Raw genomic sequence first — 72,089 nt, forward strand, 5'->3', positions numbered from 1 at the left:
ACCACATCATCTTGGTGACATGACATTACATCAACCAAGGTTACATGTGTTTTTGAATTTTTTTGGAATTAATATACCATGTCACTCCATGCATACATATGCATGTGTTCATGTTGTGAGACAAATATGTTTGAAAATTCCTTCTAGTTTACTGCACATGGAATTAACTCGCAACAAGTACAGAAATATAATTTTTCAAACTGTTTTGATTAGGCATTGCATGTAGATGTAGTTCAAATTTGAAATTACGGTCATTGAATGGCTAGGAAATCACTTAAATGTCTTTAAAAGGTCAAATGACCCCTAAATTTTCTAAAATTTCACATTAGACGTAGAACAAATTTGAAGGCCGTAAGAGGAAGCTATCTCCAGTTCGTCATCAAACATGCATTGTTCCCTCTCGGAACCACGAGCCTTCTAGTAAGTTGCTCCGGTTTGTGAGGGATGTGTGTCCAAACTTTCGTCAAACAGGCCAATTTTTTTACCACATCATCTTAGTGGCATGACATTAAATCAAGTAAGGTTTCATGTTTTTCTAATCATTTTTTAATTTTTGGAATTAAAATGCCATGACACTCCATGCATGAGCCCATGCCTTGAGACCAATATGTTTGAAAATTCCTTCTAATTTACTGCACATGGAATTAACTCGCACACAAGTACACAAAAATATGATTTTTCAAACCGTTTTGGTTAGGTGTTGCATGTAGATGTAGTTCAAATTTGAATTACTGTCATTAAATGGTTATAAAATCACTTAAATGTCTTTAAAAGGTCAAATGACCCCTGAAATTTTCCAAATTTTCACATGACAATTGTATTAGTGCATGTTAAACGTAGAAAAAAAATTGAAGTCTGTAAGAGGAAGCTATCTCCCGTTTGTCATCAAACATGCATTGTTCCCTCTTGAAACCACAAACCTTCTACTGAGTTTCTCTGGTTTGTGAGGGCTGCGTGTCTAAACTTTCGTCAAACATGCCAATTTCTTTACCACATCATCTTGGTGGCATGACATTACATCAACCAAGGTTTCATGTTTTTCTGATCATTTTTTTTTTATTTTTTGGGATTAAAATGCCATGTCACTCCATGCATACGTATGCATCTGTCCATGTCGTGAGACCAATATGTTTGAAAATTCCTTCTAATTTACTACACATGGAATTAACTCACACACAAGTACACATTTATGATTTTTCAAACCATTTTGGTTAGGCGTTGCATGTATATGCAGTTCAAATTTGAATTACGGTCATTAAATGGTTAGAATATAACTTAAATGTCTTTAAAAGGTCAAATGACCCCTAGAATTTCCAAATTTCATATTACAGTCGTAGTAGTGCATGTTAGACGTAGAAAAAATTGAAGGCTGTAAGAGGAAGCTATCTCCCGTTCGTCATCAAACATGCATTGTTTCCTCTCGGAACCACGAGCCTTCTAGTGAGTTGCTCTGGTTAGTGTGGGGTGTGTCCAAACTTTCGTCAAACATTCCAATTTCTTTACCACATCATCTTGGTGGCATGACATTACATCAACCAAGGTTAAAATGCCATGTCACTCCATGCATACGTATGCATGTGTCCATGTCGTGAGACAAATATGTTTAAAAATTCGTTCTAGTTTACTACAGATGTAACTAACTCGCACACAAGTACACAAATATGATTTTTCAAACCGTTTTGGTTAGGCGTTGCATGTAGATGTAGTTCAAATTTGAGTTACGGTCATTAAATGGCTAGAAAATCACTTAAATGTCTTTAAAAGGTGACCCCTAGAATTTTCAAAAATTTCACATTACAGTTGTGGTAGTGCACGTTAGACGTAGAAAAAAAATTGAAGGCCGTAAGAGGAAGCTATCTCCCGTTCGTCATCAAACACGCATTATTCTCTCTCAGAACCACGAGCCTTCTAGTGAGTTCCTCCGGTTTGTTAGGGGTGTGTGTCCAAACTTTCATCAAACATGCCAATTTCTTTACCACATCATCTTGCTGGCATGACATTGCATCAACCAAGGTTTCTTGTGTTTCTGATTTTTTTTGGAATTAAAATGCCATGTCACTCCATGCTTAATTGTGGCATAGCGGTTAGACAAATATGTTTGAAATTCCTTCCAATTTACTGCACATGGAATTAAATCTCCCACAAGTACACGAAATATGAGTTTTCAAATAGTTATGGTTAGCTGTTGCATGTACATGTAGTTCAAATTTCAATTACGGTCATTAAATGGCAAGAAAATCACTTAAATGTCTTAGAAGGTCAAATGACCCCTGAAATTTTCCAATATTTGACATGACAGTTGTATTAGTACTACAAAATTTCTCGTTCATTCAAAACACCATTCGTTGCCACTTTACTCCAAATTCGTTTTTCACAACTAATAACAAATATCTACAACATCACACACAGTTGTTTTCTAAGAACCGTTTGCGATGAAAATATCTGGGTCTATTTAAGTCTCCCTCCTTAAGCTTCGCCGACTCGTCTGCTCCAGTGCCGGCAACCCCCGAATCCACCAATCCCGATCCCTATTCCCGCATGCACCCTCTTCTTGCAAAGATGACGTCGTTGAAACGCTTCGTGAAGGCCCGTACGATGGCCGCGTCCCCTCCCCCCACCCGAGCGCAGCCGCCTGCGCCGAGAACGCAGCCACCTATGCCGAGAGCGCCGCCGCATCCGCATTGAGCGTGGCCGCTTCCACCGAGAGGGCGTCTGCGGCAGCCGACAGGGCAGCTGAAGCAGCCGGGACGGTTGTAGCTGCTGCTGCGACGGCGGCTGCAAACGCCGAGAGCGCTCGGGCTGCCGTTCGTGCCGCCGTTGTCGCCCTGGCTCGGGTCGAGGCCATCCATGCCAAGATCGAGGATGCACACGCCAAGATATTCCAGGCCACCTCGGACTCCAGCATGCAACTCACGTCTGAAAAGGCGGCGGTGGCCATGGAGCACAGGCTTCCTCATGAGGTCGCTGAGCGTGAGCTGGAGATGCAGGAGGCGGCGGAGATCGAGGAGCGCCGGGAGGAGGAGTTGCGCGTGGTTGACGTCGAGGTAGAGAAGAGTCTGTCCGTCGAGGAATCGGCGGTGGAGTACCAGCGTGAGCTCTGGCGCAACCACTACTACGAGTAATACAACCTTGAGGGAGGCGCCGAGGACGAGGACGAGGACGAGGACACGCTCGACTTCAGCAGGGGGGGGGGGCGCGGATTCCACCAACGGCAGCATGTCGCTAGGACAAGTCATCGACGTCTCATCTCACACCGGCAATGCATAGGCCGGCACGGCGACGGATTTGTTAAAATTATGCGTACATAGGCTTTATTTTTAATGCTGGTCTTTTGTTAGAGAAATGTTTAGGTCAACTGGCTCTATTTAATTACTAAAATTGCTCGATTCAGTAAGTGTGGTCTGTCTGCTGTACGCTCTTTTGCATGCCCAAATTAGCAAGCGATATTAAATTATGCAATGACATACCCAGGGAAATTTCCACCAAAATTTGAATTATCAAACTCATCCCATGCGCGTAAAGCAGAAGAATCGTTTGGGATGCACACAATCGTTCAAAGTGAATGGTCCAGCGGCACCGCGCACAAAGTTTCCCTCCACATTTCCAAAATTTTGGCCTATCGCCAAAATATCTACCCCGCCCCCTTCCCCACCCCCTTTTCTTCCCGACCACAAGTCACATTTCCCCTATTTCCTCTTTCCTTCCTTCCTTGCTAAGACATAGCCGCTTCCTCGCTCTCGCCGTCTCGCATCCTACCGCCGGGGTCGCTTCAAAGACCTCTCCAGTGGTTTCTCCTCCGGCGACGACTCCTTCACCACCCGGGTATGCCTATCTTCTCTCTCTCGGGCTATGACTTGGAATGAAAAAATTTTACCCGACGGTTGATTTGAGTCATCTCTTACTCTTGTAGCTCCCTAGGACCATCAGTGGCAATGAATGGAGCGGGGTGGCTGAAGATCTATCTGCTCGTTGTCACAATCAATCTCCATGCGTGAAGCTAGTTGCGTTTGATTCTATGGACAATGGGAGGAAGTTTCTGGCATGTGCAGAGAAGGTTAGACCCTCTTTCGTTGTTTGATAGATGTGATTCAGACACTGTCACGGTCCCAACCCATTCATACCACACCGTCAACCAGACGCATCCTAAGACAGTGTCACAGTTTGTACCTAGTATCTTAAATTGTTGCCATCTCATCAGCGGTGCCACTCTAAAATTATTTGGCACCGCTTCAGTAGTTTGTGTAGCCAACTTTGGTCCACACATCCGAGCAGCCAAGCAGTAAAATACTAAATATTTACGGCACAGAGGAATTGGGCATCGGAGCAACTACGTGGTCCGGAGTCCGGGTCCTTGATTTTTTTCCGCTGCATCGGTGCGAGATGTAGCAACAATTGTCTTTACCCCAGTTTTGGCATACATACTAGACGGCCTTAGTGCTATTAGTTCTATGTTACTAAATTTGTGCATGTACACACCTGTTAGTATTAATTTGCTGTCATCCAAACAATGTCGCTATGCTATTGCAGTTATATTTACCTTCCTCATAAAATGTTCAATTTGTTATTTATTGTACATGAGTGAGAACTTGTAGCGTCGTTGTAGTTAATTATAACTTCTAATGTTCCATAATTTGGATGTTGTCCCAGTACCAATTATTTCATTTGCATATTGATCTTTTTGAGAAGATATGTCATAATTAACATGTTTCTTCAGTTTTTCAAAATAAGCACCGATGATTTTTTATGTTGCTATAAACCCATTTCCCCTACAATTGTTACTGATCTAGTTTTAAGGGACAATTGCATCTTTGCCCCTGGTTGGTTCCTACCCACGGGTTTTGTCCTTACTTTTCGAGCTTGCTTAGTTTTGCCCTTACTTTTTTCGTCGAGGTACCTCGAATGCCCTTTGACCGTTTGACCAAAACTTTGAAAATTCATAACTAATTCATATGAACTCAGAAAAATGCAAATAAGATATCAAAATGTTTCGATAAACATTACCTTTATGAGCATATCATTTGCATCCAGGACAAAAGCACCCTTTAAACTACGTCAGGTAATTAATGTTATTAACATTATGAAAAATAAAAAGGTATAAATAATATTTTTTTCATGAATAAAAATTACATGCAAATGTAGGTGATGTTTTCTGAACAGACTAATATCTTATTTGCAATTTTCTGAGTTCGTATCAATTTGTTATGAAGTTTCCAAATAATGGTCAAAGTCATTAGAACATTCATAACAAGATGATACGAACTCAGAAAAATGCAAATAAGATATCTGGATGTTCATAAAACATCACTTACATTTGCATGTAATTTTTATTCATAAAAATATATTGTTTATACCTTTTTATATTTAATAATGTTAATAACATTAATTACCTTAGGCAGTTTAAAGGGTGCGTTTGTCCTGAATGCAAATGATATGCACATAAAGGTAATGTTTATCTAAACATTTTGATATCTTAGTTGCATTTTTCTGAGTTCATATGAATTAGTTATGAATTTTCAAAGTTTTGGTCAAACGGTCAAAGGGCATTCGAGGGACCACAACGGAAAAAGTAGGGGCAAAACTGAGCAAGCTCGAAAAGTAAGGGCAAAACCCGTGGGTAGGAACCAACTAGGGGTAAAAATGCAATTGTCCCTTTTAAATATTATAGGATCAATGGAAGTGTTGTTACTTGGAGTGGGTTGATCACGAGTGGCCACAGTCTTTGAAGATGTGCCTAGCGAAGCTCTGGAGCATGTCTGAGGAAGAGAACACACATAGGCTTAGAGAAACTGTTGTCAACGCTGAAGAATATTTGAAGATGCGGGATAAAAATTTGAAGGTGGAGAATGAGCTCAGATTTTTCAAATCAGACTTTGCTAAGATGGTGTTGGAGAAGGAGGAGGCACTTTCCCAGTTGGCCCGTGCAAGATAGGTTCTTACTAAACTGAAAGCTGAGGTGGATAAGACGAGCCTGGATGATCTTGATTAGGGAAATGAATATAGTGTTCTTATGAAGTTGAACTAACTATATGTTGTACTGTGCTGTTTTCATGTAGCTACCGTACTGTGATGTTATAATATATTTATGTGCCTGATATGAAATTGGCAAACAGTTGTTCGATATGAAATGTGAATTTGCGTAATACTGGAATTATTAATTGTAAACTAATAAACCTGCTAAATGTGTCATGGACCTTTGGAAACGGTTCTAGCAGTAAAAGCGCTTGCGGTGGATAGCCCAATGCCACACAGCTTTCTTCATCAAACCGTGTGTTGTATAGTTTATAAAGCAAAAGGCAGACCATGTGTGATAGTTACACCTTTCACACATGAGCCTACACATAAAACTGTGTGGGATGTACGTATGAATGGAAACGTTTTCCTGGATTGACTGTGTGGGATGTACATAAGAACGGAAATGTATTTCTTGGATTGATTGTGTGTGATATACATACGAACGGAAATGTTTTTATGGGATTCACCGTGTGGGATGTACATACCTACAAAAATGATTTTCTCGGATTACTGTGTGGGATGTACATACCTACGGAAATGATTGGGTTTTGATGCCTCGCCCGATCACACATGGCCCCAGCTTGTGTCCCAGGAGGGCCTATCCCCGATGATTTCTGGGTCGTGTGGGAAGGACCCCCTATCGCCCACACTCACTTGGTGACGGTTCCAAATGCCATCGCGGAAAGGGGTTAAAAACCGTTTGTATAGCAGCGATGTGTACCAGTGAATCAATCCAATAAGATAACTTCAAAGGGAAAACCCAATCCATTACAAGAAGGTAGTGGGGGAGAAACATCATAAGATCCAACTATAATAGCAAAGCTTGCGGTACATCAAGATAGTGCCATATCAAGAACACGAGAGAGAGAGAGATCAAACACATAGCTACTGGTACCTACCCTCAGCCCCGAGGGTGAACTACTCCCTCCTAGTCATGGAGAGCGTCGGGATGATGAAGATGGCCACCGGTGATAGTTTCCCCCTCTGGCAGGGCGCTGGAACGGGCTCCCGATTGGTTTTTGGGGGCTACAGAGGCTTGCGGCGGCGGAACTCCCGATCTAGATTTCTTTTCTGGGGTTTCTGTATTTATAGGAATTTTTTGCATCGGTTTCACGTTAGGGGTGGCGTCCACGAGTCAACCACAAGGACGGAGGGCGTGCCCGAGGGGTAGGGCGCGCCCTCCACCCTTGTGGAGGCCTCGTGTCTCTTCTGGCCCAAATCTTTTGCTTCGGGGGCTTCTTCTGGTCCATAAAAAGTCACCGTAAGTTTTGAGTTCAATTGGACTCCGTTTGATATTCCTTTTTTGCAAAACCCAAAAACAAGGAAAAAACAGAAACTGGCACTGGGCTCTAGGTTAATAGGTTAGTCCCAAAAATCATATGAAATAGCATATAAATGCATACAAAACATCCAAGACAGATAATATAATAGCATGGAACAATAAAAAATTATAGATACATTGGAGACGTAGCAATGACCTCCAGCCTCTACATCAGGACGATGCATGCATTCATCTATCTATACCTATACTAATTTGTGACTCCCTAGAAATAAAGGAAATATGCCCTAGAGGCAATAATAAAGTTGTTATTTTATATTTCCTTATTCATAGTACTGCAGGATGCTGCTAAAGCGACACTACGATCAAAGACCCTTCTACGAAACTGTGTGCGATGCAATAATCACAGACTGTGGTGTAAAAAATCCGTCAAAAAAGGTGCAAAACATTTGCGATGGAGGATGCATCAAACACGGTTCAAATTTTAGTTGCGTGTGTGATGCAGGCCATACGGTTCAGTTCAATTAACTGTTTCCGATGAGGAGGAACAAAAGAAATGGGAAGCCAGATGAAGGTGTGTGCTATATACAACATACGGTTCACTCGGATGAACTATTTGTGATTAGGCAACACAAAAGAAATGGTTAGCCAGATCAAGGTGTGTGTGATATACGACATGCGGTTCACTTGGATGAACTGTTTGCCTTAAGACAAGAGAACAAAAACGGTTCAATATATCAAGATGTGTGTGATACGTAGCAAATAGGTCTGTAATCAGAAATGTGTGTGAAAACCGATAATAACATAGACGATTGCTTCTAATAAGACGTATGTGATATGCTCTGTCTACACAACATCTATTGGCCATTGGGGGACGGGTGGTCATCCGGATATGCCATAAGGATGCGAAGAGGCATCCTATATCAGCAAGGACTAGTTGTTCCACCAGTAGCTCATATAAGAGAACTCTCAAGTTAAGTGTGCTCAGGCTGGAGCATCTATCAGATGGCTGACTGGATGGGAAGTTGTGTTGACTGATCAGAGCCATGAGTTAATTTAACCTCGAGGTCCTTGTTATTTATTTATTTATTTATTTATTTATTTATTTATTAACACATCTGAAAGAAGGTCTACTGCATTAATTTTTGACAATTTGCGATACGTGGCATACAGTTGATCCATCCGACCTATTTGTGATGGAATAAGCCGTGTGTGTTGTGGGCAAAAGCTTGTTAGTATTCAACCTCTTGCGATTGATGAATTCATCACCGACGGGTTCCCTAGTGTGGTCCATGTTCATTTGATCATCATCTACTTCTTGTGCTAGCTCGATGTTCCTTTTATGCTAAGTTTCCATTAATTGATGGCGTTTTATGAACACACCACCGTTTCCCGCCATTTCCTCACTTGTTTCCCGCCACCCAGTGATATTGTGCATAAACCTAGGCGGCGCGCAACGTGCGGAGGCGACAAGCGCAGCCTGTAGCACATCCACCTTTCCAAGCATTCCAACCCACCAAAGCGATGCCTCTGCCATCAACCTCATCGATGGGGAAAATGAGTAGGCGCCATGGCCCATCGAGGCCGAGGCGCTCCCCGGCAACGCGATGGATGACATCGTGATGCGCGTCATTGCCAGGGTTGAGCAGACCTTTGGCGCATGGAGCTTGAGCGCCGCGGATCAAGATAGGTGTTGGGGGTATAACTATGGGGTATGAACCGCCCAGGAGGGGCCGGGTCATACCACGGGCGACTTATCAATGAAGATGGCAGCTCATACAAGCCCAATGACGGCCCAAGACCCAGAGGCGACTTGAGGCCCAAGAGGATGAACCGCCATATGTGTATAACTTGTTTTGTAAGGCAAGCGTAGTAAGTCACCGAGCCGGACACGATGTGTATGAGCCGGCCGGGACTCTGTCAGCCGCCGGGCATCAACCTGTGTATATAAAGGGATGACCCGACGGCGGTTTAGGGACAATTAATAACAATCGAGAGCTATGTCAAGCGTATTCGCTCCCTGGTAATCGAAACCCTAGCAATACAACACAAAGCAGGAGTAGGCTTTTACCTTATTGAGAGGGGCCGAACCTGGGTAAACTCTCTGTTTCCTTTGTCCTGCTTAACCCCTTCAAGCTAACCTAGTTGCGATGGCTCCATGACTAAGTCCTTGTGCTAGGACATCTGCCGTGTCAAGTCCACGACAGTTGGCTATAGCGCCCAAGATGCGATTCTATCCCAATCACGTGATGAACTCATGATTGGGGCACACCCGAATTTCGAGCGCATAGCAAGGTGGATATCATTACAACATACCATGTACTGAATAGATGAGAATACAAGATAAAGGCTTACACTCGCCACAAGCTACAACATGAATACATCAATACATCGATATATAGCAATCATCATACAGAAGAGCAGGATCCGACTACGGATGAGATCAAACAAAGAAGAAGAATGACATCCACCCTGCTAGCCCAGGCTCCCCCGACCCGGAACCTATCCCTTGATCGAACAAGAAGAACCAGAAGAACTCCAAACAAGCAAGCATCGCACTCGCGTCAGATCATCGCATTACCTGTACCTGCAACTGTTGTTGTAGTAATTTTTGAGCCATGAGGACTCAACAATCCCAATACCATGGGTATTAAGACTAGCAAAGCTCAATGGGGTATGGAAGGGATAAGTGGTGAGGTTGCAGCAAGCGGCTAAGCATTTATGGTGGCTAACATACGAGTACAAGATTAAGATGAGAAACTACGCAAACAGTCACAAACTAGTAATGATCAAGAAGTGATCCTCAAATACTTACGTTCAAACATAACCCCACCATGTTCTCTTCTCGAACTCACCCGAAAAGAGATAGTCATGGTTATGCACGCGGTTGGTGTCTTTTAATTGAGTTTACTTCAAGTCCTCTACAATCGGATATTAGCAAATTCCCATCTGCCGCATAATCGCGAGCACGGCTCTCGAAAGTTTAAACCCTGTAGGGGTGTCCCAACTTAGCCCATGCAAGCTCATGATCTGCGGGGACAATCCTCCATCACGGGAACCTCCTATCAAACTCGGAATCCCGGTGCACAAGACATTTTGACAATGGTAAAACTAATCTAGCAAGACCTCCCGGTGTGCCGACACCCTGATAGTAGCCGCACGTATCTCGTCTCAGGCCATGTCTGGATGGGTCAGCCTACAGGCATATACCAAATACCTCGAGTTTCCCCGAGGCGGCCCCGCAGTCTGCCCGTTTGGGATTAACACCATCAGCACTGGCCCCCTGCTATGTAGAAAATCTTCGGGTTAACGATGCCCTATGCCAATTAATTATTAGGTTCAAGTATTATTATGGAAAATGTTAAAACCAATGTTGGGTCTTGCTGGAAGAGTTTTATTCAAAGCGAACTGTCAAGAGGGGCCCATAAACCCTCACCATGTTAGGGACGCAAAATCAAGGAACATAACAACGGTATGACAGAAACTAGGGCGGCAAGAGTGGAACAAAACACCAGGCATAAGGCCGAGCCTTCCACCCTTTACGAAGTATATAGATGCATTAATTAAAATAAGAGATATTGTGATATCCCATGATATCTATGTCCCAACATGGAACAACCTGCAACTGCACCTGCAACAAGAAACGGTATAAGAGGGGCTGAGCAAAGCGGTAACATAGCCAAACAATGGTTTGCTAGGAAGGGTGAAAAGGTTAGAGGCTATCATCGCAATATGGGAGGCTTGATGAACAAGTGGTAGGTAGCGCGACATAGCGATAGCATCGAGACAACTAGCATAGCAAAGATAGTAGTGACATCCAAGGTGACGGTTATCATGCCTGAAATCCCGCTAGGAAGAAGAACGAGTCCGTGAAGAAGACAAGCCAACATAGTCGAACGGATCCTCACAATCGCAACATGTCCGGAACTATCAAGAAGAAGCACAACCGGAAAGAAGCAAACACATGGTAAACCAACAAGCATAAACATGGCATGATGCACAACCAAGTATGATACTACAAGTTAAGTGGAGCTCAATATGCAACGAGTTGCATATTGGAGAAGCACCACATTTAATTATTAAGTTAACTCCCGTTTATGTACTCAACAATATTAAATGTTATTAAACATGGCAAGGGGTGAAGCATAATTAAACTAACTTTTTAGGCAAGTTTAAATGAGGCCGGAAAAACAAACAACAATTCCGGTAAATCCCGACATGTCATTTAGCAATTTGATGCAAACAAAAATTTTAAACATTTAAATGTTGTTATCATGATGCAGATGACATATGCAAGTTTTAAGAATAAGTTGACATGAAGCATTTGATCGCCCTGACAGAATGAAAGGGGTGCCATGGCGGCGATAACAAAAATGATGCCAAGGCATTATTCCAATTCCGACAACTCATTGAGACGTCGGTGCAAAAGAAAGATTGGATGCATGGAATGTGCAATGCAACGGGGAGTGATCCCGGATACCGGGTGTCCCATGTGTCGATGGCATGGAAAACGAGGAATGAGCAAGAGGCGATTCGAACCTGGTGCAAACATGGGCATCTCATACAACACATCACATGCATATGTTCCACGGGCATCGTCTCAACGGTTATACCTTCTGAAGGTGCATTTACAGAGCGGTTCGAGTTCGTCGAGGGAAGTAGTGGAAGTAGTCGTTCCCACGACGGTAGTTGTACATGGCAATCATGGACGAACTTGGAGGGTCATCGATAGTCATTCACGTGTCTTCAGCGATGGTTGTGGTACATGTTTTGTAGATGTTCGGGTGGTGGTAGTGGAAGTGGTGTTTCACTTTTCGTAGACGTTCGGGATCGCCGGTAGTTGTACACGACGAGGGTAGTCAAACTTGACACTTGCGATACACGGGCCTTCGGCGACGGTAGTGGTACATCTTGTCGTGGAACTTGGGCGTAGTGGTACATGTTTCATAGCCGTTCGAGTCATCGGTAGAGGAACATGGTGAAATCCAACATAAGCGGTTCAGTCTGAAATCATGGCACCCAGGCCCAAAGTGACAAGCATTAAGCATGGCAAAGTCATATCAACATCAATCGCAGAAAATAATAGATACTAGGGATCAAGCCCTAACAAACTAACTCGATTACATGATGAATCTCATCCAACTCCGCATCGACCAGCGAGCCTACGAAGGAATTACTCACTCCCGGTGGGGAGCATCATGGAATTGGCGATGATGAAGGGTTGGTGATGATGAAGATCAAAGATCCCCCTCTCCAGAGCCCCAAATGGACTCCAGATCTGGCCTCCCGATGAAGAACAGGAGGTGCCGGTGACTCCGTATCGTGAAACAAGATAATTCTTCCTCCTTTATTTTTTCCGGAAAAATAGGTATTTATGGAGTTGGACTCAGGGTCTGCGGGGCTACCAGGTGGGCGCAACCCACCTGGGCATGCCTAAGGGGGCGAGGCGTGCTCTGGTGGTTGTGCTCACCCAGGCCCCCCCCCCCTCCGGTGGATCTTGGTTCCAGTATTTTTCTTTTATTGTTTTAACAATTCTCCACAAAGTTTCATCCCAATCCGAGAACTTTTATTTTTGCACAAAAACAACACCATGGTAGTTCTGCTGAAAACAGCGTCAGTCTGGGTTAGTTTCATTCAAATCATTCAAATTAGAGTCCAAAACAAGAGGAAAAGCGTTAGGAAAAGTAGATACGACGGAGACGTATCAACCCCACAAGCTTAAACCTTTATTTGTCCTCAAGCAATTCACTTGATAAACTCAAAATGAAAAAAACTATTACGAACTCTTTTGCTCTTGTTTACATAAATAAGCTTAAGTAGCACCCATGTTTTCAGCAAAGATTATAACTAACCATGTCAACAATAACTCTTAAATATCTTATATTTACTAATTGGAGGCACCATCCGAGTTTCCACGTTAATCCTCACATCTAAGCCTTAATTACCATTGGATTAATAGATGAAAAGCCGAGATTGCTTCTTTAACCGTAACGTTCAGAAAAAATTCCTCCCGACTACTTTAAAAAAAATAGATAAATCAATCTCTATCTCTCCCTCATCCTCCCTGTTTCGATCTCCATGTCAAGCAAAAAGGAAAAAACAAATCAATCTCTTTCTCTCCCCGACCCTCTCCTGTTCAATGTCCACATAACTAAAAAAAATCAATCTCTCCCTCTCCCGACCTCTCCTATTTCAACTAGTAGAGTGCCCGTGCGTTGCCACGGGCTCTTGAAATAGTTTACAACGTAACATGTTAAATTCCATTTTTTGCAAACAATATAACACAAACAAACTTATTTAATAAGTGAAGTCCATTTTTGCAATGTAAATTGATAACAGAAAGAAAAAGTAACGACATGTCCATGTAACAAACTGAGTGATGTTCCAACTAAATATCTATTACAAAACTATTAATATCTAGATGATGCGCTTAAGAAATTCTTTCACAATATCCGGAAAGCTTTCTTTAGCTTCATTCCCACGATGTTTTAGCAAGTATAATAAAAAATGCTTCCTCAATTCACACCCATCCTGCACAAACAATACATGTAGTTAGTATTAAAATTTCACGCCGAAGGTCTTAACACATGTACGGACAATACTCACTGAGCAAATCGGCTTGACCAATTCTTTACCGTTCCACCAGAGCATAAAATGGATAACAAAATATCTAGACACATTCCTGCAAAACATTAAATTAATAATATAAAGAATATAGTGATAATAAAAGTAAATGTTTTTCGTATGGATTCATTACCCATCTATACTCATTGGAACACCAAACAGAAATAAACATTGCCATTTAGATATATCATAATTCCAACCAGGCAGCTTTATTTCGAGTGCTTCTTTGAAATCCCTTGCAAAACTTTTTTAATTTCAGTGCATGCCTTATCTTTTTTTTCCTCTAACGATTGTGATGTTTGAATAGGATCAATAATATATAGGCGACGTGCCTCTTTATCGATGACGTACAAGATGTATCGGCCGATTGATGAATAGGGAAGATAAATCTACAAGTGGAGCTATTAGAAACACAATAAACCATGATAACAATGGACAAATAATTTTACTTACCTTGTTGCATGATGAGATATCGTTGTCCATCCCAGGCCAACTATCAAATAATGTTGCCAATGTCTGGATAGTGTCCTTCTCGCAAAACTTCTGACCTCGTGTTTACTCTAGCAACATGGACTAAGCAAAAAAAGAAATATTGGTTCGACATGTTGTTAATAATGACACATAAATTGAATAGTTACGGTAACTTCCACAAAATCATAGATCCATGTAGTGTACGGGAGGGTCTATGAACAATACTCCCTCGTCACATGCCAGCATACGCACGGCGGTGTTGAAGCATTCATTGTCCATGGGCTGCTCCATGTTTAGTATGCACTGAAGTTTCTTAAGACTTAAGCCCACTGGATCGGGTGTCGAGCTCTGGACCCATAACTTCCTACAAATTTGGATGGTAAGAAGAACAATAATATACATCCGCACATTAAATATTGACACATGATACTTACTCCAGACATCCGGCATCATCGATCGACATGATGTAGCTACAAAGGCCGGCAAGTAATTCACGTTTCTCCGTGGGTATGGTAGTGATTGGGGCAGGACGTTTGTCTTTGACAATGTCAGATGGATTCTCCAGGATCTCGAGATCAGAATTAGCTAAATTTCCCTCATCGTCAGAATTATATAAAGTTTCTTCATCGTCAGGTTGATGGTATATGGGAACTCCTTTTAGCTTATTCAGCTCTGAATCGAGCAAAATGACAGCTAATTTTTGTTGAAAATGTTTCATATCCTCCTACAAGATATATATTTATATAATATTTCTTAATAAAATAACGAGATAATGTAAAAAATGAAATACCTGGGTGAACTGGTCTGACAGTCCATGTGATGACCAGTATTCCATATAATTTAGCATAAACAATCCACATGATATGCTATAATATTATAAAATAATGCTTTAGATTATCACCCATATGAATCAAAAATACAAACCATTGTAACAAGTGCTTACCCATCGGTTTGTATTGCCTTATGAAACTGCTCTACAACCGTACATTTTGTAACATTGAGATCAGGCCACTTATGACCTCTGATAAAATCCGGGCTATGCTCTACAAGTTTCAGACGCTTCTCGAGTCCTAGCAACTATTAATCACACCATATAATATTACCGATCGAGGCAAACAAAACATATGTTAATATGAGTAAAAAATAGATAGTTACCGTAGTAGAAAGGTCATTGCGTTTGACCCGAGAACCAAGTGAGTCCAATACTTGAATCTCACGTTTTTGTGCATTGGCGACTGCTAGATACCAATGGTAGCCCGGCATGTTAATCGGAATGAATAACTGATGTAAATATCATACAAGTCATGGTAGCAGTTAGATATAAATATTAATAAATAATCATACATATGAATTAAATAAAAACATACCATAATTATATGCATGGATAACGAGACAAAAACTAACCATATCTTGTTGTAGATAAGTATTAACATGATGCACGATGCGGTGATATTTTGATGGGTCTATGTCTCTTTCCCCGTCTTCTTTTATCTGGCCAGATACAAACGTGCTAACAATGTGTACCTTCTCACCCGCCCTGTCTTGTAGATGGTCGTGAGCAAGCATGCAATATATGTAAGCATTTATCACCTGTAATGAGCATTTAGATTATATTTATATTTTATGATATTATATATTGTTCATAGTTTTAATTACAAAGTCTGTGCAATTGGTCTTACACCGTCATGTAAGAACATATCATCTTTCATAAGGCATTCCAATTCGTCGGTTGATAACAAGGCATCTCCAATGTCCACGAACTGGGTATTCTTCGGGGCAGACTTGATTGATTCGATAACTGTAATATCCCTAGGGGTACAAACATAGCCTGTCGAATACATAAAAATATGAGCCAACTTAACAATCACAATGAGCAAAATTAGTTCAATACAAAAGACTATATCACAAAAATAAGATTCATAATAATATTAAAAAATACCTTGTGGGACAATATGTAAATTGGCATTCTTTTTTGGTTTGTCATGAGATATAACCTCTTCGACATTTTTATGTTGTGAATTTTCTTCCACTTTCGACGACATCGCATCTGAACCCTCAATGGATTCTTTCCGTGCATCTCCAAAGTCCATATCCATGTCTCCTCTATTCTGGAAAAACAAAAATATAAAAATAGCCCTTCCGTATTATCATTTATAAGATACAAATTGCGAAATGTTAGCTATATCCACCTCTTCTCGTGGTGTTTCACCGTGGTCTGTCATCGTTGCATCAGTGAGTATGTCGGAACCCATCAATTTATATATATGTTGAAAAATAATTAATACTTTTTACTACATAATAAAATTATATTTGATATATAATAATATGCTAATAAAAAAGCATTTGGTTATATTAGAAAAGAAGACACTTTAATCATTTTACTAACACAACAATTCGGGGAAAACAACAAACTATAATGTTCATTTATAAGTAAGTAGGCGTCTGAGATTGCTTAAATTATTTTAAATTAATTGTATAGGCTATGGAAAATTGCCATACAAAAACTAAAACAAACAAACCAACATTAACCAATTATATTTGTTTTTTCTATGATTTATTTTGTGATACCCTTAGTATATGTCATAAGCATACAAATATTTATTTTTATGGACCATGATTAATATATATATCTATACAAATTTGAATAATTTTTGAGGTATGTATAATTAAATATTTATGTTGTTTTGTGATTTAAGAAAATAATTACAAAACAAAGTTGAGATGTCCGCTAATAACAAATATACCATGATGAAATATATATGATATTTCCTACTGCATCATATTATTATATATAATATATAATAAAAAGAAAAGTGAAACTAACACAACTTTTTGCTACGCAAAAAAGAAAACCTATTTGTTTTTATTAGAAATATATGTTGTTTAAATAAGTGTCCTACCCACGAAAACCCGGGAAAAACAACAAACCTCAATGTTCATATATATAAGTAAGTAGTCATTTGATAATTATTTAGATTTTTTTTGTAGACTATGAAAAACTGTCAAAAAAAACATCGCCCGCCTCCCCCCCCCCCCCCGCGGTCGCCTTTCGACCTACCCCGCCGCTTACCTTATCCATTCCACTCGCTCCTCTCCCCTCCACTCACTTCATCTTCCCACTTTCCCCTCCGCCGCCACATCGCCGCGTGTGTCCATGAGCTGGTGGCCGCGCGACTCCGCCTGCCGCATCAGTCCCTCTCCTCTCCTCTCCACTCACCACACACGATGATTCTCACTCGCCACCTCTCGCCCTGTCACCTCCCCCCGCCGCATCACGGCGCGCGTCGCTGAGCCCGCAACCACCACGCCATATTGCCACGACCACCGCACCAGTCTCCCGCGAGCCGTGCGCGACTGATGGGGACGCACGCATCGAGCTTCGTCGCCCAAGTGGGTGCTGGATCCGGTCGCGTTCCGTTGGGATCTGCGGCGGTGTTGGTCTCCGGGGAGTTCGACGGTGGATCCGAAGCGGGGCGCATCGATCTGCAACGCCAGTAGCTACGGTACGCAGATCCGACCCCTTTCCTCCTCTAATTTTCCTTTTGTTGCATCCCTGAACTGATCTCCTGCTCGCTGATGTATCGAGGCGCCATGAGATGAAATCACAGGCAGGGCCAGGGTGAAGACGGCTCCCCGACGGCCAAGACACGGCCAAGGTGGTGCAGCCTGTGGTCTACATCGCAGGCAAGAATCACCACCAAGAGGTCGGGTCACGGTGGTGCAGCCTGTGGTCTACATCGCCTACTACTCCGCCGTCTTCTGCAACCCCCACCACTTCGGCGGAAAGGTGAGACAAACGGCCCCTCTCCCCTCCCCCGTTCACATGAATCCCAACAACATCATGCGAGTTCTATCCTTGTATACTCTATATTTCAAACTATCATCATGTTCATTGCCAAAAGTATCGGTGAATCCCGTGTTTTCAGATAACAGCAAGGTTTCTCCTTGCATGATCAGATGGTGCTCTCTAGATCTAACTTACAGTGCAGGTAGTCCATTTAACACCAAGTCAGAAGAAATAAACTATATTCATCCAGGTGATGCCATTCATTTGCTTTTGAATCATGACATGTGTTGTAGTTTACCTGGTTATGTGCATGTTCATGTAAGGAGAGGAAGGATCCCTGTGAGATGCTACTCTATTTTTGCCATTAAATGACACTATTGATCACAATCTTGCTACGACAGAAACACTATTGATCCGTAGCGTCATAATTTTTTATGGGTTAAATAATAGGGATATTATGTCAAACAATTGAAGCACATTTTATTATTAGTGCAATGCAAATTGATTGTGCAATTTGGGATGTAAGAGCACATTTAGATGGAAGTCATGGTAATAGAATAGGAGTACTAAAAATGTTATGTGTGTTCTATACAGAACGCTTCCCCTTCTATTACATGTCTTGGCCATATGCAATCATCCACCACATCGGTATAACTAATCCCCGTTTGATAGCACAGTTTTTTCTTAGTATTGTAAGAATACTGCAGTTTTTTAAAATACCATGGTTTAATTTACCGTGAGCTCTTTGGCAACCACAAAAAACTAAAGTATTTATACTGTGGTATTGTCAAAACCGTGGTATTTTCTCTGCATTAAAAAAAGAACCCCATACCTCTTTTTTAAAAACAGAGCACGCGAATAAAACGAGCATCTTCGTTATCGCCTTCCTCGCTCCCAAGCCGTCGCTGCCGCCCTGAAGATCGCCAGCCATGGGACAAGCCAAGATAAGGCAATGGAAAGAATAATGGTGTACTTCCTACTGCCACTTGCGGTTCTCCTCTCCTCGCACGCGCCGTGCGTCATGTTGGCCCATGGCCACCTCATGCCCAGATTGCTCATAACATGACCGCGCACACTATTGGCTGCAACACTAACTCACAACGCACTGCTGGATGTGTCTGCGCAAGCCGTTGTGTGGGATCATAGCCACAACGTATGTGTGCCATGCTGCCATGTCACGGCCTTGCTCGCCGCTGCTTGCTATGCATGCCTTGCTCCATAGCGTCGCCCCATGCCTCAGCGCACCTTGCTCGCCGCTGCTTGTTGTACATGCCTTGCTCCATAGCGTCGTCCAATGCCTCAGCGCACCTTGCTCTCTGCTACTTGATGTGCATGCCTTGCTCCAGAGCGTCGTCCCATGCCTCAGTGCACCGTGCTCGCCGCTGTCGTTCAAGTCATAGCCAAGCCAGAGCGACACCGTGCACTTTTGTGTGGCGCCGTTGTGCGCCCGCTATCATTGATGCATAGCATGCGGCCGAGTCTGTTTATGCATGGCCGTTCAGTTTGCAACAATTGGTCAGCTAAGATCGTCCATGTTTGCACCTTTGCTATGAAACAGCTAGCTAGCTAATTTACATCGTTGCAAACATGCACCAGCTAAACACTCTCACAGTATTCCCGATACTACAAAATACTTTGATATGTCAAAATTATGGTTTCTAGTACTTATCGACAAAAATACCGCAGTTTCCAATACTATAGTTTCTACAGTACTTTGCTGTCAAACACTGCATGCTTTAATCTGTTTTCATGCTGGCCAATTGGAATTTCTCTTCATTTTGTCGAAAAATGGATGTGTAACCTTTTGATTAACCTGTAACATTAAACTTGTCTTGTATCTACTTGATTGGTTTTGCCAAATAATATGAACACACACACTGAACAAAATTTACATGGATTTACAAGATGGGCAATTAATCTTAGTCTCCTTCCTCTTACACTTTTCATATGGTATAGTTCGTAATTAAGTTTAACAGGAATCTTGATTATACTTTGTTGAAGTTGAGGTAGGCATCAGGGCGAGGTAGATTAAAATTGCCACTATTTGCGTAAGTAGCACTGCCAAATGTATTCTAAGGATTTGGCCTCAATCACTAATTATGAAGATTCAGTTTTCATTGTGGCCACTTGACGCTATCAGCGAGATCCTTTATGCCTTATAATTTAGGTTGTTGTATTCTTTCCTACCACATCCATTGTGTTGCTTTGTTATGCTAAATTAACCACTGGATCGGGAGTATGCTATCAGCAATATCCTTTATGCCTTCTAATTCAGGTTGTGTTATTCTTTCCTACCATGTCCATTGTGTTGTTTTCCGATACATGGGAATTAGAGGAAGGATGTTGGTTTGAACTTTAGACTTGTATCCTGTAGCTAGCTTGCATTTCGTTGACATCCTATCTGGTGCTTCTCCTCATCATTCAGATAAGCGAATGAATAATGACATGCCATACACGAAGGCTATCTCCCATATTGTTGGATCTCGAGTAAATACTTATGCAATATCAGTTTCTTGTTTTCAGAAACTTAAAAACAGTGGCATACAATATTGTCTCACAGAACAGTACAAGCTCCTGCCTTCTAGAGAGCCAATCATACCTATCTTGTTTGATTTGATGGAGGATTATGAAGGGTGCCAGTTCAAGAGATCATGTGCAAGTGAGTTTTTGATTTTCTTTACTATATTGTTCATATAATTTAACTATTTATAATTATTTTATACATGGACTTATAGCTATGTTGTTTACCTTAGGAGCAGTAGTGTCTTAGAACATGTTTATAATTCAAGCAAGACTTGGTGACATGTTTCTAATTCGTGATGGTCTGCAAGCTGTGATTTATGAGCCGATAGAAAGTTTAAATATTTGTTACATTTGGCAGGCCAGAAGGTGGTTTAGAATATTTTTGTTATATTCATTGTATTACTTGCTCTATCTTGAGAATGTAGTTGGTATTGAAGTATTACATATCCATTGTGAATAGTTTTAGACTATTCCATCGAAACATTTTGTCATCATGCAATTTCTATTAAATGTAATGACTTACAATTATGACTCTGATGATATATATCTTCAGAAGATGGTTATATTTGTTTGTTATCTGGCATGTTGAAACACTTAAGAAGTTAATTGTTTGTTTTTCTGGCTCAAATATATTAATGAGAATTCATTAAAAAATTAGGCAGTCAACTATGGTCATAACTTAAAAAGACTGTTAGCCTATAATATCTGCAATAACTGTTTGTATTCAGTTCCAGCCCACCCAATAGGACTGCTTGATTAGATCTAAAATCAATTGTATTGGCTGACACTATCTCCAATGGTGTTATTTCTTTGGAATTTGATGGTATGCCTGACCAAGCATGATCCTAATCTAATAACTGTTACCCTTTTACAGAATAGAAAGATCCAGAAATTTTCATACCTAGAGGACCTCGCCTGCTTGGTGCTCCTTGATTACAGAAGGTACTCCTCCGGAATATGTCCTCCATGTCTGGGTATTTTGATCCTTTGGTATATGTGATGGGCGAAGGGAGAGTAAGGAGGGGGATGAGGGATGGCATAGGAGGTTAACATATATAGGTAGGCAATTAAGGGGAAGGCTGGGTAGCAGATATCTTTCCAGTTCTACCATATATATTAATGTATGGTGCAGATATCTTTCCTTTTTTCATCAGACACACACCTCATAATAAATTAGAAAAGATGTCAGAAATCAGAACTTACTAAAATACTAAAATGTTGTATTAATTTCCTAAACAACTGATCATGGCATAGAAGTTACTGATTGCATGCCATATAACAACGAAATATCTTATTTGTATATTTAAATATTGTTTCTATTTTTATTATTGTTCAGTTTGAAAAGGTAAACATGAACTTTCTATATAATTTATGTGTATTTAATCAGTTCAACGTGTACTATAAAAGTTCAATTAACAAAAAAATAATCTTAAATGTTTTGTTTCTGTAAGTTGGCAATTAACAGCCTTCTGATTTTGTTGTATGCACAATCAAAATTGACTGGGTACGAGCGGCCGTAGGTCACAAGGGGGCGTGGAACTGCTGCAGCCAATCTCAGACAGAGCAGACTCCAGCGATTTTGACCAGCCAGGTACATCCTCTACACGACTAAACGAACGCAACTTGAACAAAATTTGAATTGATTAGTATAGTAGCTTAGTAGTAGTAGGTTACTGCACTCTTATTTATGTCGAACAATCACTGCACCGAATATGCAAGCCTGGGATTATATATGTGTGGGGGTCTGTGATATTGTGAGTGGTCTGACATATGTTAAGCTTGATGATATTTGCACAAACTATGTAAGACAAACTAACTGTTTGATTTGTTAATTTCTCTTTGACGCGCAAAGAAAAATGCATCGTCGTCTTTGTTGGCTAGGATCAAATTAACAAACCAAAATTTATAAGTTATATTCTCTAATTATAGTGTTTGCCCTAAATTGCTTGATGGTTTCCTCACTTGAAATATTAATATTGATAAGCTCAATCATGGTATGATCGCATTGTTTTAAAAAACCAATGGCGTTAAGCACATTTATAAGTTCAAACACACGGGCTGTTGAATATCAGTCTTTTTTTAATCAAAATTATTATGAATATACTTCGGTGTTGTGGTGGCTCTTTGATTTCTCTGTACAAATGTCTGTTTTCAGTGCAAATGTGTTCCTTGATCAACTAAACTTGGTGAAAGTACAATCCGGGGGAGCCTTGAAGCCTTCTCATGTAAGAGTATAATCAACTCAATTTTGATAAGTGAGTCCATCACATCATTCTAATAGGATCAAGTTACACTTTAATTTGCAGGCAAAGCATGCAAACATGATCGTTGGATTTCAGTAATAATTGAACATGAGGTAAATACGTTCCATCACACTATGATTTACGACAACTGCTTTTCTTTGATTGTTGATGTTGATAAGTAGGCATTGACGTTATACTTATATGTAGTTCTTATTGGCAAATATATAGTTAGGGATCGTATTGTTTTTAAGGCGTCCGTAAGGACCTGCAAGCTCAAGGCGTCCAGCTTGCCTTAGGTACCCGAGTAAGGCGTCCGACTTAATCTTTAAGGCGTCAGAAGCGCTGCTAAGGCGTTCAGGTTGTCGCCTTGATCCAGATTGGACGCTTTGAGCTTGCCAGACAGGCAGGGAAGTAGTTTTAGGCGGGAAACAGCCCCCCTTCTACCCCACCATCCTCTGCTCTTGATGATGCTCATGTTAAGTTGTTCATTGCTTGCTGTTATCAGTTGTTCAATGCTTCCTGCTTTGCTGGTTGCTCTGCTAGCTGCTTTGTTGTATCGCAATAGAAAATTCATGACGTGCACAGTAACATATCTACTATTAAAGTGGTTTTGGTTTTTTACTATACGTACTGATCAATAAGAAAAACCATTCCTCTCTCATTTTTGTTACTATATTCAGGAACACACAAAATATAATCAGCGCTTATTCGCTAGCTGGAATTGAAGGCAACGGCGAGAGAGGAAGATCAAGGACAACTTCAAAATAAAATAATATATGCAAGGTACATGTTGTATGACCGTCATTAGTTTATTGGCTACTCTCTAGCTGGAATGTGATTATTACCGACGAAGAAAACCTCGTATAGTGTAACAGTGCATGTATGGATGGAGTTATACTATACGAGGTAGTATATGATGTGAGGCATGGAATGTCTGAAAACATCACCTGGTCTACTTTAGGTATGTTGTGAACCTGCCATGGTACAACACAAAAGTACTACGGTTCACCTGGAGCACCAAACCTGGTCCAAACTGGTCTAGAATTAAAGATAAATAAACAACCAAAATAGCTAGTGGATGCCACCATCAAACACTCTTTAAACTTTAAAAATATTTTAGAAAATGTCATCTGATAATCTTATCAGCACGGGCATTCAAACATATTATTACCTAGCAAGCAACTAAACATGATAATATTTTTAGGTATTTATCGATGCAGCAGTCCTCCTTAGCCACCAATAAATCTCAACGCTGCTCTAACTTGATCTGGAATGTTATCCTTTGCTTCATTCTCCATGACCATCAAGATCTTGACCATTAGTCGCTTCCTGAGACTTTGTGGATCCTTCAAATTAAGCATATAAAAGTCAGAAGATATATTTAGCAAATATATGAAAGCTGTAACCTCATTACAAATGCACTTACATCAGTCCTAGGCATGTTATGAACCATGTCATTCCCGATAGTTTCATACAGTAGGGCCATCTCCTGTAAAACTTTGAATCCAGAGTCCATGCTGTCACAAAAAATATATTGTAATAGCTATATTATAACACACACTAATATCTAAGACAAATGTAAAACAGTACCGCCGAGGTGAAACATGAATACTCTCTTGTTCGGGCCATTCCAGAAGTTGGCTGTTCCTATCAGGGGCCTCCTATTGCAAGATAAAGCTCAATTCTTGCTTCACTAAAAGGGCTTCCCTCTGAAGTTCAGTGTCATGGAAGTCCTCCTCAAAATGAAATAAATCCTGGTTTGAATAATCAATAACAATAGCCCTCTCCATTTCCATTTTCACTGCTAAAAGACCGTATGACGAATCCACGTGTGACAGTGGGAGAATATACTGCATTTGGTAGACAAAGGTAAATGCCAAAAAAAATAACCAAATAATTTCTAACAATGAGAAAACTTACAATTGTAGGGGTGTGAAACACGTCGTATCTTGGAAAAGGTTCAAGCACGACATTGTTAATGAGCGCATTGGTGCGCTGTTCTTGGCTTAACCAAGTCTGCCTTAGAGCCCGTGCTTGCTCATGGAATCCCAAATTGAAAAAATGTGTCTTTCCAATAGAGCTGGTGCCTGCGGTCCTCTCCGCTGCGTCGGTAGTAATCTTACGCACGGCAAGATTGAAGCACAACGGATGGACAACTCCATCTCCTCTGATGGTGTCTCGGATGATCTGTAGGCTAATCTCGATAGGGAATGGGCGGAGGCTATTAATCCAGATTGTGCTGTCAAAAGGAAGAACAAGGTTCATAACAGTCATAAGTTTAAATAAACGTAAACTCAAACAAACAAACTGTGTTGGTGTCTATAACATATGACTAATTTAACGATAATACATATCACATCAAATCACCTAAAAAATTTGCAATCTCTACGTAAGTTTAGTATTTTTATATTATGCACGAGCAATAAATTAAACAGATTGCAGTGATTTCATAGTAGCTTATCACTTGTTCAACATTGTTGGGAGTGACTGGGATGGATTTATATGAGAACTTGTATAAAAATTATACATGTATAGGGCAGTGGACCTAGACGATGAAGTACAAACAAGATTAGATATTTAGGGCTGTGAGAACTTACTCTAGTTGTTCTTCGTCTGAGGAAAGCGTGATGAAATCGTACACGAAGTCGACTGCGTGTCGCACTCCCCCAAAAATCGGCATTGCTTCCATTACTGGGGCAAAACGTCGGTCATAGCACCGGAAAAGCGAGGAGGGATCAGTGGATGACAGTTATGTCAGGACCCGTAGGATTATATATTGAGTAGAGATGATGGCCATAGGGAACGTGCCCCTTAACGTTCCATATTTGCATGTTTCCGTAAGAAAAAAACTATCATAAATTAAGGCAAGATCTTTATTTTGATTGCACTATGCAGATAAATCAGAGACATATTAAATGTTTCCTAATATATGCCTCCCTTTCCCTAGAACTTTCCCAATCGAAAAATAGAAAGAAACAGGATTTAGTATTTCGCGAGCGATAGCTGCAACGCTCGATGCCCACACGGAAAGTGATCGCTGCACCCCCATAATTTAACCGGTGGGCCCTGATGACTTTAATATTAGTTTTCAACAGTGTGGCCTGGTGGCTTTCCTCTAATAAATCTTTCCCCATCTGGATTCAAGCATTGGGCTCCGTGGGCAACAAAACCCTGGGCAAAGGTAGGGACAACACCCGGCCATAGGTATGTGGTACCTGCCCCATATTGGACCCGAACAGCGCTACAGCGGCTGCAACATTATTACATGCCATAGGGCAATGTTCAATTTAGAAGGAACTAAAATACAAATAAAAAAAGTATGAATCTCCCTAAAGAGCACTCCACTTGGAATTTTTGATAGCTTGGACCAGTTGCATTGAAGCCTTCTCACAATCCACTCAATTTTGATTACTGAGTCCACTGCGTGATGGCAATAGGGGCCAGCTCCACTTTAATTTGCATGCAAGCATGCAGCACATAAGCCTTGAACATGAGGTATTTACTTTCCATCAGCCTATGACGTATTTACCACATCTGTTTTTTTAGAGCTGATATTGATCAGTAGGCATTGCCAAATATAATTCATGACTTCACGGTTAAATTCACATATCCTGGTTGGACTTACACAACTGTCGGCCCATGCTAGGAAGTATCAATGTTATACACGATGATAGCGTGTGTAAAATTCAATGGTAGAGGAAGTGACAGGGGGTTTATATGAATGTTCCGCTTTGTACATATTCGAGGTAAAGACAGTAGCTACAGAAACAGGTGGTGGAACAATGCTGCTGCCGAAGGATGTAAATATCCTATGCACGCACATGAATTTGCCTAGTATAGGAAAAACATTAAAACCCTGGCGACTCATCTCATCTTACATCAAACCCTATTGGCCCTGTACAGCTTCCCAAATGGGGCTCACTGCTCATTCATGGCAGACAAACGAATGATTCGTTCGTGACATTCCAACAAATTCAATTAATAATCCAAAAATATGGTAGAAAAACCAAACTTCAATAATACCAAAACACCATAAAGTTTGGATAGTTTGATAATACCAAAACATCATAAATTTTTAAAACATACGTGTTTATCAAATTATTCATATCAAAAATAAATTATTATCAAAGCGATCCCTAACAAAGCTGAAGTATAGGAAAATATTTTCGGCATAGCTGCGTGCATCAGTCCATCTTCAGTTGCTCAAAACCCTCAAGGCTGATCTAATCCCTGCCGGGATGTTTGGACTTGCTTCATTGTCTTTGACCATTAGCATCTGGACTGTAACTTGGTGTCTGAGCTGTATTGGATCCTAGGAAAGGTGCAAAAACTCAATCATTTAATAAATTGGTTGGATAATATTTAGCACACATCAACCAATCATATATGAACTTACCCTACTGTTCATCCAACCCATTTTACGCATACGACCAATCTGATGGGCCATCTCCTGTAGGACAAATAAGCCAGAGTGTTTGCTACAACACAAAAAATGAAATATTAAACATTATAACAGTATGCATCTTATGTATGCGATCAATTTAGTAGATTACCCACGACCAGCAGAGGGCATTGTCTCTTGTTCCCAATCCATGAGTTGGGTATTCCAACCAGGGATCCTAGTCTGCAACACATTGTTGAAATCTTCCTTCAGCAATGTGATTTCCTTCATCATCAATATGTTATGAGTGCTATCTTCAGGATCAAACGTGTTGAAGGATGGATCCATCACGACAACCCTCCTCCTCAGCCGGTTGACTACAAGTAACCCGTACGAGGAATCCTAAAGTTTCAACGGTAGTAGATACTGTGGCAGGTCGAGACATGTCAATTGCTATTATAATAAGTATAACTAACTATAAGAACGAGCGTCTCTTACAATTGTAGAGTTGAACACATCATATTTAGGAAGAGGCTAGACCACAACGTAGTTAATCAGCGTCGTGATGCGCTCTCCTTGCGTCATCTAGGAGTACCTCAGGGCCTGTGACCGAGCTTGAAACTGCAAGTCAAAATAATGTTTGCTTCCAACCCAGTTGGTGCATGCGGTCCTCTCTACTTCAGCGCTAGCAAGCTTACGAACAACAAGGTTGAAGCATTCAGGATGAAGTTTTTTATGAAAAAAAGGGTGTCCTGGATCATTCAGAGGCTGATTTCGATCTGGTACGGCCGGGCGCTTCTTATCCATATTGCGCTGCAAAAGAAATGCACAACAACATTTAGCAAAGGACATCAATTGTCCTCTTCTAGTTTAACTTTATTTGCCATGGCATATATGGATTTTTTTAATGAGAACCTCGTCTCCTTGCTTACCCACCTGGCCATCGGAAGGAATTAATTACCTTGGTCAGTCAGCAAAAGAAATAAATGATCCAGTTCATCATCCCAATCCTTCCCATTAGTTTCATTAAGAATTCAGCCCAGAGTGTTGACAATCAAGGGCCAAGAAATAATCCCAAGTCTATCCTATCTCGCCACGGTCGAAAGCAAATCCATGTCTCTTCCTATACCGAAATCGTCGTTTCATAGTCTATACTAACCTATAAACCGAATTCATGGTTAGATTGCAAGACATTGCACGAGGTCAGATTGTCCCCACCTAGATGTATCTACATGTATCAAATCTAGAACCTTAATTCATGGCATTTGCATGACATTGTTCATGTATAAGGATTCAACTAAAAAACGTATAAATGTACCTATCTTAGTTTGCTGTGTACCAGAGTGTTCCTACATGATTTGTATATAGCAAAAGAATGTATAATAAGACAACTTACTTTAATGTATCTTGGTCTCGAACGCCCATGATAAAGTGAAATATGTATTGGAGTGCATCTTCCACGGCATGCATTGGTGGGGGGAGAAGATCCATGGGCGCAGGCACATCCTCCTGGGGCACAGGAACATCCTCCTGGTGCGCGGGCGCACCCTCTTGGGCTGCGGGCGCAGCGTTCCCAATTATCGCCTCCATGGTCTAGAAAATTTGTTATTGATCGGAAATTGATGATGGGATATCTGTGAAGTTGGGTGGGTGGTGAAATAGGACGCTGGTGGAATTTATCAAATTGTTACCGTGACATCTAATTGTTTGGAGAGTTAATATTGCCTTCCAAATGATGAATGTCATATAATTAAATACATTATTCATTTCCTTGTACAAATTATTTCCAATCGTGTTAGGATCAGATCTTTCTCCCAATATTAGATAATAACTTCCCAATCCCGTAATATTCAGCCATCAAAAGGATTATTTCCTACGTATATATAACCCATAGGCAATTGCCCGTGCATTGCAACGGGGTATATATATTTAGCTGTTCAACACCTATATCGCATAATATAACCTATAACATGTGGAATAATCTATAGCTTCAATTATGCAAATAATGCCAACTGCTTTTACATGTAATGTTCCATATTTTGGTCGTTGGTATATCTCCCTGAATTTGAGCTATAAAATACGTTTTTGCTAACATGTGGAATAATCTATAGCTTGAATTTGAGTTATAATATACGTTTTTGGTAACGAACATATAGTTGTGCTTTAAGTAGTATTGCACATATAAATCACATGTCATTGTTTGTGCATCAAGATTGATGTGGGTAGCTTTTTTCTTTATTTTTATGTTTGAGTGGTTCATATAAATGTGCAATAACTAAGACACATCTAGTTATGCCCCTGACATACACATTTCACGCCTTCTTGAAAGAAATATCAAGATTTATCAATAAAATACATCACTACTGAGTATTGTCATAAAATATTAGTGCATGAAACACCTAACATTGGCATTTTATTCCCGCAAATATGCAAAGATCAAGTAAGAGTTTATCATGCTCATATTATTGCGAAAACTAAGATTAGTAAGTGAAAAATAATGCATGTATTGTTTGCTATATTTTCCAATTGGAACAATATCCTTCCATGCGCGCCATGGGCGCCGCACCATCGTGTTAGGTTCATGGACCAGAGGACTAAGCAGTAGGGTGGTCTCTCTATCTCTCCCTTTCTATGGGACAATTGTAACATGATCTCAAACACCGAGAATGAGGCCTTAATGAATCCTTTGTCTGATGAAGATCTGGGAGGTCATTAACTCTGCCAACCCGAAGGCAGCCTCTTGGCCCTGATGGGTATTCTATTCCCTTCTTCATGAAGTTTTGGCCTTAGCTGCATTGGCTGGTGTGTCAAATCATTCAAGGTTTCTGTGTGGGGACAGTTGATATTTATCGCCTTAACTATGTTCTCATTACTCTTATTACTAAAGTGAAATGAGCTGAGCGTCGTGATTTACAACCAGTGCTTTTATTTTAGCGCTGATATTGATAAGTAGGCATTGACGTGTTAGTTATATATAGTTCGTATTGCCAAATATGTAGTTCATGACTTTACTGTTATAATTGACGTTAACGCACGGGAGTTATAGGGTGCGTCGCAAAACAAATGTTTAATATATCCAAAAAAAGTATTTAAACCTATATATACCATCCAATGCATTTTATAGATATCCATATTGCCAAATAGATAATTCTCAATACGATCCCTAACAAAGATGTAGTAGCCATTTATTTGCGACATACGAAAATGCAATGGACCATATTCATTCGTTCAAAACCCTCAATGCCGCTTTAATTTCATCTGGTATGTTTCCAGCTGCTTCATTGTTTTTTATCGTCAGCATCTTGACCAGCAGGTTCTTTCTGAGCTGTATTGAATCCTAGAGAAGATGGAAAAATAGTAATTTATAAATTGATGCAAAATAAATCGCATGATAAACCTCGTTATTCTGTACTTACGTGAGTGGTCTTCCTACCAGAATTAGTAGTACCATTCTGGTGGGCCATCTCCTGTAGGACAAGGAAAGCGGAGTCTTCCCTGATACAAACAAAATTAACTATATTAAAACTATAACGGTCGGCTTATTACACGTGTGATCAATTTACTATATTACCGCCTGCCGTTTGAAGAGATGCCGTGCGTTGACCAGTCCATGAGATTGGTATTCCAACCAGGGATCATCAGCTGCAACACATTGTTGAACTCTTGTTTCAACATTGTGATTTCCTTCCTCGTTTCACTGTTATGAAAGTTGTATGGTCCATCATAGACGTCGATTGATGGATCAATTGGGAGAACCCTCCTAGTTTCCTTGCCTACTACAAGTAGTCCGTACGAAGAATCCACATAAACAAATGGTAGTAGATACTGTCGTAAATAGACACATGTTAGTACAAAATAGAATAAGAAAATCAAATTATAATAATGAGTCTCTTACAATGTTAGAGTTGAACACATCATATTTAGGAAACGGCCGAACAATGGCATTGTCAATCAGCACTGCGGTGCGTGTTTCTTGCTCCATCAAAGAGTGTCTGAGGGCCCGTGCCATAGAATGAAACTGCAAGTCGAAAAAATGTTTGTTTCCAAGCATTCTTGTACCTGCAGTGCTCTCTACTTCAGCGCTCGCTAGCTTACGAACTGCAAGATTGAAGCACTCAGGATGAATTATTCCAAAAAGTCTAATTGTTTCCTGGAGCATCCGTAGGCTGATTTCAATCTGATATGGTCGTTCGCTTCTAATCCAAATTGTGCTGCCCAAAAATGCAGACCAATCTTTACCAAATAACATCCATCCATATCTGTATCACATTTAGACTAACTCTTTTGTATAATATAAAGCAGTAAAAAAAGTTACTTAATAATGTTATAACCTGGTAGCTATTCTGTCTTTAATAATGTTATAGATGTATAAAAATAACATGGGCACATGTACCATAGGTAAAAAGGTGTGATACAGAGGCACACATAAATTTTTTAACAATGGTGTAACAGTGCAAATAATATATACACTAAAATATATAACACCTAGACAACCAAACATAATATAGTGGACTATCATGGATAATTATGTCTAGCCTACTGTGTTGCCCAGCTGATATCTAGCCTGATGTGTACGAGAGTAATATGAAGAGCAATACAACTTACTTTAGTGCCTCATCGTCCTGGACAACAGTGATAAATTGAAAAATGTATTCAACGACATCTTCTACGGCGTTAACGTTGCCCGCAACCTCCTGAGGGGCGGGCAAAGCCTCTTGTGGTGCGAGCTGAACATCAACTGGCTCGTGCACAGCCTCCATTGATGAGAGTCGCGAGTGATCGAGAATTGGTGAAGACTGGGGTGGGTGTTGAAACAGGAGATCGTCGGATGTTATATGAAGGGATCAGTTCCTGTTTGGCAGTTGCATCATATAGACTTATGTGCCTTCCAAATAATACGGCAAATTCCATTGTTGAAAGCCAAATAATAAGCAAACTTTTAATTACGCCTGATTTTCAGCATCAGATTGTACCTAAGGCAGATGGAAGGTGCCCATATCATTCCGTCCGTGCATGTCTATATTATTCATTTCCTACTATATAATATTTTCAGCTGCGGACGGATGATATCTTGCGCCCTGATATATATTCACTGAGGTGTGTTGGCAATTAGGATGTCGATCCAGCATATATATAAACGGATATATTATTAATGCTTTTTATTCCCTGCCAAATATATCAAGTCGTTTTTAAGACGTACATCGTTCTTTCTAATTATAAAAAAATGTGACGGGGCGTATCAGATCTTTCTCCTTTTGTATAGTTGAATATTTTGTTCCTAATGCATGCCATATTTACAGTTCAATCTCAACGAATCGGAAAAAATCAACCTTTGTATAAAACCAGATATCCCGAATTAAGTACGCGTAAAAAAATACAATCTGCCATAATGGCTACACTTAGAGTTCACAAGCAAAAAGAAAACACACTTTAAGAGAAATGATTGTTCTGTGTACATTATTATTCCAAATGTAGATAAAAGGACCAAGGGAAACGAGCTTTTTATTGAGCCATGTTGAAAAACAAAGTCATCTACTGTCCTTTTTTCCTGGCTACAATTGCAGCATTGACATATGATAGTGTTTCGTCAAGTGTCGTTAAGAAGGCTTCGTGGATATCTACGAAAAAACAATTTTTTAGTACTAATAACATCGTAATACAGAAAAGAACAAAAATCCATAAAAATCGAAATAGTTTATAGAACTTACCTTGAAGATGATGAACATCATCATTAATATCGGGGGAGAACAAGAATGTGCTCTCCCTCATAGTCTCCATGCACTTATCCCTCCGCTTTACCTGTATGTACGTAACTGCAATTTTCTCGAACAAATTTTCAGTGCACTGCAAGTGGTACAAGTGACGACCAGCATGCTCTTGACTTAGGCGTATAAAAAGTATCTCCCGTCTGCAATGATAAAGATATGTTGATGGTAGGCAATTATCAAATATTAATAATCATATAAAACCAAGTACTATTTGGAGTTTACCGAAAATTCATGATGCCTATCTCAACGAAATGGACCTGCCGTCTATATACTGAATCCCACCTATGTTGTATCCTACCAGCATATACAAGAATACCAAGAACATCTGGAAAAAATTAAGTCTGGGTGAGACAAAATGTTAATCGATAAATATGCAAAAACAAACTAATAGATGTTGCACCGGTAATGGTTTTGTCCCGTAGCAAGGATATGGCACCAAGTTGTGGGAAAAAGGTGGACAGATTGTCGATGCAATACTGTGCACCGATGTCCTAACCATGGTTATAGCATTTAGTTCAATGAAAAACTCCATGCATAGATACCAGAAGTGACCATCTAGCATTTCCGTGGGGTTTATCCCGATGCTACTGAAGTCATATGTTAGCCCGGTCTGCAGAATGGCATTGAATCGATAAGCTTGGTTGCTGAAGGCAATTGCTTCAATCTTTGTTCACTAGTAATTTTTACAAATTCAGATAACAAGACTTTAGAACACATGTGTATATACATTAAAAAAGGTTGCTATATTTAGTGATCACTAATCTCATACTTCCTGGTCCAGAAGTATGCAACGAAAGTATGGGTTTCCCATTGCATGCACCCTAATATGGGACTTCCACATCACCTTAGCTCGAATGATCCAACATCTTTGATAGATATGTTCCATCTGTACACTTTGAAAATTCAGGAACCTACATAAAATAACCCGAAATGATGGGATAAACAAACGGTGATGTCAGATAAGCGTGCATGACGATCTGTACACTTGCCTGTTCATTGGAGGGATGGTAGGCAGAGGCCTGATGGGATCCGGTGGATTCGCCATCACCCTCCTCGAGGGCCTCGAGCTGTACGATATCACCATGGTCAGGGAGCTAATGGATGAAGTGTTAAAGAAAGATAGAGGGGCGCATGGGCATGGGTAGTGGCATTTATATATATAGTCCAAGGGGCCCACAAGCGGGAAAATCACAATTCTTTCAATATTTGCATGTGGCAGTCTAGCGAAAAAAACCTCTACTATCGAAACTATTATAAATAGTAAGTTATGAGAGTTCTTTGGCAACAAAAAATTTATTGCTAAAACTTTTTGAATCAACTAATTATCTATAGATATTTGAGATTCTTAATCTGATCGAAATCATGTCAATTATATCACCAGTATCATTGTTTCCTTTTCGCCTGTGAATACGCTATATTCAATATAACAAACTGCGGGAATATAATGATGACTTCAGATTTTTAGTTAGGAACGCAATAATTGGATATATCAAAATAATTAATGTGATAGTGCGTTAAGGTAAGTGTAGTCATAAAATAATTAATGTGATAGTGCCAATATTTCGTCGATTAAATATATTACCATTAATTACCAACATGCTGCAATTTCAAAAATAGATTATTTACGCAACTTTTATTATACTATATGTTATTTTGATAAAATCCCAACATATTTGATTTTGTTACATGTGATGAGACGTCGTTGTGTTACTTTGCAACGACTATTTTACTGGCATTTTAAAATAGTAACAAAAAAATAAATCGAAGTTATTAGCAATAGTAATAATTTGTTTAGTGGGTCTTTGATGGCTTGATTCGTTGGTCGCGGTTTTTAATTATTGAGTATGCGCGTGAAAAGCTAACTTCGATCTGTTTTTTAATTAGCGTCTCTTTTTTAATTTGATTCTGTATGCACAGTGTAGTAACAGCCGCAGTTTCAAAACCAGCATGCTTAATTGAGAAGCCTGTGCATTATGTGACGTAAGTTAGTTAATATATCACAAACGCAGTCAATGCCATTTGTAATAAAAAGAAAATTTCCAGGGAAGTACGGATTACAGCATTTGTACCGCGTATTCATATAAGAAAACAAAAAATATAGCATGTTAGGCGACAAAGCTCAAAGGGAAGATCAAAAACAGAGAGTAAGAAAGCAAGCATTAAACAATATCTGTTCTTTATTCATACTTTCATAGTTTGACTCCAAATCTATTACAATGCAAAATGCTCTTACGGAGCGTTGAAACATAAAATTTCCTTATACACGGGATATTGTTAGAACTATGTTGAATACTGTTTTCTTCAAATGCATTAACACTTCATTCAAGTTTGTCCCAGCTATAACATTTACTTACATTTCCTTGTTCAAAGAGGAATGAGAACATCAATAAATAAACATGAATTAGGGAAATAAATAAAAAAGAAACCTTGATAGCTACAGCTGTACATGAAAAATGTACAACATTTAAAACTGGGTGGAACAAAAGAAATATTACAACTCATACACACTCATAAAGCTCAAGGCAGTAGGCCAACATGTAAGATTTTAGCCATTTAATGAGCATGTAAATAAATGTATCACACGCACTGAAAATCAATGTACCAAATATAACCTGCATGCTAAATGATGACATGACATGCATGCTACAGGTTTTAATCAAACTGTACAAAGTAAATGTAACATGTAGCGGCTCTATATGAGGCCAAACATTATTTTGGAATCTCAGATTACAAATAACACGGTACGCTTGTGACATGTACATTGCCAGAAACATTGCGATAGTGGAAAGCAAATAACAGTGATAAAGGTAAAAAATTAATTAAACATGATGCAAATCTTCATGAAGCCAATCATTATTTCTGATCCTAGTATTACACATAACACAGTACGTTGTGTGACATGTACAATGTCAGATTACACATAACAGAGTATAAATTTATTGAAATGCAGTTATTACTTGAACTGATTGGTGTATACCTCTAACAACGAAGATACCAAATGAAAAAATATGTCATAGAATCGAATTTCAGCAATTCTTGGACATCGGAAGAGTAAATTGCATATATAAATCCAGCAGGTCTTATAAGACCAGAATTCAGCCTCTAAGTATTTCCTTGTAGACAATGTTCTTCATTGAGGTCAGCAACGACACGGTCGGTCTTTTACGCTTCTTCGGGTTGTTATGTTGCTTGTTGGCCTTATCCTTTGGCTTCTCCTTCTGAATAAGTATTTTAATGTTTCTCTTTGCGGTGGCTCGAGACAAAGCAACATAGAGTTGACCATGAGAGAACACTGGATTAGGTAGATACACACCAACAATGGGGATGGTCTGCCCTTGAGCCTTGTTAATCGTCATAGCAAAGCTAAGCCTTATAGGAAATTGCTTCCTCTTAAACTTGAAAGGAAACATGTCATTGTCAGATGGGCACAGAGGTATTCGAGGAAGGAAGACCCTCCTACCAGCGTGTTGTCCAATAACGATTTCTGCATCAATGGTGTTCCTCTCAAAACTTCTAACAACAAGCCTAGTCCCGTTACACAGACCATTAGCTGGATCAATGTTCCTTAGAAGTATCACAGGGCAGTTCAGCTTTAGTTTGAGTGCATGCGGAGGAAGACCATTGGGAGTCAATCCGTTTAGAAACTCAGGAGCGTAGTAGCCATATGGGTCGTCCTCCGCACTGTCAAAGCTATGGTAGATTACTTCATCTCCTTGGAAACGCTCTATCATGCGGATGTTTATCTTGTCGACGTTGTCATTTGTCGTGGAAAGGATTGCGCGAGATGTCATGTAACTCGAATCTGCCATGTTGTCATCTAGACTTGGAAACACGTGGTCAATCAGCTTCTCCAGGTTGTCAACCTCGCCTGTAGATGGCAGACAAATATCATCAGGGAGTAGTATGTTGCCTTGGTCGTCGGCTTCCTCAGTGCCATTACCGACCCTAAGCAAGTAATCTGCAAACCACGTGTCATTACCAGCCCTCATGTTGGTGATGAGCCGAAGCTGCCGCATACTCTTCCATAGATGAGAACTTCAGAGGCTTGCATCAATTATCTGGCCCCGTGACCCCCTTCTGACGACCGGAAGCACCTGCCTAAAGTCCCCGCCAAAAACAACAGTCTTTCCTCCAAAGGGTCGATCGCGTATTCCCATGATGTCGCGCATGCTATTGTCTAATGCCTCAACCGCTTGTCGCTTAGTCATGCTGGCCTCGTCCCATAGTATCAATGAGGCCATCCTCAGCAGCTTGGCGGTCCCACTCTGCTTGGTGAAGCTGCATGATGCTCGATCATCGCAACTCAGTGGGATTTTGAACCTTGAGTGGGCAGTCCTGCCGCCAGGCATGATAGAAGCAGCGACACCCGACGTCGCGGTAGCGATAGCAATCTTGCCCTCGCGCCTCACCTTGGCTAGCATCGCCCTGTAGAGGAAGGTCTTCCCCGTACCTCCAGGGCCATCAACAAATAATATACCCCCATCACCGCGTTCAACAGCCGCTAGTATTTCGTCGTATGCAGCCCTTTGCTCAAAATTCAGGGAAGATGACAATTTAGTGTCACTTTCGTCAAACTCAACAGTTGATTCCTCGATGATCTCTCTGGCCTCTCCCTCGGTTGGGTCAAACGCATCATCGATCGTTGGAAGAGCGAAATCAATAATGTCTTTACCCATAGACTGCAACATACCCCTAATGTCAAGCAACACCATCTGCTCCACCTCGTTCGGGGACGTCCGTGTCCGATGGTAGTCATCGGACATAGGCTCGAGGTGTCTATCCCATAAACCGCGCACGTCGCCTGGCTCGCAGTGCACCAATATTGTTGCAAAGAGCCTCCTAAGAGAACATGGCATAGCCCACTCCTCCGCCTCAGTAAGACAGTCGTCGAGCGTGTTGTCTGCCTCGATGAGTGCCAACCTTTCACCGGCCTCTCTAAAGCTCCCACATACCACGCCGTCGACGGTGAGCAAGTCCTCAAATGATGTTTTCCCCGTAACATGGTTCAACAACACACGAAGGTAGTATCGCTCCCCCTCGGCAGGATTGGCAGACACGATACGACCTATTTGAAAACGCTCCACCCGCCTCTTCCAGAACTTCTTTTTATTCTCCCACGTGAAGCTTCCGGGGAAATCCTTGTACAATATATGCCTTGCCCAAGGGTGTTTTTCGTTTGCCTTGAAATATTCTGTTAACATGGATTTTGAAGCATTCTCGGAGGATACAACATTCTTCAAGTCAGCCTGTGCATTGAACATATTCGGGAGATGAAGAGGCAACTGCAAGACAGGCGGGTAATTGGCACACAGTGGGAAGCCAAATATCCTCCACATAGCCTCCGGAGGGGTGACCCATCTTGCGTCAACGTATCTCTTGATCTCATCAATGTTACCATCAGCGTCTGGCTGGTCAATGCTGAAAGAAGCCTTATCATGGCCCTTATAAATGTACTTATAAATGTATTTTACAGCCTTTATGCTAGAGTAGACCTCGACGTTTATGTGGCAATTAAACATCCGCAGAAGGTAAGGGTTATATGGCACAACCCATCGGTTGTCCAACATTTTCCCTCGAACCTTAGCGCGTCTACCATCATCTCTACGACGATAAACTGGGTATGAGTCCTTGCCTTGTATCGTGTTGTCATTGAACGGCCGCGGGTATCTGCACTTGCATTCATTATCTTGCATGCAAACATTCTTCGGGTTGAGAGCACCGCATGGACCGTGCATCATATGTTTTACCACCATTGCATACAATTCTGGAAACTTCTGCTTGTCTGGGAGCTCTGCGGAAATGAGTCGGTCATACTGCTCTGGGACAAGAAGCTTATAATTTGAATCCATGATCAACAAAAAATGTGCGTGGGGGAGGCCTCTCTTCTGGAACTCGACTACGTAAACATAAGCAACAACAACACCCAGGACCATCTTCTTGAGCAACAAATCTTTCATAGCCTCTAGTTTGCCATAGAACACGCGATCCACAATATCAGGTCGGTCTTGCGTCGTCTGTCCGGGAAGCAACTCATTTGTTATCTCTTCCCATTTAGGGTTGCAAGTCATGGTCAAGAAGATGTCAGGCTTCCCGTATGTATGGACAATTGCCATGGCATCCATATGTCTCTTCTTCATGTCGCGGTCGCCACCAGGGTAAGTTCCAGGGAGAACTATTCTCACCCCAACAGCGCTTGCTAGCGTCTCCCCCGATGTTATCGCATCAACAACTCTTTATACAAATCAGCACGGATCTGCGTCTGGTTCTTCCTATACCACCTCAACCGACAGCTCTCAATCTTGATGTACATGTCAACCGCCCATTGCTGCAGTAGGCGTGCTCCACAGAGAATTGGATTGAAGATCGCAGGCCTTGTTTGCAGCATGTAACAGTAGTAGTCTCTAACGGAGACGCATAACCTGCTATTCCCCTCTGCACACGTTTGATTCAGATCGCGTGAGCATTATCTTAAAAAACAAGAAGATATTTTTTAACAAAGTGGGACACAAAACGACATACCTGCATCATCCTCATCATCATGAGACAAACGAGGATTTTGGACAACATTCCAATCAACATTACGTTTGGGTAGCTTCGGATGCCAACCTAGCTCCCCCATTGGATAGAATAATGGATAAGACAACGGGTCATATGCCCCTGAGGTCACACGAATACTATGCCTTTCGTTGTTTTTACCACAAAGTGTTATCTTGCGGTCAAACCTTTTTGCTAGGTCAGTGCCCTCAACCCAAATTGCAGCGACCTCAGAGGACACCGGTCTATTATACCTTCTTTGGTCCAGCCTCTTATCGGTGTTTAGGTCTATCCTATAATCATCGAGGTTGTCTTTGTGTGCACCCAAACTCCTAAATTGCTGGGAGTATGGGTTTTCTTTGAGTATGTCTACTAACCTCTTCATGACATCCTGGTCTAATTGCTTGGTGGCCGCCTTACGATGATCTAGGTTAGGGTCATCATCATAGAAGTACAACTGCAGATGTTCTGGAAGCGAGCTAGGCCCGAACGAATGGACATTGTGGTAGATGGTGCCGTGAGCTCGGAATGTGTACACCCCAGACCTCATGTTTGTGTAGTTTTCATCAAGGCTGACGCCAAGGGTGGTGAAGGCGAAATGCCCGTTGAGGAACCGTATGTTCTCCCAAAAATGTCTCGAATCTGCATCCATGCTGGACCATAGCCTCATAAGCTCTGGGATTGGTTCCAGTTGCTTAAGCTGGATCTGGCCATTGTGACAGCAGAAGCCGTCAGTCTCAGATTCAAACTTCCTGGCCTTACAGCGTTTGCAATTTTCATCGAGTTTCAGGACGTGAGTGTTGTCTGCAATATTTGAGTAGACAGTGTCAAATGGATCAATCTCGCTAAGTTTATCGGTAGACTTGCTCGCTTCCTCATCATCATCCAATATGTCATTATCGGATCCTACGGGGATTTGTTGGAAAATCACGTACAATTCACTAACAACAAAAAAAGAGACAACAATAGAGCTCCAAAGTGTCATAGTGTAGGGTTTGCAATACCTTCATTGCAAAACATGTAGTACTCCTCATCAATCAATTCATGTGCTTCCTGCTCATGACGCATGGTGCCGCTTTGGAAAACATCGATGTCTTCTGCATTGTCGTCATACAGATAGCGACAATAGACACAATCATGTTAGAACGACATGCTGAGAATGAGCTTAAGAAACTGACAATCTCAAATTCATACCAGTCGCACCAGCAGAGTATGTCGGCATATTCGTCCCCGGATCGCCATCAGATGAATCATCTTTTGCGGCCCGGGAGACTGGTGATGCGCGGCTTGGGCATGTGGGACATTCGGAGTCTGAGTCTGCTAGGTCTGTAAGGGGGATTGCGATGCATTCTTTGCACGGTGTTTTTTTCCTTCGGTCATAATTGGCCTTCCTTTGTGCACTTGACTCCCCCTTCTCATTCACCGACATGCTTTTGCAGCGTTGCACGCTCCTCTCGCGTCTATTTTCGTTCATTATTTCTCTGACCTCCAACGTTAATTCGTCACTTCTCTTCTGATGGCATGCTCTGCTCCTTGCGTTTTTCGCCTCCCTTTGATCGTTTGTTAAATTATGTCTCCGCTCATTGTCAGTCTGCCTCCTAGCTAGAACAGTGTCCTGAATGACAGACGCGTGTAAAGTTGAAGGGGGACATGTTGCTCCCTCTTTCATTAATTCTGTAAAGCTAGGGCTATTTCGGTCGTCTGGATCAAAAATAAGTTCAATTCGTATTTAGTTAATTTTGATTTATCGGATTTGGAGGAGTCACATATAGAAATAGCAGGGCCTGCCATAGAAACGGATCTTGAACATAAGCGCATACCTGAAGTAGTAGATGCATGTTTGTTTTGATCTTGGATACGCTTATCCTTGTTCCTCCAATAAGCAGCTCGCCGCAGGGCGTTTCTATGGTCTCTCTTGCGTCCTTCTTCAGTTTTTTCTCCTGTTCCTTGTATGTCATTCAAGATCCCGTCTGGAGCCATTACAAACATTACCGAAAATAAAAAATCATGGATCTAAGATGGAAGCAATTTCTGTAATAGTAGAACAAAATTAGAATACCTTGTAGCTCTATCTCATTAACGATCCCAGTCGAGACCTCCGTTGTATCAGGAAATACCGACGCATCATCCGAGAATGATGTATAGTTAGAGCTAGTGTGGTTGCCTTCCATAAAAAAGTTGTCCAGACATATTATTGCTTATTTATTAAAACAGTTCTTAACATAATGGTTAAATCATTAATAGCATACCTGATAAATGCAGGGTGTGTGCATGTTCAACTTGTACGGTATATTGTTTCTTCCGCCGATAGGAAGCCCTCCTCAGGGCGTTTCTATGGTCTCTCTTGCGTTCTTCTTCCGTTTTAAGCTCTGTTTCTTGGGTGTCTTACAAGATTACATTCCCGAATATTAGAGAATAAAACAGTTACGCCCACGAAATTGGTGGAAGATTAGACACAATATGATTACCTTGATGCTTGGTGTCGCAGATGATTCCAGATGAGACCGTATTTGAACTTGCAAATGTCTCCGAGCTTGTTGGGTTGTCTGGTGAAGCAGATTTGACCAAACAAAATTATGCTAATTGGTTAAGACGATACCGACTATATTGTTAAAAACATTCTGAACCATACCTGTTAACACAAGGGTCTTTGCAATTTCATCTCGGACAGTAGGTTGCTTTTTCCGCCGATATGAGGCCCTTCTCAGTGCGTTTCTATAGTCTCTCTTGCGTTCTTCTTCCGTTCTATCCTCTGTTTCTTGGGTGTAATTATGGACAGCTATTGCATCTGATGTCATTAGGGGCAAACACATAAATTAGACAATATAACAGAAACATGTCAGCAATTTGTTGAATGAGTAGGCAAAATATGATCACCTTGAATTTCATTCTCATTAACGAGACCAGAAAGGCCCGTAGTTGTAATAGAAAATGTTGACGCATCATGCGAGAATGCTGTATAGTGAGAGCTAGCTGGGTTGTCTGGTGAACAAAACTTGTCCAAACACATGTCAGCTCAATGGTTTTGACATACCCAATATCATGGTTACTACTCTTTAAGCTTACCTGATGATTGAAGGGCAAGTGCATTTTCATCTTGGACATTAGGTTGTTTTTCCCGCATACAGAGAGCACTTTCCAGTGAACTTGTTTGGTCTATTTTGCATTTATATTCCTGAATTCGCGTTATGTCTGTGATGAAATTAAAGTCACATAACGATGACATTAATGTAATTATCTCTAAATCGAAATGAGAAAACACAACTTGACCAAATATTTCCAAATGATAAAACACAACCATGGAGATGGACAGATCATACTACCTTCTTTATGTCCAACACAAAGGACATCCGATGTGACCATCGCATTATCCGGGTATGAATTATCGTTAGGCGAGACTGATGTATAGTCCGAAATAGCTGAATTATATGATTCAACAATGATGGTCAGTACTTATTTAAAATACGTAATAAGTGAAACTTTGTGCGAACACAACACATACGGGACGTGGATAAATTTACCAACCATGATAATCTCGTGTGGGTTTAGTTCTCTCCCTATCTTCGAGAACATTTGTGATATCACATAGAGACTAGCAACGAGCAGACTTCCCAATGACTTGTTGGTTACCCAAACCATCTGACAACTTGTTGCGATAAGCAGCCCACCAATGAGCGTTGATGAGATCCCTATGATCTAATAAGTGGCAAATTATTGTGCATCATATATTCTGTTATCCGGGATATAAGCACAATATTACCTACTAAGCAACATACGTATGCACATCAAACTAAGAGTGTCCATCAAGCTTACCAGATTTTGCAACTACCGGCTGATTCTCATTTTGTAAGCTGACAATATCCGCATTTCGTTTAATCCGATAAGCTGCACGTTTCCTTGCATTGTACTGCTCCCTTGCATGATCCGCGTATTTTTTGCATTCATTATTTAATGATAGAGTTTCATGATGTTCGGAAGCTGTGTCGTCTGCATTTATAAATACAAATAAGAAAACAAATAAAACGACGGTTGGGAAGGTGGATATCATGCCTATGGATACCTTGAGAATTATCTCGTAGCTGCATGTTATGAATAGCATGATCGAGTGTTAGGCTAGCCGTAAGTGTAAATGTTTGACCATCATCATGGTACCCAGGCCTTACCCTTTCCGGTCCATCTGTAGATTATAGTAAGCATGAATACAACTTCAATATTTATCTGGTATGCACGCAATCAATCATGTACCTGTCTCCGTCGTGTAAAAAGGCTCAACATCTGCATCTATGGTTATGATGCTTGGATTACCATCTTTCAGTGTTGTCTCGCTCGTAGGTGCTGCAAGACATTAAGCATGGTACAAGACATTGTCAGACTTGCACGTCAGGCTTTACATCACAGTATTTTCACACTTTATATACCGGTTCAGTCGCGCAAATAGCATCTACTTTTTCATCAACGGGTATCAAGTTTGTGTTGTATTCTTCAGCATTTTTTACGCTCGTCTGATCTGCAATACATTATGCAAAAAGCGCAATATTAGCATAAAAGCAAGTATTCATAGTACAGTGAACACTACCTGTAGCTTTGTCGTCTTCTTGTTCATGCTCACCGGCTTTGCTTCTTGCATTACCCATTCGCAAATGAAATGACCGCTACCTCCGATGTTTGTGTGGCTCTGGTGTTTTTGAGGCATGGGAGAAACATAAAAGCTACAATGATCGGATGGATATAATTGATGCAACATGAAAGCAAGAGAGATGGCGAACTTGAAGGCATGAATATGAAGGTACTTCAATTCAAAGCATTAACAGCTAATCATTGAGTTCCTCGACTTTATTCTATCTTGAACTTTTAGCACATCTTGCTTATGCACATTCTCATAGTTATTAATTTAAAACAAATCAAGTATGGTAATCTAAACATAGATCACATTCAGCAAAAGGCACATGTACATAAGGATATTTGTTACATAGGTTTATTGTCATACTATACATGTTTGTGCTCATTGCATAAAATTATATAGTGTATTTTCCATGCATAGTTCTGAGCGTCAGTTATAATGTACGCACAAACTGTACATCTTTGAGAGCTTGATGTAGTTTTCGTTTCCAATTATTGTTTTAAGAAATGTTATTAAGGACGTTGGTTCCATCATATTACACTAGTGCAGAACCGGGCAATAGCACCGGTTCGTAAGGCCCTTTAGTGCCGGTTTAGGAACCGACACTAAAGTTTCGGCACTAAAGGCCCCCCCCTTTAGTACCGGTTCAGCACGAACCGGTGCTAAAGGGGATCCATGTGGCACGAGCCAGCTCCGGGGGCCGGGAGCCCTTTAGTACCGGTTGGTAACACCAACCGGTACTAAATGGTTGTGGGGTTTTTGGTTTTATGATTTCTTTTTCATTTAATTTTGTGTTTTCCATTTTAATTCTTTTTCGTTTGCTGGTATTTTACGGTACTACACATTGTACACGTTATGCATATATATATATATAGAATTTCTAGTAGAACCAATCATATATATATATCATCAATGTCTCACAAACCACCATATTAATTTACACATACACACATGTATAGCTATATACAATTTCTCCTACATATGCATGTTGCCTTGGGAGCCAGTGGCATTAGCCTAATTGGTGCCTTCGGAGCACGATGACAATTGGAAGTGGTTCATGGGGGCGGTAGCGGGTAATAGTATTCTCCCTTCGGATTTATGACCTGGTCGAGCAAAAATCCCGCTATTTCCTCTTGAAGTGCTTCTACGCGCTCCGTTGGTAGGAGCTTGTCCCGCACCTCTTTGAACTGTTAAGAAGGAGATCAATATGCATGTGTATTAGTTGTGTGACTAGATATCGATAATGGTGTAAAAATTGTGAATAGTGTTCTGACAAGCGTACCCATTCCTGTCTTTGAGATCTGCTCCTTTCGGACGCCATCATGCGAATGTTCTCGCAAACGCAGAATGCACACAGATCAGTCCCCTACGCCTGCTTCAGGGCATTTATTACGAGAATGGAATTTAATTTGATCAGATAATAATTAATCAAGCATGATAATTAAAGAGATGGCAGCTAGCTAGCTAGCTAGCTAGTACTACTTAATTACTTACCTTGGATCGAAACCATTTCAGCTTTGGTTTCCATTCGCCTTCCGTGACGCTGATGAACCTTGCCCAAGCCCTGCCCGCCGACAAAGAAAATGAATAAAGGGGTTATTAAATAGTTCATATCATGAAATTAATGACGAACTAAATAGGCCGAGATATATAGTTAATAATGATTGAAATTACCTGTTGACTATCCCAAACAAGATGTTATAGTCACTATTTGCTTTGAGTAGCGAGTCCAGTATTTCAACTGTTCCGGCGTCAACTTTAATGATACACAAGATCCAGTGAAATCTGCATGCACACACGTTTGCATGTCTTAATTAAGCGGGCATATGTAAGCAAAAACATGTAGCTAGCTAGTAGGCAAAAACAGAGAATTTGTAGTACAAGAAAGTGTGACTCACTGGAAGTTGTAAGGAAGTAGTATATCTTCATTGTATTTGAGGCGCTTCAAGAACTCTAGCATGCTGTCCTCTACCTCTTTTTCTTGATGCTTGTTCATTTTCCATGTGTATTCATTAACGGTGTTTGGGTCAATGAACCCAATGCCATAGCGTCCACCTTTTCTCATTTCATACATCTTCATCCTGCATAATACCACAGAAAAGAATATAGTGAGGATAATTACAGGTAATGATTGATCAAAAGGATCACTACAGCTAGCTTGAGACTTAAATTACAGAAAGAAATCACTTACAGACAATAGCAACTGACGATAGATTTGTCGAGTGCGTCTTGATTGTATAACTGAAACAGTTCAGGATACTCAACGGCCACAGCTTTCTCATGGTAGTAATCATCCTTCTTGACATTCACGTTGGTAATGTCCATGTACCATTGATGCAATTCATACATTCTCGTTGGGAGCTTGTTGACATCTTCTGGCTCGACCAAAGGTTGGCCCCGGACATATTTCCGTTTTATTTCCTCCTCTGTAATCCCAGGCATGTCCTCGATCTCGAGGAGTTGTCCAACAGTGATCTTGAGCTCTTCAGCCTGCATTATATGCTCCTGGGTTATTACCACATAGCCCACCTCGGGAACGTAAACTGTTTGGCCACAATAATATTGGACGCGCGTACTGTCACGTGTTGTTGGCGGCACAACAAGCGGGGGGATCGATTGCGCCGCCTGTTTTCCCAGCTGGGCAATGGTTTTCCTGCATTTTTTGACAGCTGCTTGTTGTTTGCTCGAGCTCGAGCTCGCCTCCTTCTGTAGACGTCGTCGATGTAACTTCCTGATGTGGCGCTCATAGTCTGAGTCAACAGGCTTAGGAGCTGGTGGTTGAGCCATACGAATGAAGTGGTCAACTACTTCCACAGGCACTTTCTCCCTTGGCGGCAGTGGCGGTTTCGGTCCAAAATGGGCGTCGACTTCTGCCTGCACTATGGCATTGGTTTGCTCCTCGGTCCTGTCGTAAGCCCTCACAGGAAGAGGAGTAGTGAGGTTTGGACCATATTTATATCGCTTGCCTCCGCCTGTAGTTCCTGTACTATGACCTCGACTCGTACCGCTACGCACCATAGCTGCGGGGTGTCTCTTCTGCGACTGCTGAGGCGGCGGAGACGGCTGACGGGGCTGAGTTGGACGAGGAGGAGTGGCCTGAAGCTGTGCCGGACTTGAAGTGGCCTGAGGTTGTGCCGGACTTGGAGGAGGAGTGGACGTCTGACGCTGTGTCGGACTTGGAGGAGGAGTGGCCTGACACTTTGCCGGACTTGGAGGAGGAGGAGTGGCCTCACGCGTTGGTGGACTTGGAGGAGCGGGAGTCTGCTGACTCGGTGGCGGACTTCGACGAGGAGTCAGGTGACGCGGTGTCGGTGGCCTTCGAAAGATGATGCAATCCTTTCTCCATAGGATGACACGATGTATGGCCTCTCCCAATGTGTGCTCGTCGTCACCTCCAGGAATGTCAAGCTGTAGCTCCGAATATGGGTCCACCACCTCATCAACCAAGACACGAGCATAGCCCGCTAGAATCGGGTTGCAATGGAAGGTTGCCTCGGGGGAATTTGAAAAAGCAACGGCGTCCGCCACCTTCATGGATATGTTCTTCATTTTGAAGTGTAGCTCGCAGTTAGTGTTCTCTGTGATGTCATCCACGGGGTATCTATCCAGCACTACTGCGTCGCCCGGGGTGGAACCCACGCTGCTTCTCGGCATGGATGGGGCGGTGGTATCCAATGCTGGATCATCCGCTAGCTGCTGCAGATGCTGAGACCCCCTTTGCTGGCTAAGTGAGTCGATCTGCTCCTGTTGCCGCTGGAATTTAGCTGCCAATTCCGCTTGACTTGCTTCTAGGCCTTGAAAGCGTCCATAGTCCCGCTTCCTCTGCTCCTCCTCCATCTTCCTCTTCTTCTCCTCTGCAATCTTCTTTCTCGCACGGGTTCTGTAGTCGGCGTTCCAGTCCGAAAACCCCTCATACCACGGAAGAGCGCCCTTGCCTCGTGTTCTTCCCGGGTGTTTAGGATTTCCCAAGGCACGCGTAAGCTCGTCGTTCTCTCTGTTGGGCTGGAACACCCCCGATCGAGCCTCTTCTATTGCAACAAGTAGAGCATCGCCGGCTCTGTTCAGACATGCCTTCGTCGAAACATTGCCTGTCTTCGGGTCCAACTCCCCCCATGCGCATAGAACCAAGTCCTGCACCTGGGGGGCCAGCTCTTAGTAACCGGAGTGACACCTGCATCCTCCTTCTCTTTCTCAGACTTATCCCACTTAGGCATTGCCACTGCGTAGCCACCTGGCCCCATCTTATGGAACTTATCCTTTTTTTCGGCATTCTTCTTGTCTATTCTCGACCGTTCCTTAGCTAATTCTGAATCCTTGAATTTCACGAAATCGTCCCAATGAGCACTTTGATTCTCTAGTATCCCCTCGAATACTGGAGCCTTCCTTCCTCCCTTGACGTACTTCTCCCACGTCATTCTCTTGTGGTTCTTGAATGCAACCGCCATCTTCCTAAAAGCAGCGTCCTTGACTTTCCGCACATCTGCTTCTGTGAAATTATCTGGTAGGGTGAAATGTTCCATGAGAGTATCCCAAAGCAGATTTTTTTTGATTCTCGTCGACAAAAGTAACATCTGGACGTGGATTTGCTGGCTTTCTCCATTCTTGAAGGGAGATCGGGAGTTGGTCCTTCACAAGAACTCCGCACTGACGAACGAACTTGTCCGCAATCTTCTTAGGCGCTAATGGTTCGCCATTAGGTTTGAATGCCTCGATATTGTACTTTACGCCCTCCTTCAACTTTTTGTTCGGGCCTCGTTTCGTCCTTTTGCCTGAAGATTTGCTCGATCCGGATGGCTGAAAGAAGAAAGATCGATTCGTTAATATATCTTCAACTCATTTAAAACATGCGATGATCACCAGATTCCTGCTTATATAAATATATATACCTCGCCGGTGTTTGTTGTTTCAGGATCAACATGTTCTTCGTCGTAGTTCATGACTTCATCTTCTCGGTCGTCGCGATCGAATATCATATCACCCTCTCCGGTGTTGTTTAGAAATTCGGAGCCGTCAAAATCTTCTTCATTCTAATCAGCATCTGGCCCGCGTATGATATCGAACATGGTCTGTTCTCTCTCTCTGTCAGTTTTGTCCGCCATAGCTTTTATTTAACTATGCCAAAAGAAATATAAAACAATTTAGTATAATCTCGAATAATAGATATAATCTCGAATACATCGTCTCGAATAATAGATATAATTTTGAATACATCACTAGCTAGCTAGCTAGCAAGCTAATAAAGATCGAATACTACAGAGTAATCTAGGCCACTCGCGGTTCCTGAGGTGCGGGCGGTGGACACCCTAAGAGAAGGAACCATCACTGGATCATAGCTCGGGTGATCTCCCCAAAGAACCTGCCAGGTATTGGAGAACCTGACGTCCATAGCAGCCATGTAGCGATGGACGTGCTCGTCCTCCTCCCTGACACGGCGACGTACCACCTCCGGCGGGGCCGGCTCCCTCCACACCGAAAGTGGCCCACGCGAATGCCACCAAAGGAGATGAGGGTCGACGACGGGACCCGGGGCAGGGTTCCTCACCAAGCGTCGCGCCCCTGAAGGTAGCACCTCCCAGTGCCAGCCCGGCGGAGCCCAGTCCCGGACATGGGTCCTCTGAAGCAGGACGTCGTCGCGGACGTGTCGACGGCGAGGATGCGGGCCGGGCATCGTTGACAACAAAATACTATATGCCGCAAAAGTAAAGTAACATCTTTTAAATGATGGATTGTGATGATTTCATATATGCAAATTCTAAATTTTATAACTAAAAATATAAGAAACTCAAAAAACATCGATCATCGTCTAACAATTTGAAATTAATCTAATTCATCTAGCTAGCTAAAACTAACATTTCCAAAATTTCTAACATTTCTATAACATTTGACATTATATATATTATAACTAACATTTCTACATACTATTTGACACTAATCTAATTAATTAATTAATTCATCTAAAACTTTGTATGAAAAACAGAAAAACAGAAAAAACTAAAAGCTAAAAACAGAAAAATTGTGTGTGTGTGCGCGTATAGTGTGTGTGTAGTGTGTGTGTGTGTGCATGTAGTGTGTGTGTGCGCGCGTGTGTGTGTGCGCTACGGTCGGCGCCGGCGCCGGCGCCGGTGTGCGCTACGATCAATTGGAGGGAGGAGAGGGGCCGGGGGAGGGGCTCACAGCGCGCGCGGGCAAGGTCGAGGCGACGGCGACGGCGAGGCGAGGTCGATCCAAAGGCGACGGCGACGGTGAAGCGAGGGGGTCGGCGACCGGGACGGCGACGGGGGTGCCGCGGAGTCGACGGGGATGTCGCGACGAGGACGGGGGCGTCGCGGAGTCGACGGGGACGGCACGACGGGGGCGGCGACGGCGCGGGACGGGGCGGCGGCAGAGAGAAGTGGGAGATGAGAAACTGAAAATTTTCGAAGTGTTTCTTATATAGGGGACACCTTTAGTACCGGTTGGAGCCACCAACCGGTACTAAAGGCCTGTTTTTGCCAAGCCAAGCGGGGGGAAGCACCCCCCTTTAGTACCGGTTCCTGGCTCCAACCGGTACTAAAGGCCTCCCCTTTAGTACCGGTTGGTTCCATGACCCGGTACTAAAGGGCGTGCGCTGCCAGGCGAGGGGCGCAGAAGTTTAGTCCCACCTCGCTAGCCGAAGGGCGCTCACACCTTCTTATAAGCCCCGCCGCCGCTGCTGTCTCGAGCTCCTCTCTAAAGCAGGCCTTCTGGGCCTACCTCTGCTACTCTTCCCTGTGGGGCCTATTGGGCTTGCGGGCCTGCATCCTGGCCCAACAACAGGTTGGGTTTCTAGTCGTATGCAGGCCGCTGTGGCCCGGTAGGTGGGCTTTTTTCATTTAGTTTTTTCTTTTCTGCTTTATTTATTTTGTTTTATTTATTTTTAGTTGTTTTTTGCTGTATTTAGAGTTTCTTTGTGAATATTTTTGATAGTTTTTAGAAACTTTCAGTTAGTGCCGGTAGTTTTTAAATTTGAATAGTTTAAATTTTGAATTATTTGAAATTTGTGTGAATCACTAGTTTGTGAATAACTTAACTTTAAAAATACATTTTCCAGTGATTCTTTTTTTATGTTTAATATTAGTGTGTTTTATCATTATATTCAATTTGGTAATGCTTAAGTTATTTAAAAATGAAATGCCTTTGTAACGGATGAGTTTTCGTCCGAAACCCTGATACTTTGAAACAGATTGTCCATTTTGTACACGAAGTGCATCCAGTTTTTGCGGTAACCCTCTCTACTTTTTTGCACATGCTATGTGGGTGAAATTATGATACCATGCCAACTTTCATCCTTTTCTGAGTTCATTTGAAATGCTTTTCAATTTCAGGGTCATTTAGCTGAAAAAATCAATAAATGCATGAAAGAATTTGCTTGCACATAAAATTTCTTCACGTTTCAAATGCCAAAACACATAACTAGCTACCCTAACTATTACAGAGATTCCCTCCTGTGTGTGAAACACAGAAGAAAGTGATGATAGTTAAGCCGATCACATCCCAGATCTTTGGGTGTGAAACTTTTTCTTCGCGTGTGTCCCTTTGCGTCGTAGCCATGGAAAATCTTCATCATTTAACGGGATGCTCGGGTCAATATTCACCATGAATGGAGCAATTTCATCAAACTTTTCATAATCTTCACGAACAGCAACGCCTTTAGGTCAAATTCTTCCCCCATGTGCTCATCCCACGCACGTACACCTGTTCCATTCCACAGTTGTAAGAGTTCTTCAACTAATGGCCTTAGGTACACATCAATGTCGTTGCCGGGTTGCTTAGGGCCTTGGATGAGCACTGGCATCATAATGAACTTCCGCTTCATGCACAACCAAGGAGGAAGGTTATACAAACATAGAGTCACAGGCCAGGTGCTATGGTTGCTGCTCTGCTCCCCAAAAGGATTAATGCCATCTGTGCTTAGACCAAACCATACGCTACTTGCGTCATCTGCAAACTCCTTCCCGTACTTTCTTTCGATTTTTCTCCACTGCGACCCGTCAGCGGGTACTCTCAACTTTCCGTCTTTCTTACGGTCTTCTCTGTGCCATCGCATCGCCTTGGCATGCTCTTTGTTTTGGAACAAACGTTTCAACCGTGGTATTATAGGAGCATACCACATCACCTTGGCAGGAATCTTCTTCCTGGGGCGCCGGCCCTCGACATCACCAGGGTCATCGCGGCAGATCTTATAGCGCAATGCACCACATACCGGGCAAGCGTTCAAATCCTCGTACTCACCGCGGTAGAGGATGCAATCATTAGGGCATGCATGTATCTTCTGCACCTGACGTCCATAGCAGCCATGTAGCGATGGACGTGCTCGTCCTCCTCCCTGACACGGCGATGTACCACCTCCGGCGGGGCCGGCTCCCTCCGCACCGAAAGTGGCCCACGCGAATGCCACCAAAGGAGATGAGGGTCGACGACGGGACCCGGGGCCGGGTTCCTCACCAAGCGTCGCGCCCCTGAAGGTAGCACCTCCCAGTGCCAGCCCGGCGGAGCCCAGTCCCGGACATGGGTCCTCTGAAGCAGGACGTCGTCGCGGACGTGTCGACGGCGAGGATGCGGGCCGGGCATCGTCGACAACAAAATACTATATGCCGCAAAAGTAAAGTAACATCTTTTAAATGATGGATTGTGATGATTTCATATATGCAAATTCTAAATTTTATAACTAAAAATATAAGAAACTCAAAAAACATCGATCATCGTCTAACAATTTGAAATTAATCTAATTCATCTAGCTAGCTAAAACTAACACTTCCAAAATTTCTAACATTTCTATATAACTAACATTTCTATAACATTTGACATTATATATATTATAACTAACATTTCTACATACTATTTGACACTAATCTAATCTAATTAATTAATTCATCTAAAACTTTGTATGAAAAACAGAAAAACAGAAAAAACTAAAAGCTAAAAACAGAAAAATTGTGTGTGTGTGTGCGCGTATAGTGTGTGTGTAGTGTGTGTGTGTGTGTGTGTGTGCATGTAGTGTGTGTGTGCGCGCGTGTGTGTGTGCGCTACGGTCGGCGCCGGCGCCGGCGCCGGTGTGCGCTACGATCAATTGGAGGGAGGAGAGGGGCTGGGGGAGGGGCTCACAGCGCGCGCGGGCAAGGTCGAGGCGACGGCGACGGCGAGGCGAGGTCGATCCAAAGGCGACGGCGACGGTGAAGCGAGGGGGTCGGCGACCGGGACGGCGACGGGGGTGCCGCGGAGTCGACGGGGATGACGCGACGAGGACGGGGGCGTCGCGGGGTCGACGGGGACGGCGCGACGGGGGCGGCGACGGCGCGGGACGGGGCGGCGGCAGAGAGAAGTGGGAGATGAGAAACTGAAAATTTTCGAAGTGTTTTTTATATAGGGGACACCTTTAGTACCGGTTGGAGCCACCAACCGGTACTAAAGGCCTGTTTTGGCCAGGCCAAGCGGGGGGAAGCACCCCCCTTTAGTACCGGTTCCTGGCTCCAACCGGTACTAAAGGCCCCCCCTTTAGTACCGGTTGGTTCCATGACCCGGTACTAAAGGGGGTGCGCTGCCAGGCGAGGGGCGCAGAAGTTTAGTCCCACCTCGCTAGCCGAAGGGCGCTCACACCTTCTTATAAGCCCCGCCGCCGCTGCTGTCTCGAGCTCCTCTCTAAAGCAGGCCTTCTGGGCCTACCTCTGCTACTCTTCCCTGTGGGGCCTATTGGGCTTGCGGGCCTGCATCCTGGCCCAACAACAGGTTGGGTTTCTAGTCGTATGCAGGCCGCTGTGGCCCGGTAGGTGGGCTTTTTTCATTTAGTTTTTTCTTTTCTGCTTTATTTATTTTGTTTTATTTATTTTTAGTTGTTTTTTGCTGTATTTAGAGTTTCTTTGTGAATATTTTTGATAGTTTTTAGAAACTTTCAGTTAGTGCCGGTAGTTTTTAAATTTGAATAGTTTAAATTTTGAATTATTTGAAATTTGTGTGAATCACTAGTTTGTGAATAACTTAACTTTAAAAATACATTTTCCAGTGATTCTTTTTTTTATGTTTAATATTAGTGTGTTTTATCATTATATTCAATTTGGTAATGCTTAAGTTATTTAAAAATGAAATGCCTTTGTAACGGATGAGTTTTCGTCCGAAACCCTGATACTTTGAAACAGATTGTCCATTTTGTACACGAAGTGCATCCAGTTTTTGCGGTAACCCTCTCTACTTTTTTGCACATGCTATGTGGGTGAAATTATGATACCATGCCAACTTTCATCCTTTTCTGAGTTCATTTGAAATGCTTTTCAATTTCAGGGTCATTTAGCTGAAAAAATCAATAAATGCATGAAAGAATTTGCTTGCACATAAAATTTCTTCACGTTTCAAATGCCAAAACACATAACTAGCTACCCTAACTATTACAGAGATTCCCTCCTGTGTGTGAAACACAGAAGAAAGTGATGATAGTTAAGCCGATCACATCCCAGATCTTTGGGTGTGAAACTTTTTCTTCGCGTGTGTCCCTTTGCGTCGTAGCCATGGAAAATCTTCATCATTTAACGGGATGCTCGGGTCAATATTCACCATGAATGGAGCAATTTCATCAAACTTTTCATAATCTTCACGAACAGCAACGCCTTTAGGTCAAATTCTTCCCCCATGTGCTCATCCCACGCACGTACACCTGTTCCATTCCACAGTTGTAAGAGTTCTTCAACTAATGGCCTTAGGTACACATCAATGTCGTTGCCGGGTTGCTTAGGGCCTTGGATGAGCACTGGCATCATAATGAACTTCCGCTTCATGCACAACCAAGGAGGAAGGTTATACAAACATAGAGTCACAGGCCAGGTGCTATGGTTGCTGCTCTGCTCCCCAAAAGGATTAATGCCATCTGTGCTTAGACCAAACCATACGCTACTTGCGTCATCTGCAAACTCCTTCCCGTACTTTCTTTCGATTTTTCTCCACTGCGACCCGTCAGCGGGTACTCTCAACTTTCCGTCTTTCTTACGGTCTTCTCTGTGCCATCGCATCGCCTTGGCATGCTCTTTGTTTTGGAACAAACGTTTCAACCGTGGTATTATAGGAGCATACCACATCACCTTGGCAGGAATCTTCTTCCTGGGGCGCCGGCCCTCGACATCACCAGGGTCATCGCGGCAGATCTTATAGCGCAATGCACCACATACCGGGCAAGCGTTCAAATCCTCGTACTCACCGCGGTAGAGGATGCAATCATTAGGGCATGCATGTATCTTCTGCACCTGACGTCCATAGCAGCCATGTAGCGATGGACGTGCTCGTCCTCCTCCCTGACACGGCGATGTACCACCTCCGGCGGGGCCGGCTCCCTCCGCACCGAAAGTGGCCCACGCGAATGCCACCAAAGGAGATGAGGGTCGACGACGGGACCCGGGGCCGGGTTCCTCACCAAGCGTCGCGCCCCTGAAGGTAGCACCTCCCAGTGCCAGCCCGGCGGAGCCCAGTCCCGGACATGGGTCCTCTGAAGCAGGACGTCGTCGCGGACGTGTCGACGGCGAGGATGCGGGCCGGGCATCGTCGACAACAAAATACTATATGCCGCAAAAGTAAAGTAACATCTTTTAAATGATGGATTGTGATGATTTCATATATGCAAATTCTAAATTTTATAACTAAAAATATAAGAAACTCAAAAAACATCGATCATCGTCTAACAATTTGAAATTAATCTAATTCATCTAGCTAGCTAAAACTAACATTTCCAAAATTTCTAACATTTCTATATAACTAACATTTCTATAACATTTGACATTATATATATTATAACTAACATTTCTACATACTATTTGACACTAATCTAATCTAATTAATTAATTCATCTAAAACTTTGTATGAAAAACAGAAAAACAGAAAAAACTAAAAGCTAAAAACAGAAAAATTGTGTGTGTGTGTGCGCGTATAGTGTGTGTGTAGTGTGTGTGTGTGTGTGTGTGCATGTAGTGTGTGTGTGCGCGCGTGTGTGTGTGCGCTACGGTCGGCGCCGGCGCCGACGCCGGTGTGCGCTACGATCAATTGGAGGGAGGAGAGGGGCTGGGGGAGGGGCTCACAGCGCGCGCGGGCAAGGTCGAGGCGACGGCGACGGCGAGGCGAGGTCGATCCAAAGGCGACGGCGACGGTGAAGCGAGGGGGTCGGCGACCGGGACGGCGACGGGGGTGCCGCGGAGTCGACGGGGATGACGCGACGAGGACGGGGGCGTCGCGGGGTCGACGGGGACGGCGCGACGGGGGCGGCGACGGCGCGGGACGGGGCGGCGGCAGAGAGAAGTGGGAGATGAGAAACTGAAAATTTTCGAAGTGTTTTTTATATAGGGGACACCTTTAGTACCGGTTGGAGCCACCAACCGGTACTAAAGGCCTGTTTTGGCCAGGCCAAGCGGGGGGAAGCACCCCCCTTTAGTACCGGTTCCTGGCTCCAACCGGTACTAAAGGCCCCCCCTTTAGTACCGGTTGGTTCCATGACCCGGTACTAAAGGGGGTGCGCTGCCAGGCGAGGGGCGCAGAAGTTTAGTCCCACCTCGCTAGCCGAAGGGCGCTCACACCTTCTTATAAGCCCCGCCGCCGCTGCTGTCTCGAGCTCCTCTCTAAAGCAGGCCTTCTGGGCCTACCTCTGCTACTCTTCCCTGTGGGGCCTATTGGGCTTGCGGGCCTGCATCCTGGCCCAACAACAGGTTGGGTTTCTAGTCGTATGCAGGCCGCTGTGGCCCGGTAGGTGGGCTTTTTTCATTTAGTTTTTTCTTTTCTGCTTTATTTATTTTGTTTTATTTATTTTTAGTTGTTTTTTGCTGTATTTAGAGTTTCTTTGTGAATATTTTTGATAGTTTTTAGAAACTTTCAGTTAGTGCCGGTAGTTTTTAAATTTGAATAGTTTAAATTTTGAATTATTTGAAATTTGTGTGAATCACTAGTTTGTGAATAACTTAACTTTAAAAATACATTTTCCAGTGATTCTTTTTTTTATGTTTAATATTAGTGTGTTTTATCATTATATTCAATTTGGTAATGCTTAAGTTATTTAAAAATGAAATGCCTTTGTAACGGATGAGTTTTCGTCCGAAACCCTGATACTTTGAAACAGATTGTCCATTTTGTACACGAAGTGCATCCAGTTTTTGCGGTAACCCTCTCTACTTTTTTGCACATGCTATGTGGGTGAAATTATGATACCATGCCAACTTTCATCCTTTTCTGAGTTCATTTGAAATGCTTTTCAATTTCAGGGTCATTTAGCTGAAAAAATCAATAAATGCATGAAAGAATTTGCTTGCACATAAAATTTCTTCACGTTTCAAATGCCAAAACACATAACTAGCTACCCTAACTATTACAGAGATTCCCTCCTGTGTGTGAAACACAGAAGAAAGTGATGATAGTTAAGCCGATCACATCCCAGATCTTTGGGTGTGAAACTTTTTCTTCGCGTGTGTCCCTTTGCGTCGTAGCCATGGAAAATCTTCATCATTTAACGGGATGCTCGGGTCAATATTCACCATGAATGGAGCAATTTCATCAAACTTTTCATAATCTTCACGAACAGCAACGCCTTTAGGTCAAATTCTTCCCCCATGTGCTCATCCCACGCACGTACACCTGTTCCATTCCACAGTTGTAAGAGTTCTTCAACTAATGGCCTTAGGTACACATCAATGTCGTTGCCGGGTTGCTTAGGGCCTTGGATGAGCACTGGCATCATAATGAACTTCCGCTTCATGCACAACCAAGGAGGAAGGTTATAAAAACATAGAGTCACAGGCCAGGTGCTATGGTTGCTGCTCTGCTCCCCAAAAGGATTAATGCCATCTGTGCTTAGACCAAACCATACGCTACTTGCGGCATCTGCAAACTCCTTCCCGTACTTTCTTTCGATTTTTCTCCACTGCGACCCGTCAGCGGGTACTCTCAACTTTCCGTCTTTCTTACGGTCTTCTCTGTGCCATCGCATCGCCTTGGCATGCTCTTTGTTTTGGAACAAACGTTTCAACCGTGGTATTATAGGAGCATACCACATCACCTTGGTAGGAATCTTCTTCCTGGGGCGCCGGCCCTCGACATCACCAGGGTCATCGCGGCAGATCTTATAGCGCAATGCACCACATACCGGGCAAGCGTTCAAATCCTCGTACTCATCGCGGTAGAGGATGCAATCATTAGGGCATGCATGTATCTTCTGCACCTGACGTCCATAGCAGCCATGTAGCGATGGACGTGCTCGTCCTCCTCCCTGACACGGCGATGTACCACCTCCGGCGGGGCCGGCTCCCTCCGCACCGAAAGTGGCCCACGCGAATGCCACCAAAGGAGATGAGGGTCGACGACGGGACCCGGGGCCGGGTTCCTCACCAAGCGTCGCGCCCCTGAAGGTAGCACCTCCCAGTGCCAGCCCGGCGGAGCCCAGTCCCGGACATGGGTCCTCTGAAGCAGGACGTCGTCGCGGACGTGTCGACGGCGAGGATGCGGGCCGGGCATCGTCGACAACAAAATACTATATGCCGCAAAAGTAAAGTAACATCTTTTAAATGATGGATTGTGATGATTTCATATATGCAAATTCTAAATTTTATAACTAAAAATATAAGAAACTCAAAAAACATCGATCATCGTCTAACAATTTGAAATTAATCTAATTCATCTAGCTAGCTAAAACTAACATTTCCAAAATTTCTAACATTTCTATATAACTAACATTTCTATAACATTTGACATTATATATATTATAACTAACATTTCTACATACTATTTGACACTAATCTAATCTAATTAATTAATTCATCTAAAACTTTGTATGAAAAACAGAAAAACAGAAAAAACTAAAAGCTAAAAACAGAAAAATTGTGTGTGTGTGCGCGTATAGTGTGTGTGTAGTGTGTGTGTGTGTGTGCATGTAGTGTGTGTGTGCGCGCGTGTGTGTGTGCGCTACGGTCGGCGCCGGCGCCGGCGCCGGTGTGCGCTACGATCAATTGGAGGGAGGAGAGGGGCTGGGGGAGGGGCTCACAGCGCGCGCGGGCAAGGTCGAGGCGCCGGCGACGGCGAGGCGAGGTCGATCCAAAGGCGACGACGACGGTGAAGCGAGGGGGTCGGCGACCAGGACGACGACGGGGGTGCCGCGGAGTCGACGGGGATGACGCGACGAGGACGGGGGCGTCGCGGAGTCGACGGGGACGGCGCGACGGGGGCGGCGACGGCGCGGGACGGGGCGGCGGCAGAGAGAAGTGGGAGATGAGAAACTGAAAATTTTCGAAGTGTTTTTTATATAGGGGACACCTTTAGTACCGGTTGGAGCCACCAACCGGTACTAAAGGCCTGTTTTGGCCAGGCCAAGCGGGGGGAAGCACCCCCCTTTAGTACCGGTTCCTGGCTCCAACCGGTACTAAAGGCCCCCCCTTTAGTACCGGTTGGTTCCATGACCCGGTACTAAAGGGGGTGCGCTGCCAGGCGAGGGGCGCAGAAGTTTAGTCCCACCTCGCTAGCCGAAGGGCGCTCACACCTTCTTATAAGCCCCGCCGCCGCTGCTGTCTCGAGCTCCTCTCTAAAGCAGGCCTTCTGGGCCTACCTCTGCTACTCTTCCCTGTGGGGCCTATTGGGCTTGCGGGCCTGCATCCTGGCCCAACAACAGGTTGGGTTTCTAGTCGTATGCAGGCCGCTGTGGCCCGGTAGGTGGGCTTTTTTCATTTAGTTTTTTCTTTTCTGCTTTATTTATTTTGTTTTATTTATTTTTAGTTGTTTTTTGCTGTATTTAGAGTTTCTTTGTGAATATTTTTGATAGTTTTTAGAAACTTTCAGTTAGTGCCGGTAGTTTTTAAATTTGAATAGTTTAAATTTTGAATTATTTGAAATTTGTGTGAATCACTAGTTTGTGAATAACTTAACTTTAAAAATACATTTTCCAGTGATTCTTTTTTTTATGTTTAATATTAGTGCGTTTTATCATTATATTCAATTTGGTAATGCTTAAGTTATTTAAAAATGAAATGCCTTTGTAACGGATGAGTTTTCGTCCGAAACCCTGATACTTTGAAACAGATTGTCCATTTTGTACACGAAGTGCATCCAGTTTTTGCGGTAACCCTCTCTACTTTTTTGCACATGCTATGTGGGTGAAATTATGATACCATGCCAACTTTCATCCTTTTCTGAGTTCATTTGAAATTCTTTTCAATTTCAGGGTCATTTAGCTGAAAAATCAATAAATGCATGAAAGAATTTGCTTGCACATAAAATTTCTTCACGTTTCAAATGCCAAAACACATAACTAGCTACCCTAACTATTACAGAGATTCCCTCCTGTGTGTGAAACACAGAAGAAAGTGATGATAGTTAAGCCGATCACATCCCAGATCTTTGGGTGTGAAACTTTTTCTTCGCGTGTGTCCCTTTGCGTCGTAGCCATGGAAAATCTTCATCATTTAACGGGATGCTCGGGTCAATATTCACCATGAATGGAGCAATTTCATCAAACTTTTCATAATCTTCACGAACAGCAACGCCTTTAGGTCAAATTCTTCCCCCATGTGCTCATCCCACGCACGTACACCTGTTCCATTCCACAGTTGTAAGAGTTCTTCAACTAATGGCCTTAGGTACACATCAATGTCATTGCCGGGTTGCTTAGGGCCTTGGATGAGCACTGGCATCATAATGAACTTCCGCTTCATGCACAACCAAGGAGGAAGGTTATACAAACATAGTGTCACAGGCCAGGTGCTATGGTTGCTGCTCTGCTCCCCAAAAGGATTAATGCCATCTGTGCTTAGACCAAACCATACGCTCCTTGCGGCATCTGCAAACTCCTTCCCGTACTTTGTTTCGATTTTTCTCCACTGCGACCCGTCAGCGGGTACTCTCAACTTTCCGTCTTTCTTACGGTCTTCTCTGTGCCATCGCATCGCCTTGGCATGCTCTTTGTTTTGGAACAAACGTTTCAACCGTGGTATTATAGGAGCATACCACATCACCTTGGCAGGAATCTTCTTCCTGGGGCGCCGGCCCTCGACATCACCAGGGTCATCGCGGCAGATCTTATAGCGCAATGCACCACATACCGGGCAAGCGTTCAAATCCTCGTACTCACCGCGGTAGAGGATGCAATCATTAGGGCATGCATGTATCTTCTGCACCTGACGTCCATAGCAGCCATGTAGCGATGGACGTGCTCGTCCTCCTCCCTGACACGGCGATGTACCACCTCCGGCGGGGCCGGCTCCCTCCGCACCGAAAGTGGCCCACGCGAATGCCACCAAAGGAGATGAGGGTCGACGACGGGACCCGGGGCCGGGTTCCTCACCAAGCGTCGCGCCCCTGAAGGTAGCACCTCCCAGTGCCAGCCCGGCGGAGCCCAGTCCCGGACATGGGTCCTCTGAAGCAGGACGTCGTCGCGGACGTGTCGACGGCGAGGATGCGGGCCGGGCATCGTCGACAACAAAATACTATATGCCGCAAAAGTAAAGTAACATCTTTTAAATGATGGATTGTGATGATTTCATATATGCAAATTCTAAATTTTATAACTAAAAATATAAGAAACTCAAAAAACATCGATCATCGTCTAACAATTTGAAATTAATCTAATTCATCTAGCTAGCTAAAACTAACATTTCCAAAATTTCTAACATTTCTATATAACTAACATTTCTATAACATTTGACATTATATATATTATAACTAACATTTCTACATACTATTTGACACTAATCTAATCTAATTAATTAATTCATCTAAAACTTTGTATGAAAAACAGAAAAACAGAAAAAACTAAAAGCTAAAAACAGAAAAATTGTGTGTGTGTGCGCGTATAGTGTGTGTGTAGTGTGTGTGTGTGTGTGCATGTAGTGTGTGTGTGCGCGCGTGTGTGTGTGCGCTACGGTCGGCGCCGGCGCCGGCGCCGGTGTGCGCTACGATCAATTGGAGGGAGGAGAGGGGCTGGGGGAGGGGCTCACAGCGCGCGCGGGCAAGGTCGAGGCGCCGGCGACGGCGAGGCGAGGTCGATCCAAAGGCGACGACGACGGTGAAGCGAGGGGGTCGGCGACCGGGACGACGACGGGGGTGCCGCGGAGTCGACGGGGATGACGCGACGAGGACGGGGGCGTCGCGGAGTCGACGGGGACGGCGCGACGGGGGCGGCGACGGCGCGGGACGGGGCGGCGGCAGAGAGAAGTGGGAGATGAGAAACTGAAAATTTTCGAAGTGTTTTTTATATAGGGGACACCTTTAGTACCGGTTGGAGCCACCAACCGGTACTAAAGGCCTGTTTTGGCCAGGCCAAGCGGGGGGAAGCACCCCCCTTTAGTACCGGTTCCTGGCTCCAACCGGTACTAAAGGCCCCCCCTTTAGTACCGGTTGGTTCCATGACCCGGTACTAAAGGGGGTGCGCTGCCAGGCGAGGGGCGCAGAAGTTTAGTCCCACCTCGCTAGCCGAAGGGCGCTCACACCTTCTTATAAGCCCCGCCGCCGCTGCTGTCTCGAGCTCCTCTCTAAAGCAGGCCTTCTGGGCCTACCTCTGCTACTCTTCCCTGTGGGGCCTATTGGGCTTGCGGGCCTGCATCCTGGCCCAACAACAGGTTGGGTTTCTAGTCGTATGCAGGCCGCTGTGGCCCGGTAGGTGGGCTTTTTTCATTTAGTTTTTTCTTTTCTGCTTTATTTATTTTGTTTTATTTATTTTTAGTTGTTTTTTGCTGTATTTAGAGTTTCTTTGTGAATATTTTTGATAGTTTTTAGAAACTTTCAGTTAGTGCCGGTAGTTTTTAAATTTGAATAGTTTAAATTTTGAATTATTTGAAATTTGTGTGAATCACTAGTTTGTGAATAACTTAACTTTAAAAATACATTTTCCAGTGATTCTTTTTTTTATGTTTAATATTAGTGTGTTTTATCATTATATTCAATTTGGTAATGCTTAAGTTATTTAAAAATGAAATGCCTTTGTAACGGATGAGTTTTCGTCCGAAACCCTGATACTTTGAAACAGATTGTCCATTTTGTACACGAAGTGCATCCAGTTTTTGCGGTAACCCTCTCTACTTTTTTGCACATGCTATGTGGGTGAAATTATGATACCATGCCAACTTTCATCCTTTTCTGAGTTCATTTGAAATTCTTTTCAATTTCAGGGTCATTTAGCTGAAAAATCAATAAATGCATGAAAGAATTTGCTTGCACATAAAATTTCTTCACGTTTCAAATGCCAAAACACATAACTAGCTACCCTAACTATTACAGAGATTCCCTCCTGTGTGTGAAACACAGAAGAAAGTGATGATAGTTAAGCCGATCACATCCCAGATCTTTGGGTGTGAAACTTTTTCTTCGCGTGTGTCCCTTTGCGTCGTAGCCATGGAAAATCTTCATCATTTAACGGGATGCTCGGGTCAATATTCACCATGAATGGAGCAATTTCATCAAACTTTTCATAATCTTCACGAACAGCAACGCCTTTAGGTCAAATTCTTCCCCCATGTGCTCATCCCACGCACGTACACCTGTTCCATTCCACAGTTGTAAGAGTTCTTCAACTAATGGCCTTAGGTACACATAAATGTCGTTGCCGGATTGCTTAGGGCCTTGGATGAGCACTGGCATCATAATGAACTTCCGCTTCATGCACAACCAAGGAGGAAGGTTATACAAACATAGAGTCACAGGCCAGGTGCTATGGTTGCTGCTCTGCTCCCCAAAAGGATTAATGCCATCTGTGCTCAGACCAAACCATACGCTCCTTGCGTCATCTGCAAACTCCTTCCCGTACTTTGTTTCGATTTTTCTCCACTGCGACCCGTCAGCGGGTACTCTCAACTTTCCGTCTTTCTTACGGTCTTCTCTGTGCCATCGCATCGCCTTGGCATGCTCTTTGTTTTGGAACAAACGTTTCAACCGTGGTATTATAGGAGCATACCACATCACCTTGGCAGGAATCTTCTTCCTGGGGCGCCGGCCCTCGACATCACCAGGGTCATCGCGGCAGATCTTATAGCGCAATGCACCACATACCGGGCAAGCGTTCAAATCCTCGTACTCACCGCGGTAGAGGATGCAATCATTAGGGCATGCATGTATCTTCTGCACCTCTAACCCTAGAGGGCAGACAACCTTCTTTGCTTCGTACGGACTCTCGGGCAATTCGTTGTCCTTTGGAAGCATATCCTTTATCATTACCAGCAACTTTCTAAATCCCTTGTCAGATACACCATTCTCTGTCTTCCATTGCAGCAATTCCAGTGTGGTGCCCAGCTTTTTCTTGTCACCTACGCAATTCGGGTAAAACAATTTTTTGCGATCCTCTAACATGCGCTACAACTTCTTCTTCTCCAAATCACTTGCGCTGTTTCTCTTTGCATCGGCAATGGCCCGACCTAGATCATCAACGGGCTCATCTGGTGCCTCTTCTTCAGCTTCTTCCCACATTGCCGGCTCAGCTTCTTCCCGCATTACCGGCTCAGCTTCTTCCCCCATTGTTGTATCATCGTATTCAGGGAACCCATGGCCAGGATAGCTGTCGTCGTCCTCTTCTTCTTCATTGTCTTCCATCATAACCCCTCTTTCTCCGTGCTTGGTCCAAACATTATAATGGGGCATGAAACCGGTCTTAAACAGGTGGACGTGAATGGTTCTTGACGTAGAGTAATTGTGACCATTCTTACAGCGAGCACATGGACAAGGCATAAAACCATCCGCCCGCTTGTTTGCCTCAGCCGCAAGCAGAAAAGTACGCACGCCCTCAACGAACTGGGGAGAGCATCGGTCATCGTACATCCATTGCCGGCTCATCTTCATTGCACAACACCGAATAGACCAAATTAATACAAGTTCATACATAAAGTTCATACAACATTTAAATGCAACAAACAAATAACTCTCTAGCTAAAGCATTTAAATGCAACAACAAATACGATCAAGATCGCAATTAAGGTAACAATGGATCCAACAGCATAATGATACCAAGCCTCACTATCGATGGCATATTTTCTAATCTTTCTAATCTTCAAGCGCATTTTCTCCATCTTGATCTTGTGATCATCGACGACATCGACAACATGCAACTCCAATTCCATCTTCTCCCCCTCAATTCTTTTCAATTTTTCTTTCAAGTACTCGTTTTCTCTTTCAACTAAATTTAACCTCTCGGCAATACGGTCGGTTGGAATTTCCGGTTCAGATACCTCCTAGAAAAAATTTCTATGTCAACTTGATGGGCATAATTTGTCATAAACACGAAATGCAACTAGTTTTAAAAGAGAATATACATACCACATCCGAATCATAACAAGGACTAGGGCCGACGGGGACGGATATCAAAACCATGGCACTATATGTATAACAAACAACGTACGGGTAAGATAATTATACGAGTAACTATATATCCAAATCACACAAACATCAATTTTTATATAAAATTTCATGAACAAGAGGCTCACCACAAGGTGGTGCCGGCGACGGGACGGTGCGGGCGATCGACGGTGGCTACGATGGAGATTTAGAAGGCACTAAGTAAACCACAACTACATATGCAAACTAAGTGTTATTTTTGACCTCAAATTGCATATAAATCAAATACTAGCACATATATATATATATCCTCCCAAATTACTAAACTCACAAATTAATCACTATATAAACCAATGCAAGAGCTAATCTAGCAATGAGAGATGAAAGGACAAAGTTGCTAACCTTTGTGATCATTTGAATGGATGAGGGCCTTCAAATCTTGACAAATTTTGGGCAAATTTTGTGATGAACTCGAGAGGAAGAAGGGAAGAACAGAGGAGAGGGCCGGAGAGGGGAAAGGGGGAAGAACAGAGTGCTGGTGGACGAAGGGTTTATATAGGACGACCTTTAGTACCGGTTCGTGGCACGAACCGGTACTAAAGGTGCTGAAGGGGCCCCACTCTGACAACATCCTGCCACCACTCTCATTAGTACCGGTTCGTGGCACGAACCGGTGCTAAAGGTTCGCCACGAACCGGTACTAATGAAAGCGTCCCGGCTATCCGTTGGAACCGGCACTAATGTATACATTAGTGCCGGCTCAAATACAAACCGGCACTAATGTGCTTCACGTTTGACCATTTTTCTACTAGTGTTATGCAATTCAAAATAACAGCTACTGTAATGGTTATAAAATGATGACCAGTATTTTCATTACTTGCAATGCCGTTTGGTGCTGGTTTTCTTACTTATTGGTCCTTTCTTAATTTTCTTAGTAGTGCATCTTGGTCAGGCCAGCCCTCCACCTTTCTTGTAAGGATCATGGTGCTCACACTGCACCCAGGCCACGATATCGATTCCGGCTATGACAAAGTATTCAAGACAAACTGAGGTATTTCCTTACATTGCGTCCCCAAGACCAATGCTTATCATAAAAATCAAAAGCTATAATTCATGTACCTCTATAATTCAAATTAAATGATCCATGCTATATATGTAAACTGCTTTAATTGATGATCCTTATGTGAACCTTAATCAAGCAGATAAATGCACCAACAATGTTTCTGATTCTGTACCCTATCACTCACAAATAAGTGATTCAAGAAATATGTGATGATCATTCCTGTAACACTTATTCATACTCTTTGATGCAAATTAGTTTACATAGGCAACAGCTAGGCAACAGCTATAGTTGTGCACAAACCTTAATCTTGGTTGTTGTAGTAACGCAGCTGTTCTGTGGTGCTTTCTCATTGTAACAGTTTGATGGTTTGTGCACCTTCTCATCTGTATGCGATGGCTGTGTGTATGTGCTGGCAGTGTGTATGTGATGGCTGTGTGTATGCGATGGCTGTGTGTATGTGCTGGCAGTGTGTATGTGATGGCTGTGTGTTTATGTGCTGTGTATGCGATGGATGTAAATTTCAGATCTGTGATGTAGGTTCATATCATTATCTTTGTGTATGGATGTAAATTTCAGATCTGGATGTAAATTTCAGTTCTGTATGTAAATTTCAGATCTGTGATACCTGGAGGGCGTGTATCTGGCGGCGGGTCTTGTACGCCGCCGTCGGCGCTGGCGCCACGTCCTGGACCTGTCCAGCGTCAGGTCCAGAAGGGGATCCGTGCCGGCGCAATGGAGACCGGCGGTTTTGATCCGCGCCGGATCCTCGAAGCGCTCAGCGGAGAGTTATGCACAGGACCAGCGCCGGAGCAATGGAGTCAGGCGGCGGGATGGCGGGGAAGGACCGATGGGCGGCGGCGGGCGAAGGAGGGCACTGCCTGCGTATGGTACTCGCAAGATCCACACGAGACCTCGCTCGAGGGCACGAGAACTCGTTCGAGTCCGCAAATTGAGCCGTTTTTTTTTCGCTGGTTAATTTTCGCCGGTCTGTGGTCTGGTTTTTTTTCCGTTGATCTGAGATAATAAGTACGGGAGTTTGTGCGGGTGCGGGACTCCATGGCGGGGTTTTTTTTGGTTTTCCGCGGTTGAGAGGGAGGTGGGAAGTAGTACCAAAGAAGTAACAAAAAAGACCGGGTGAGGTGGGACGAAAATAAACCCGGAACGCGACCTATCAACTGAGACATTAGGAGTAGAGATATCCACATCACAGAAAAAATCAATCTCTCCCCTACCATCTTCCCTGCCTGAATCTCCACATCACGTCGCCGTCGTCCTCTCGGCTCCCATCAAATTTGGATCCAGGTCCAAGCTCGAGTTGCTGCTGTTGCGGGCAGCGCTTACTCCCCCGTATCTTCTCTCTACCACGCTCTAACGGGCGATGCCCCTGCCAGAACGTCGTGGACTGCTGGTCTTCTCTGCGTGAGGGCCTGCTCTCGGCCTATTTGAGGCTCAAAACATCTCTCCCTCGCCTTCTCCTCTTGCTTGCTGCCCGTAGGTGTTTCCAGCCTCTGCTACATCCCAAGGCCCAGAACACCAATTACATGATTGACGATGTTGCATCGATTTTGTACTGCAGGGTCTGTGCTTTGCAGGTCTATCTTCCATGCTGCACCTTTTCTTTTTGTCGTTGGTTGGCTTGCACACAACTGTTCAGTACGACCACTTTCATCATGTTATGGTGATCCATTCACTTTTGCATAGGATGGGACCTAAAAGCTAACATGAGGTAAGTCAAGACAGATGTGGACTTTGTACTTTTGTAGTGCCTATATTTATAAATAAAATACTGTGTTTGTAACTTGACACTTCTGCTCTAATTTTTGGTTCTTAGTTAGCTGTTTTTAATTTGTAATATCATCAATGTGGATTTTAGTTTTGACACCAGGACAATAGGTGTTCATCATGTTTTTTGCTTACATAATATGTTTAGGTTTCTATTCTTTCCTCTTCAGCGCTAGGAATTTTTATTCTACTAAATGATGCATATATGTTCAGTCTCTTATTTTCAGTGTCAATGATAACATGCCATTGCTTCCATTGTGCAAAGTACTGGCATCATGGAAGCTGTGGCCATAGGTAAAAGCATGGTACTTTTCCCCATAATATCTAATTTAGGTATTATTAACGTGTTCTAATATTTCGTGGTGTTCAGTTCATGCTGCTCCATTGCTGTGATCCTCTATATATAGTACGACAAGGAAATGATAGAAGAATTCTTGACATTGAATTGTGCACTCTATACAATTTTGCATTTGGGATTATTACTTAAAGGAATTATGTTTCAAAAGAACATTATGGTTAATTCTGTCACATTCTGTTAGTTGTACTAACTAATTGGTATTATAAGGTCTATCTCGAGTTCTCGATATTATTTTAGTGTGTTCAATATCATGTGTTTGTTCTTAGATAGCAATTTATTAAAATCTTTATTTTTAGCATATGTTGTTCTTCATAGTTGAAATTTCACTACATGGAAGTGAAAACAGAAGCTGTAGTTAGCAAGACACGTGTATAAATATAACTAACTACTGGAACTTTTGCATCTAGATTTAGAAGTATTTCACAGTGTACTTTATGCCAAAAGTATGAGTGGCTTCTTCCATCGATCTACCTATAACCGTTGGATGAAAAGATGTTCTTTGGCAGCTCCTCAGACGCGCATGTTTCTTCTCCCGGATCTTCCGCCGGTGCCACCAAAATAGAAAAAAAGGAAAACAAAACCTTCTCGATGATGAGCTTCGATCAGTAAGGGGTACTCACCCCATTCACCATCGCAAGGAATAGAAACTGCACATGTTCCTCCTGAGACCTATCCATGTCATACGAATTATGCATCTCCACGACACCAGACTCCCATATTTGTTTCTAAACGCTGCCTGGGGTCATGCACTCTGCACTGTTGGTCCGATTGCAGACGAAAATCCCCACGTAAGTGCTCACACTTTAGAGTCGTCCACTCAACTGAACTTAACATTAGATCAAAGCATAAGAGGAATTTGGCATAAAGCAGCTATAAGTTATTCCCTGTATCTACTCTTATTCCTTTCCTTTTAACTACTCTGTTCCTTCGCCAGAAATTCTACTTTTGTATGACCTACTGGGTATAATGCTTTGTATAAGATCGATTCACCTATGCCTCATACAATCTTGATTTTGCCAAGCCTCTCTATTAGAATTAGTTATTTTTCTGTTTAGTTAATAGGAATTCTTGGTTAATAAGTTTTTAGATAGCAATTCTCAACAATGTGGATGTCAGATTTTAACGATTCAAACAATTCACAAAGTGTTGCTTCATTAGTAACTCCCTGACCTTCAATTCATAGCCTGGGATGATATGTACTCATGTATTTATCTCTAATACCCTGTTCTAAACGTTGATGTTACATGCAAACTTCATAAAAGATATTCTGTGTGTGCATACGGTACTGAAATAAATTTGGATGGACTAACTCGAGTTCTTCCATGAAGTTGTTTTACTACAAATATTCAGTATAGAACTGTACAGCAAAGACAGTACATAACACTATGTAGTTCTAGATTAAATATTCCTGGAACATGTACAGTTCACATCATGGTTCGAGTCGACTAATGGCATTTGTACAAGTTTAGTTGTAGCATGTTGATACTCAGATGGTGGCAGCGTGTTGAGTCGAGCCATCAGCATGAGCGACCAAGACGGCGCACATGGACACAGACGCTAGATTGATATTTTGGGTTGTTTATGTGGTGGCAGTTCTGTCGATGCCTCACATGGTTGCATCTAACAGGTTTTGACCTTCTCGCCGAATCTGCAGCTAGCCTTCACATTGCATTGATGTGAATGTTTGCCTCCTTTCAATGCATTGTGTATGAAATTGCAGTAGTGATTTGCTTTGTGGGGGGAAATTAGTACATGTTCACTGGTTCATCTTTGACTTTAGGCAAACAAAAATGTCAAATCTTTTCAAGACTCTATGAAATAGTTTCATTGTAACAATGGTCATATTAAATATATGCCAATTTGATTATTTTATTAAGAAGTAGTGCTACTTGAGATATTCGCTGGCGTGTTTCCAGAATCATGTATGCATGCTACATCTACTTCCTTTTGTCTACTGTTTTACAAAATTAGTATATACACTATAATGGAGCCTATTCACCGTCACATCCTTTTTACACAAAGGTCCCTGGGGTTTTATTTATTCAACCCGCAGTCTATGTTATAAGTCAATGTCAATGCGAACCGGTAAATGCGAAATAAAAAACTAGCACCCACATGACCCTGGCCGCCTCCAATCCCATCTCCGCCTCCTGCCACAGCCCGCCCCGCCTGACCACGCGCCGCTGCCGCCCCACATCCGTGGCTGACCCGTGATCGCCAAAGAGCGAGAGGTGGAGCACGACGTTGGATCTCGGCGCCTCGAGCCCGCCTTCCCACACAGCCCTGCCGCATCGCCGCCGTGCATCGGGACCGGTGCGGCACTGACAGGGGTTGTCCGCGCAGATCAAAGTTAGGTTCTCCCCGCTGGTCTCAGGCCCAAGCCGCCGACGAAGGCTGTTGTGCGGCGAGCACGTTGAGAGCACGAGGCGGCTGGACGATGGCTACCACAGTGACGCACGAGGAGGCTAGCCCGAGGCTGCCGGACGACGGCAACCACGGAGATGCAAGAGGAGGCAAGCCCGAGGCGGCCAAACCATGGCGACATGTCGTCCTCGACCACGCCTGGTTCCTTCTGATGGTCGGCGGCGCCAGATCCAGTCATTCTCCTTCCCGATCTCCCCGTCGTCATGCTACCGAGGGCGTCTTCGCCAACATCTTCTCACGCCGCTGAGCGTGGCGTGTCCTGCCGGTGACTCCTCCAGCCGTCATGACGTAAACAAGCAAAGCATGTGCGCATGGCAGAAGATGCTCTCGCTCCCGCGGAATGCACGCCCCCCCTACGGCCACGGACAAGGTAGACACCCTCCTGGTGCGTGATGTTTTTACTTCCCTGGTGTTTGCCGCGTGATGCTCCCGCTTCACTACTTTTTGATGCGTGCTGTTGCTGCTACTACTTTACTACTGTTGCTAATTTGCCCCTTGGAACTCAAAAGGAACATATGAATTTTCCGACTGAAGCATATGTGATCAGCTGTCCTGTTACATAATATAGTTTTTTTTCTAGCATCAGGCAAAGAATCATAATGTGCAGTCAGTTCACACCAGCATACATCCATTTTATTTGGGGAAAACATATACGGAAATTGTATATACAAAAAGAGACACATTTGTGAGTTTCCAAGAGAGATGCAACATGCAGAAACTTCAAAGCCGCCTCAAAGTATAGGCTTGCATTGCAGGTGGATTGTGGTCAGAACATATAAAACAAGTTGATATAATGGGTAAAGCATGGTCAAAACATTTTAAACGAAGTGGGCATCAACAACCTTCACATGATTCGAATTAATGGTCCTATGAATGACATAATCATCTAGCGAGCAATAACGAAATATCTCAAATGACAACACCTTGTCAAAACAATCATGAT

General features: G+C 42.8%; 5 protein-coding genes across 5 annotated transcripts; all 5 read right to left on the reverse strand.

The window, feature by feature from the left end:
* Positions 1-36,183: 36,183 nt before the first annotated feature.
* Positions 36,184-37,104, reverse strand: LOC147988659 (uncharacterized). Its single transcript, XM_087535381.1, has one exon. It carries the CDS (start codon positions 37,102-37,104, stop codon positions 36,184-36,186), a length of 921 nt encoding a protein of 306 aa, XP_087391507.1.
* A 21-nt stretch (positions 37,105-37,125) lies between these two features.
* On the reverse strand, positions 37,126-39,225 carry LOC147988660 (uncharacterized). The gene has a single exon (XM_087535387.1). The coding sequence runs from the start codon at positions 39,223-39,225 to the stop codon at positions 37,126-37,128; it is 2,100 nt and encodes a 699-aa protein (XP_087391513.1).
* Positions 39,226-39,578: 353 nt separating this feature from the next.
* Positions 39,579-40,844, reverse strand: LOC147988661 (uncharacterized). Its single transcript, XM_087544830.1, has 3 exons — positions 40,817-40,844; positions 40,627-40,719; positions 39,579-40,528 (listed from the first exon to the last, which is right to left on the reverse strand). The coding sequence occupies exons 1-3, from the start codon at positions 40,842-40,844 to the stop codon at positions 39,579-39,581; spliced, it is 1,071 nt and encodes a 356-aa protein (XP_087400956.1).
* Positions 40,845-41,124: 280 nt separating this feature from the next.
* LOC147988662 (uncharacterized) lies at positions 41,125-42,746 on the reverse strand. Its single transcript, XM_087535389.1, has 9 exons — positions 42,689-42,746; positions 42,500-42,604; positions 42,255-42,410; positions 42,091-42,168; positions 41,872-41,997; positions 41,682-41,786; positions 41,443-41,592; positions 41,232-41,323; positions 41,125-41,172 (listed from the first exon to the last, which is right to left on the reverse strand). Exons 1-9 carry the CDS (start codon positions 42,744-42,746, stop codon positions 41,125-41,127), a joined length of 918 nt encoding a protein of 305 aa, XP_087391515.1.
* Positions 42,747-43,412: 666 nt separating this feature from the next.
* LOC147988663 (uncharacterized) lies at positions 43,413-44,256 on the reverse strand. Its single transcript, XM_087535392.1, has 5 exons — positions 44,194-44,256; positions 44,043-44,124; positions 43,868-43,960; positions 43,683-43,799; positions 43,413-43,609 (listed from the first exon to the last, which is right to left on the reverse strand). Exons 1-5 carry the CDS (start codon positions 44,254-44,256, stop codon positions 43,413-43,415), a joined length of 552 nt encoding a protein of 183 aa, XP_087391518.1.
* Positions 44,257-72,089: the final 27,833 nt, after the last annotated feature.

Source organism: Triticum urartu, chromosome 1A, assembly GCF_056163025.1.
Source record: "Triticum urartu cultivar PI428250 chromosome 1A, HENAU_Tu73, whole genome shotgun sequence".
Lineage (NCBI taxonomy): Eukaryota > Viridiplantae > Streptophyta > Magnoliopsida > Poales > Poaceae > Triticum > Triticum urartu.

Excerpts from the sequence above, each read along its gene's own strand:
- LOC147988662 (XM_087535389.1), bottom strand. The coding sequence starts at position 42,746 with ATGCGGGAAAAACAACCTAATGTCCAAGATGAAAATGCACTTGCCCTT. Across the intron at positions 42,605-42,688 it reads ACTTGCCCTTCAATCATCAG|ACAACCCAGCTAGCTCTCAC; the intron begins GTAAGCTTAAAG and ends TTTGTTCACCAG. Across the intron at positions 41,173-41,231 it reads CGTCTGTCATTCAGGACACT|GGAGGCGAAAAACGCAAGGA; the intron begins GTTCTAGCTAGG and ends AAACGATCAAAG.
- LOC147988661 (XM_087544830.1), bottom strand. The coding sequence starts at position 40,844 with ATGCCGACATACTCTGCTGGTGCGACTG. Across the intron at positions 40,720-40,816 it reads ATACTCTGCTGGTGCGACTG|AAGACATCGATGTTTTCCAA; the intron begins GTATGAATTTGA and ends ACGACAATGCAG. Across the intron at positions 40,529-40,626 it reads CTACATGTTTTGCAATGAAG|GATCCGATAATGACATATTG; the intron begins GTATTGCAAACC and ends AAATCCCCGTAG.
- LOC147988660 (XM_087535387.1), bottom strand. The coding sequence starts at position 39,225 with ATGAAGAAGAGACATATGGATGCCATGGCAATTGTCCATACATACGGG.
- LOC147988659 (XM_087535381.1), bottom strand. The coding sequence starts at position 37,104 with ATGCGGCAGCTTCGGCTCATCACCAACATGAGGGCTGGTAATGACACG.
- LOC147988663 (XM_087535392.1), bottom strand. The coding sequence starts at position 44,256 with ATGGGTAATGCAAGAAGCAAAGCCGGTGAGCATGAACAAGAAGACGAC. Across the intron at positions 43,800-43,867 it reads TTTTTACACGACGGAGACAG|ATGGACCGGAAAGGGTAAGG; the intron begins GTACATGATTGA and ends TATAATCTACAG. Across the intron at positions 43,610-43,682 it reads GCTACGAGATAATTCTCAAG|ACGACACAGCTTCCGAACAT; the intron begins GTATCCATAGGC and ends TTATAAATGCAG.